Raw genomic sequence first — 72,089 nt, forward strand, 5'->3', positions numbered from 1 at the left:
TTAATGCTAACAAAGATCACGAAGAAAGAAAGAACACAGTTACACCAAATTATGCTAAGAAAGATCATGAAGAGAGAAAGAACACAGTTACTCCAATTTATGCTAAGAAAGATCACGAAGAAAGAAAGAACACAGTTACACCAAATTATGCTAAGAAAGATCATGAAGAGAGAAAGAACACAGTTACTCCAATTTATGCTAAGAAAGATCAAGGCGAGAGAAAGAACACAGTTACTCCAATTAATGCTAACAAAGATCACGAAAAAAGAAAGAACACAGTTACACCAAATTATGCTAAGAAAGATCATGAAGAGAGAAAGAACACAGTTACTCCAATTTATGCTAAGAAAGATCAAGGCGAGAGAAAGAACACAGTTACTCCAATTTATGCTAACAAAGATCACGAAGAAAGAAAGAACACAGTCACACCAAATTATGCTACGAAAGATCATGAAGACAGAAAGAACACAGTTACTCCAATTTATGCTAAGAAAGATCACGAAAAAAGAAAGAACACAGTTACTCCAATTTATGCTAAGAAAGATCATGAAGAGAGAAAGAACACAGTTACTCCAATTTATGCTAAGAAAGATCACGAAAAAAGAAAGAACACAGTTACACCAAATTATGCTAAGAAAGATCATGAAGAGAGAAAGAACACAGTTACTCCAATTATTTATGCTAAGAAAGATCAAGGCGAGAGAAAGAACACAGTTACTCCAATTTATGCTAACAAAGATCACGAAGAAAGAAAGAACACAGTTACACCAAATTATGCTAAGAAAGATCATGAAGAGAGAAAGAACACAGTTACTCCAATTAATGCTAACAAAGATCACGAAGAAAGAAAGAACACAGTTACACCAAATTATGCTAAGAAAGATCATGAAGAGAGAAAGAACACAGTTACTCCAATTTATGCTAAGAAAGATCACGAAGAAAGAAAGAACACAGTTACACCAAATTATGCTAAGAAAGATCATGAAGACAGAAAGAACACAGTTACTCCAATTAATGCTAACAAAGATCACGAAGAAAGAAAGAAAGAACACAGTTACACCAAATTATGCTAAGAAAGATCATGAAGAGAGAAAGAACACAGTTACTCCAATTTATGCTAAGAAAGATCAAGGCGAGAGAAAGAACACAGTTACTCCAATTAATGCTAACAAAGATCACGAAAAAAGAAAGAACACAGTTACTCCAAATTATGCTAAGAAAGATCATGAAGAGAGAAAGAACACAGTTACTCCAATTTATGCTAAGAAAGATCAAGGCGAGAGAAAGAACACAGTTACTTCAATTTATGCTAACAAAGATCACGAAGAAAGAAAGAACACAGTCACACCAAATTATGCTACGAAAGATCATGAAGACAGAAAGAACACAGTTACTCCAATTTATGCTAAGAAAGATCACGAAAAAGAAAGAACACAGTTACTCCAATTTATGCTAAGAAAGATCATGAAGAGAGAAAGAACACAGTTACTCCAATTTATGCTAACAAAGATCAAGGCGAGAGAAAGAACACAGTTACTCCAATTTATGCTAAGAAAGATCACGAAGAAAGAAAGAACACAGTCACACCAAATTATGCTACGAAAGATCATGAAGACAGAAAGAACACAGTTACTCCAATTAATGCTAACAAAGATCACGAAGAAAGAAAGAACACAGTTACACCAAATTATGCTAAGAAAGATCATGAAGAGAGAAAGAACACAGTTACTCCAATTTATGCTAAGAAAGATCACGAAAAAAGAAAGAACACAGTTACACCAAATTATGCTAAGAAAGATCATGAAGAGAGAAAGAACACAGTTACTCCAATTTATGCTAAGAAAGATCAAGGCGAGAGAAAGAACACAGTTACTCCAATTTATGCTAACAAAGATCACGAAGAAAGAAAGAACACAGTCACACCAAATTATGCTACGAAAGATCATGAAGACAGAAAGAACACAGTTACTCCAATTAATGCTAACAAAGATCACGAAGAAAGAAAGAACACAGTTACACCAAATTATGCTAAGAAAGATCATGAAGAGAGAAAGAACACAGTTACTCCAATTTATGCTAAGAAAGATCACGAAAAAAGAAAGAACACAGTTACACCAAATTATGCTAAGAAAGATCATGAAGAGAGAAAGAACACAGTTACTCCAATTTATGCTAAGAAAGATCAAGGCGAGAGAAAGAACACAGTTACTCCAATTTATGCTAACAAAGATCACGAAGAAAGAAAGAACACAGTCACACCAAATTATGCTAAGAAAGATCATGAAGAGAGAAAGAACACAATTACTCCAATTAATGCTAACAAAGATCACGAAGAAAGAAAGAACACAGTTACACCAAATTATGCTAAGAAAGATCATGAAGAGAGAAAGAACACAGTTACTCCAATTTATGCTAAGAAAGATCACGAAAAAAGAAAGAACACAGTTACACCAAATTATGCTAAGAAAGATCATGAAGAGAGAAAGAATACAGTTACTCCAATTTATGCTAAGAAAGATCAAGGCGAGAGAAAGAACACAGTTACTCCAATTTATGCTAACAAAGATCACGAAGAAAGAAAGAACACAGTCACACCAAATTATGCTACGAAAGATCATGAAGACAGAAAGAACACAGTTACTCCAATTAATGCTAACAAAGATCACGAAGAAAGAAAGAACACAGTTACACCAAATTATGCTAAGAAAGATCATGAAAAGAGAAAGAACACAGTTACTCCAATTTATGCTAAGAAAGATCACGAAGAAAGAAAGAACACAGTTACACCAAATTATGCTAAGAAAGATGAAGAGAGAAAGAACACAGTTACTCCAATTAATGCTAACAAAGATCACGAAGAAAGAAAGAACACAGTTACACCAAATTATGCTAAGAAAGATCATGAAGAAAGAAAGAACACAGTTACTCCAATTTATGCTAAGAAAGATCACGAAAAAAGAAAGAACACAGTTACACCAAATTATGCTAAGAAAGATCATGAAGAGAGAAAGAACACAGTTACTCCAATTTATGCTAAGAAAGATCAAGGCGAGAGAAAGAACGCAGTTATTCCAATTTATGCTAAGAAAGATCAAGGCGAGAAAAAAGACACAGTTACTCCAATTGATGCTAAGAAAGATCAAGGCGAGAGAAAGAACACAGTTACTCCAATTTATGCTAAGAAATATCAAGGAGAGAGAAAGAACGCAGTTATTCCAATTTATGCTAAGAAAGATCAAGGCGAGGAAAAAGACACAGTTACTCCAATTTATGCTAAGAAAGATCAAGGCGAGAGAAAGAAACATAGTTATTCCAATTTATGCTGAGGAAGATCACGAAGAGAGAAAGAACACAGTTACTCCAATTTGTGCTAAGAAAGATCAAGGCGAGAGAAAGAACACATTTACTCCAATTCATGATAAGAAAGATCAAGGTGAAAAGAACACAGTTACTCCAATTCATGCTAAGAAAGATCAAGGCGAGAGAAAGAATACAGTTACTCCAATTTGTGCTAAGAAAGATCAAGGCGAGAGAAAGAACACATTTACTCCAATTCATGATAAGAAAGATTAAGGCGAGAGAAAGAACACAGTTACTCCAATTTATGCTAAGAAAGATCAAGGCGAGAGAAAGAACACAGTTACTCCAATTTGTGTAAAGAAAGATCAAGGCGAGAGAAAGAACACAGTTATTCCAATTTATGCTGAGGAAGATCACGAAGAGAGAAAGAACATAGTTACTCCAATTTATGCTAAAAAAATTAAATGCGAGAGAAAGAACACAGTTACTCCAGTTTATGCTAAGAAAGATCAAGGCGGGAGAAAGAACATAGTTATTCTAATTTATGTTAAGAAACATCAAGGCGATCGATCCGGCGAGAGATAGAACACAGTTAGTTACTCCAATTTATGCTACGAAAGATCAAGGCGGGGTAAAGAACACAGTTATTCCAATATATGCTAAGAAAGATCAAGGCGAGAGAAAGAACACAGTTCTCCAATTTATGCTAAGAAAGATCAAGGCGAGAGAAAGAACACAGTTACTCCAATTCATGCTAAGAAAGATCAAGGCGAGAGAAACAACACATTTACTCCAATTTATGCTACGAAAGATCAAGGCGAGAGAAAGAACACAGTTACTCCAATTATGCTAAGAAAGATCTCGAAGATAGAAAGAACACATTTACTCCAATTTATGCTAAGAAAGATCAAGGCGAGAGAAAGAACATAGCTATTCCAATTTATGCTGAGGAAGATCACGAAGAGAGAAAGAACATAGTTACCCCAATTCATGCTAAGAAAGATCAAGGCGAGAGAAAGAACACAGTTACTCCAATTTGTGCTAAGAAAGATCAAGGCGAGAGAAAGAACACATTTACTCCAATTCATGATAAGAAAGATCAAGGCGAGAGAAAGAACACAGTTACTCCAATTCATGCTAACAAAGATCACGAAAAAAGAAAGAACACAGTTACACCAATTCATGCTAAGAAAGATCAAGGCGAGAGAAAGAACACAGTTACTCCAATTTGTGTAAAGAAAGATCAAGGCGAGAGAAAGAACACATTTACTCCAATTTATGCTACGAAAGATCTAGGCGAGAGAAAGAACACATTTACTCCAATTCATGATAAGAAAGATCAAGGCGAGAGAAAGAACACAGTTACTCCAATTTGTGCTAAGAAAGATCAAGGCGAGAGAAAGAACACATTTACTCCAATTCATGATAAGAAAGATCAAGGCGAGAGAAAGAACACAGTTACTCCAATTCATACTAAGAAAGATCAAGGCGAGAGAAAGAACACAGTTACTCCAATTTGTGTAAAGAAAGATCAAGGCGAGAGAAAGAACACATTTACTCCAATTTATTCTACGAAAGATCAAGGCGAGAGAAAGAACACAGTTATTCCAATTTATGCTAAGAAAGATCACGAAGAGAGAAAGAACACATTTACTCCAATTTATGCTAAGAAAGATCAAGGCGAGAGAAAGAACACAGTTACTCCAATTCATGCTAAGAAAGATCAAGGCGAGAGAAAGAACACAGTTACTTCAATTTATTCTACGAAAGATTAAGGCGAGAGAAAGAACACAGTTATTCCAATTTATGCTAAGAAAGATCACGAAGAGAGAAAGAACACATTTACTCCAATTTATGCTAAGAAAGATCAAGGCGAGAGAAAGAACACAGTTACTCCAATTCATGCTAAGAAAGATCAAGGCGAGAGAAAGAACACATTTACTCCAATTTATGCTAAGATCACGAAGAGAGAAAGAACACATTATGCTGAGAAAGATCAAGGAGAGAGAAAGAACACATTTGCTCCAATTTATGCGACGAAAGACCAAGGCGAGAAAAAGAACACAGTTACTCCAATTTATTCTACGAAAGATCAAGGCGAGAGAAAGAACACAGTTATTCCAATTTATGCTAAGAAAGATCACGAAGAGAGAAAGAATACATTTACTCCAATTTATGCTAAGAAAGATCAAGGCGAGAGAAAGAACACAGTTGCTCCAATTTATGCGACGAAAGACCAAGGCGAGAAAAAGAACACAGTTACTCCAATTTATTCTACGAAAGATCAAGGCGAGAGAAAGAACACAGTTATTCCAATTTATGCTAAGATAGATCACGAAGAGAGAAAGAACACATTTACTCCAATTTATGCTAAGAAAGATCAAGGCGAGAGAAAGAACACAGTTGCTCCAATTTATGCGACGAAAGACCAAGGCGAGAAAAAGAACACAGTTACTCCAATTTATGCTAAGAAAGATCAAGGCGAGAGAAAGAACACAGTTACTCCAGTATAATGCTGAGAAAGATCAAGGCGAGAGAAAGAACGCAGTTACTCCAATTTATGCTAAGAAAGAGCAAGGCGAGAGAAAGAACATAGTTATTCCAATTTATGCTGAGGAAGATCACGAAGAGAGAAAGAGCACAGTTACTCCAATTTATGCTACGAAAGATCAAGGCGAGAGAAAGAACACAGTTACTCCAATTTATGCTACGAAAGATCTAGGCGAGAGAAAGATCTTAGCATAAATTGGAGTAACTGTGTTCTTTCTCTATCCTTGATCTTTCGTAGCATAAATTGGAGTAAACGTGTTCTTTCTCTCGCCTTGATCTTTCATAGTAATATTGAATTATTAAAATTTGATATTTTTATAATTTTTGATGTTTAACATTCCTCGAAGTAAACTTAATTAATCTAATGATATGTACTTAAGGCCTGTAGCTGTTAATGTGACACTCTCCGTCGAGTTTTTCGATAAATTCATTAATTTCTCAAAAAGTAAAAATAGCAGTTTAACAAATAATAGTTCAAATGAAAGCCATTATTGGGGGCATAATTACCGTATCATTAAAATAGGTCTGACACCAATTAAAACATGTGTTTTGATGTCCCAAGTTCATAGTAAAATATGCTCACGCTCTTTTTTACAGATGGCCTGGAATTTAATATTTCGGTTGCAGCGATTGCCCAAAAATAGGTGGTATGCTTATGAAAAGCGTTTCCGCTTGGAATGTAGATAGTTATTGTTGCTATTACTGTTCGCGATTTTAATTTATGCATTCTTTAGCCGACAATTTTCAATGCAATTTACACACTCAAAATGTCGCTCGCGTAAATACTGATATTTTAAACAGTATCCGTTTTTAAACGAAACTACTGTCCACATTAGTTCCCAAGACTTTGATGAAAACATAGATACCAAATCAGACTGCATGTGACGAACAGATTTTAAACTAGAATTGAAAGAACCAGCGTATGCCCTATGAAAATGCTGTTTCGTAATAAATCGCGTTGTGATAAAAAGAGGGAATTTTGGACATCCTTTTGGGTGTTTTTTTATATCAAGGAAATGCGTGACCTACCCCAAACTTCTCATGTAGCCTTGACTTAATGTCCGTGACTGTTTGATATTATTGAATTTAGACGATTTGACCCATTTAATTACATTTAACCTGATGTTTGGCCAGAGAATGTTGTATTATATTCCAAAGATGGCGACAGCTACAGACTCACTTTAAACCACTAAAAAGGACACGTTTCTGCTCAGATGTTTCAGAGTTTGAGACCATATATTCACGGTTTTCCTATTACAATTCAAACCTATGACAAATTTGGCTGGTTTGCGATATGCGATTTTTCATCCTGATGTGGTAGTGATGTCAGTACAGTGAGCATTTAATTGGGCACAGCCAAATAATTACTAGCGTTCGGTCAAAGCGCTGGTGTACACATGCACACGCTTAATACGCCACATAGATGCGCGAGCGAAACAGCTGCTTCAACGCGTTGACGTTGACTGCCACATCAGGGTGAAAAATGGTAGGCCTACATGTATGACTATAAAACCTCAAACACGCCCCTCGATAAAGGTTGGCAAATGAAGGAGGCGGCAGTTTAGCGAATATGCGAGTGCAAGCGCCGCCCTAACCGTGGAAGGTTTCCGCATACCGAATATAGGTTTATATCATGGCCTCTAGGCCTCATGGTTTATTTTTCGAAAAGAAAGCATAATCAATTGAGAAGGGAATGGATATTGCCATAATAATATCAAAGTTAATACTTGTCGTCCATAACAAGAAGGAATGCATCACGATTGTATAATATCCAGCTTTGGTATTTCATTTGATTACACTAAACATATGAAGCTTTATCTTTACTAGATTTATGCACTGAACATTTGCAGACCAGGCCTTCTACATGTAGTGAGCACCACATTAGATTGTGTTTACAAGAAATATTTATAAAATAAATAAATAACATGAATCCATATAAGATTTATATAGTGCACCAGAGGATACAAAGCGCTGTAATTTCGCTGCTACTAGTGAATTATCAGAATCAGATATCATCAACTATGCCGATTGTAGCCGATTAGATTGTAACATCCACTTATTATCTCAGCAGTTCCCCAAAGTCCATTGGATGAAGAAAGATGTGAGCGGTATGAATTAATAAGTGTCGCCTCCTAGAAATATCTTAGATCACCAGCTTGGATGATAAAATATTATCTAGAAACACGCATCTGTTTTTCAAGGTCTCCCTTTCATCTATTGACCTTAAAGAAAGGATTAAAATTATTGAATAGAGTCCATGACCTGACGCAACGCATTATTAATGAGTAGCTATTAGGGACAGTCATGATGTTATGGTTGAGCGAGCAACGTATGACCACTACACAGGTCAATGGCCTGATTGCGATCTGGCGGGCTTTTTAAAAGCACAGTCCCTGAACTACGGTGTACCATGAGGGACATGCAAACTTAAAATAATTTTTCAGAAACTCAAATATTTTTTGCAAACTGAAATGATTTTTACAAACTCAAATATTTTTTTACAAACTTGAAATATTTTTTGCAAACTTTCGACTTTCACGAGAGAGCAAGACTCCCAGGAGACTCAGGCTATCGAGATTGAGTCTATATAGCGATGCGATATGATTTTTTTTATTTTAAAGAAGGGTCTTAGACCGCTCGGCCACACGACTTGTTGGTATCCATCTTGAATTTTTTACATATAATCGCAACCTCAACATAGGCTTACCACGTGGCAAGCAAAGGCAGAAAACGTACCATATTTTGGAATTTTATTTGCTTAAAAACATTAATGTGTATTAATAGCGCCCAATTGTTGTTAAGGAGGCTGTGTACTCTCAGACATGCATGTAGTAAAAGTGCAATAACTTTGTAATTATTCGCACAAGACATATAAAAGTATACATTTGAAATAATGGCCGTTGAAGTTTAAAGTGGTCATATTTTGCACTTTCATCGAATTTCACAGGGGAATAGGGCAGTTTTCGTTTTTGTACCTTATATTACGTGAACATCGGGTAAATCCACAGCCCCTTGAGAAGTTTGAGCGAAATCCATTCATAACTTGATATTTAAATCGGGGAAAGAACTTGAAAAACCCACATTTTATCAGCTAAAACGGAGCCATTTGACCACTAGGTTTTTGTGAAATCAGTGCTTCCGTGGTGTTTCCATAAGATGCGCCGCGCATGCAGATAAGCGTCGCGTATGCGTAGCGTATTTGTGCGTTAACAAATTGCGCGATACGCAACGCGATGCGTTGTTGGGCGCGTGTACCCTGCTGCTTCAACAAAGATTTTCTTTCCTTTTCAATTTCAAACACGAGTGGAATCGTGAAATAACATCCTTAAAATATTGCAGTTGGAGTTTACAAATCTGGATTTTCATTCCTTTTATTTATAAAAAAACATAACAAAGTGCAAACATAAAAAACAACTCAATTTTGCGAAAGAAACAATGTCTAGAGTACACAGCCGCGTTAAGAGGCGCACCATTTGATTTTCAAAAGGGCATGGGAGTTTTTTGAAAAAAAACTTCGCCCACTAGTGAGACGAAAAGAACAACTTCGCCCACTAGTGAGATGGAATTTTTTTTGCCTCACTGGTGAGTAAAACAAATTTCTCCCACCCAACTTTGTATAAAGGTATACATTATAATTGAAAAATAAATAAATAAATAAAAAAGGCGGTGAAAATAAATCCTCCCTTTGGAGGCGATAAAAAAATACAAAAAAAATTCTGCCTGACCCAAACTCCCATGCACCCCTGAGAATCTAATGGTGCGTCCCCTGCGTGATCTAAATACAGAAATCCGACAATAAATGGGCCTCTACATGCACAATAAATTATATTAAAGTTTGCAACAACAAAAATTAAAGTTTGTAATAATTATTCGAGTTTGTAAAAAATCATTTGAGTTTGTAAAAAATTATCAAAGTTTGCAAAAATTATTTTAAGTTAGCATGTTCCTCATGGTACACCGTACTGAACATAACATATCCGTGGGCATATGACCGAAATTGCCTAGCAATTGACGTCTCATGTCAACGCAGTCTATAGTGTGATTAGAACATTATTGTCTGGTGATCATTATAGTATGATCAGTACGAAAAATCCAGATTTTCAAAATTAAAAGAACCACTTTTTAGCGGGAATTTTCGTAAGTTACACAGCTGAAGTTATGAAAGGGTTGAAAGACTACAATATTATGGCATAAACAAGAATATGTTCGATTGGTCTTTATTCCTATAGGCTGAACCCTTAAAGTGTATGTAACTGGGAGGTTACCGCAAAATAGCTGAACCATGTGGCTTAAGCTATTGGGTCTTAGGTTTTAGGAGGATTGAGGAGTGGTTCCCCGGCAGGGTAATTATTTTTGATTTCATTATTTACTTTGTTTTCTTTCATTAAACCACTCGGGGGGGTCATACCTTCTTGGCATTTCGAGATACGAAAAGGACCCAAAATATGAATACTGACCCAGGTGTTAAGAGGAGTGTCACCCCCGGTGAGGAAATTAAAAAAAATATATATATTCTTTACTTTTTTTCTCTCATTTGACACCACTCGGGGGTCATCATACCTTCTCGGCATTTTGAGATATGAAATGGACCTATATGAATATCGACCCGGGTCTTATGATAAGTGTCACCACCGGGTGGGGAAATATTTTTATTATATTTTTTACTTCTTAAAGGTTAGTCAGTTAGTAAGTAAGCTAGTAAGCTAGTAACATGCACTAATATATAGGCTGATACCATTTCATGGTTCAGCAAAAATTTGACCTTTCGTATTGAAGGTACACATTTCCCCCAACCGACCTAAAATATTTTTCCAGTGTAGCCATTTAACTACAAAACTGCAGTGTATTTTTTAAATATTACGGCGGTTCGGAGAGGAGCATGACCTAGCCGTGTTTGCACTTAATATTGAGGCAAGTAAAGGTGACACACAAGAGGAATGGTATGGGTTGTATAAAGGAGACCCCAAGGCTTGATATTCGCCTTAGAAGTGATGATGTAACAAGATTAACTACCATAGCAATAGATTAAAACAATTTTTGAATATACCGCCCTGCACTAGAAGCAGGTTGCACTCATCACCTGTGTAGGTAATCTGCAATCATAGATTGAATACAATACCGCTCTTTTCAAAGACACTAATCTTACAGGTGCGAGTGACCAGCATTGTATGAATATTCTATAGAATTACGCTTCAGGTCTTTGACATCTATGGTTCAATACCGCGTGAACGTATTAGTGCAGTGCGATATATTCAAAAATCGTTTTAATCTATTGCTATGGTAGTTAATTCTGTTACATCATCACTTCCACGGCGAATTAGATGTGCATGATTTTTCTCTGGAGTGGGACTAGGCCCAAAACTTTCGTTTTGATCTATTATTTGGCCTTAACTCAAGAACCGCAAGATCTGTTGAAGTATGTATGCAATTATTGGCTTTCTTGACTCATTTCCTGTCAGATAAAAGCTTAAAGGAAGTCTCCGGCAATCACAACATTATGCCTTATATGTAAGAAAAATAATTATCATGCACGAATCACGTGGTTTTATTTAAAACAAACTCATAGTGACCATAAAAACGAATAAAAACATCCGTCTCTCAACACGCAATATTCAAAATTCCCGGGCACCGAAAATGTCGAGTGCAATGACGTCCCAATAATAATCGACAATTGAACACAAATAACCATTACGTCATTGCACTTAAACGATTTCGGCGCGGGAATTTTGAATATCACGTGTTGAGAGCCGACTGTTTTTATTCGTTTTTATGGTCAATATGAGTTTGTTTTAAATAAAACCATGCGATTCGTGTTGCCGGAAATCCCCTTTAATAAATTACAGTACACTGTAGTTTTTTTAGTTCAATGGCTAAAAGTGGACAAATATTGCGCATCCCATTCCAGAATAAATAAGGAAAACGTAACGAAGTTGTTGTTTTGAGTGATTGTAAGTTTATTCGACAATACTGAATGAAACAACCCTGCTTATGTTAGAAGTACAGGTTTTACCATCTACACCATGAGTGCATGCATTTAATAACGAGGTTTAGCTCATCGTGGGCAGTGGAAGTACATACGCTATAATGTTCTACAGGGACCAAAAACTGAAAATGCTACGAATTTGGTCTCAAAAATAAGTCGAAAATTAATTGTTTGCAATCTCTAGAAGACTAGAATGCTTCGTTAGTGTGATAAAATAAGTCCCGGTTTATAAGATCCAATGTGGGATTTGACAGTAATGACGCATTCTGAACCATGCAAACTAATAATATTTGACAAAACCAATAAGACCAGTTAAAATCGGAGCATTTGTCAGTTTTTGGACCCTGCGGAGCCTGCAAAACTGCAACACTTCCACCTGAGACGAAAATACTTAAGGGTTTTCGTCTCAGACTTCCACTGCGCACGGAAAACACAACCAACAATTATACCATTCTTAGCAAAAAGGGTGTTCTTCAGCTGTGTCCCAGGGTACCATTAAAGGCTCTTTAAAGTACCATTAAAGGATGTTCCCTGCGGGACAAAGAAAATTCTAAATTGAAGTTGCACTTTTTTCTAAGAGTGTATACTGTGTAGGGGTTCACGGCTGTGTATGGATTAATTGCATTTGTATAAACAGGTATAGGTTTTACCCAAATGTTCTTATTATCTTTATCGAACGAGAACTTAAACCAGAAATGTTACAGTTTTTGTTTTTATTTAATGGTTCAAATATAAATAATAGAAATACTGTTCGGTAGTTTTAATCTTGATCTTCCTCTTCCTCCTCTTCGTCAAATTCTCCCTCTTCTTCTGCTGTTGCGTCCTGGTATTGTTGGTACTCAGACACCAAGTCATTCATGTTGCTCTCAGCCTCGGTGAACTCCATCTCATCCATACCTTCACCAGTGTACCAATGCAAGAAAGCCTTACGACGGAACATAGAGGTGAACTGCTCAGAGATACGCTTGAACAGCTCCTGGATGGCAGTACTGTTGCCGATGAAGGTCGCTGACATCTTGAGGCCACGAGGTGGGATGTCGCAGACAGCAGTTTTCACGTTGTTGGGGATCCATTCTACGAAGTAACTACTGTTTTTGTTTTGTATGTTCAGCATTTGCTCATCAACCTCCTTCATGGACATGCGGCCACGGAACATAGCAGCAACTGTAAGGTAGCGGCCATGACGAGGATCGCATGCAGCCATCATGTTCTTAGCATCAAACATCTGCTGGGTTAGCTCTGGAACAGTAAGAGCACGATATTGCTGGCTACCACGGCTGGTCAGAGGAGCAAAGCCAGGCATGAAGAAATGGAGACGTGGGAATGGCACCATGTTAACAGCAAGTTTACGGAGATCAGCATTGAGCTGACCTGGGAATCTTAAGCAGGTGGTCACACCGCTCATAGTGACAGAAACAAGATGGTTAAGATCACCGTAAGTTGGTGTGGTCAGTTTGAGGGTACGGAAACAAATGTCATACAAGGCTTCATTGTCAATACAATAACTTTCATCTGTGTTTTCTACAAGCTGGTGAACTGAGAGAGTAGCGTTGTATGGCTCTACCACTGTATCTGATACTTTGGGTGATGGGACAACGCTGAACGTGTTCATCATTCGGTCAGGATATTCTTCACGGATCTTGCTGACGAGCAGGGTACCCATACCTGAGCCAGTGCCTCCTCCAAGAGAATGTGTAAGTTGGAATCCCTGTAAAATTGTGACAAAGACGACGAAAATTGACTTGAGTTAATGATAATAGGATAAAGAAACAGTGGAAACAAAACGAGAAAGAAAAAGGGCATTAGAAGCATAGATGAGAATGGGACGAAGAAAAAGAAAGAAAACGACGATTCAGACGAAGCCGATATCGAAGACGGAGACGCGAATATAAGAAAAAAGGATTAAGGAAAGAAGAGGGAAAGAGGAAGAAAATCAGAGGAGAAGAATTAGAAGACAAGAAACACAACTACAGCAACAAGTTAAATACTATAAAAAGCTATTTTATGACGTAAGAGTTTACCTGCAAACAATCGCAGCTTTCGGCTTCCTTTCGTACCACATCAAGAACAGAATCAATAAGTTCAGCACCTTCTGTGTAGTGACCCTTTGCCCAGTTGTTTCCAGCACCACTTTGTCCAAACACAAAGTTGTCAGGTCTGAAGATCTGCCCAAATGGTCCTGATCGGACAGAGTCCATGGTACCAGGCTCCAGATCCACCAGAACAGCACGAGGAACGTACTTTCCACCTGTGGCTTCATTGTAGTAGACGTTGATTCTTTCTAGTTGAAGATCAGAATCGCCATGGTAGCTACCAGTTGGGTCGACGCCATGTTCGTCAGAGATAACCTCCCAGAACTGAAATTACAGATAAAATCATAAAGTTCAGTAATGTTACATGATTACATCTATGTCGCAAACTATTCGAAAGTGGGAAACAGGCTGACATTTTATTTACTTGTCGTTTCGGCATAAAGTTTGTTTAAAGTGCTATGAATATAGGTTCACAAGAACAAAACTTTACGCACATAAAGCCATGTGCATGTGGTGAGCACCCAGTGGAAAAATGGATAGATCTTCAGATCACATAATAGAGGGTCTCAGCATGCACATGCAGATTAGCCGTGCGCGCGGAAGAATGAGGGATATTAGTATGTGCCATCAAGCACGGTGATCACCGTTCTTGTGCCTCGATGCAAAGAAGCACATTACTAGACCTAATATCTTGATTACAGTTATAGTATAAGAACCCCGGATACACAATTAATCATTGCCTGGAATTTTTGCTTCTGTAATGTTTGATCTACATTTTAATTTTAACAAATGATAATGTCATTTGCATTTGATATTTCAACATACATGTACTTCAAATAATACAGTTTCGATTGATTTGGACTTTTTGCCGCGCATTTTGTCACAGAGATAGGCCTAATTACCATAGTGACTCACCGTGAATATCTGCATGAGATAACAATGTCTAGTCGTCACCTTGAAACTTAAATATTTATAGATCTGATGTCATCAATACCGTGACATTACATAAATGACGTGTACTCCACAGAATTCAAAGGTTAGCATACTTTTGTACCAAGATAAACGATATCACTAGGTTAAAGTGGGCATTTCTTGATCCATAGCCTCATCAATTTACTTTTCTAAAGCAAAGTTGAGATTTTATATTTTTATAACATCAGAAAAAATTGTTGGAGATTTATTCGCTTGGTAAAAATATCGCCAAATATGTATTTATGTTAACAAAATACATCATAGTGGCCTGTGGAGTCATAGACTGTAACAGTCTTTGGTAGAGCCTACTTTATACACATAAGGTCCAAAAAAGATGTTTGCTTGCCCTCAACCGACCGACCCTAATTTTGCAAATCAGGAAAAAGTTGGGTTTTTTTTTCTATTTAATGTACTAAAGAATACCGACCCTATTTTTGGAAATTCCTGATTTTTTTTTCTTTTCAAATTTTTGCATTCTGAAGATGTAAAAAAAAATGTTTAAAAAAAAAAAGAAATCCCGACCGACCAACCAACTTTTTAAAATTCATTTGAGGGCAAGGAAACAATGCTTTTTTGGCGTAATCATGCATAACTCGCAAACGCAAAATCGGTATCAACTGAAATTTTGGGAATAAGCTTTTTTTTCCCCGTAGATATCCTATAAACATACCATAAAAAGAGGGTCCTAGAACCGCAAAATACTTCTTTAAGCAGATCTACTTTAGTCAATGCAGCTAAATTTAGGATATTGACAGAATCGCAAACTGCTAGAATGTAAAACCAACAGAAATAACAAAACGTGCAAACACTTTTGTGGTAAAATTTGTCAAAGGTTCACTGATAAAAAAAGAAGCGAAATCTCTACAGGCATCGCTGAATCCATGAAAATGATGAAGTTAGAGCTATAATACAGGGTATCCCATTAAGGTGGCTACACCCCCTGATAAATTTTGTGACTAATGTTGCATTTTTCTCAAATAATTACTACACACTGCTAACAGAAGTTATGTATATTGTAGGAGCAACGAATCCAATTCCTTCACTGAAATTTCAGTGATTCAAGACAAGTGGTTCATTATATATTTTAAGAAATGAGGTACATTCTAGAGGTACCTATTTTCTTATCATAAGAAAAAGTACCGCTTGTCTTGAGTCACTGAAATTCCAGTGTAGTTACTGGACTCCTCGCCCCTGTAATTTTCATAACTTTTGTTACCAGTGTGTTATTATTTTTTGAGAAAAATGCAAAAATAGTCACAAATTTATCACAATTCTCAAAATTAATTATGTTAATATGGTTCTATGATCTAAGACAAAATATGCACATGAATAATTTAATGATAAATATTAATCATTGAAATGAAATTAAGCAATGGGGTAAAATAGCTTTAAACAAAAGAAACATATTGATGAAATATACTCGGGAAATAGGCTATACAAAAGTAATTATACCGTTAGACAAAAGTATTTAAACAACTTATAATGGCAAATGATAAATCAAAAATATTAATGAGTTTTAATTACCTTAGAGCCTATTTGGTTGCCACATTGGCCAGCTTGTAGATGAACGATTTCACGCATTTTGACGTAGATGTAATAACTTAAAAAACTTGAAGAAACACCCAACCGGACACCTGACACGTCTTGTCTGTTATAGCTCTGCAGAGAGAATAACGGTTGCTTAACAGATTTTATGTTATCGTATGTTTTTTGTTTGTTTCGTAACCGTTGCTGGGCTTTGAACCATAGTGACAAAGTCAAATAAATTAATCGCCAATCTTGTTAATAATTAACCATTATGTTAATACTTTGTTTCTGTTGATATGGCCGTTGGTTTGGAAACGTGTCCTCCATAACAGTCGGCGATATAAATGTTATTATATAAGTAACATTTACAGACATGACAAAAAGTAATATTTCATTAAATATATTTATTGTAATTATAACATTTTCCGGATATTAACACTTTTTTTTAAAACACGTCAACGCATTTATTTCCATACTAAAAGTGACTCTACAACGCCTATACAAGGGTATTTTTCATAACAATTATTATTACTCTAGCATTCTTACATCAATATCAAAGCAAATCCAACATCAAATTTCTTCCAATATCGTCTATAATAAAAGTTTGGTCAGCATCTTCTTTTCCAGATTTAATCCCTGTTTAGAGCTTTCCTGGTGAAAATGAAAAGATCACCTAAAACATAGTCAGAAGCATGCATTAACTCAATTTGCTCAAAATTCTCGATTCATCTTTCTGCCGAATGCATAACGATAGGCCCTATATCTGTAAAATAGAAAATTACGGGCAGCTGACGGAATTAATGAATGTTAAATCTGTTGAATGGTGTGGATTAAAGAATGTTAGCCTTGTGAGTTCGCCTAAGTTAGAGTCTTTTCTCTTGAAGTGTTACCAATAACCCACTTGACTAAACAAAACGGAGAAAGTTTGATGCAATCCGGCGATCATCCGGATGCACATCCGCTTACACATGCCCTTCTTTTGATCGTCCATTGCTACACATGTCCCGAGTTTAAGCGACAAAACGTTGTTGCTACAGTAACCAATCAGCTGAACCAATCAGACGTTCGAGTTGCACAGCAAATCTGAGCAAGACATTCAATCGTGGAAGTTGAAGTAAATTTTCAAACTTCATTTCATAAACTCTCTAATTTCAGTATATGTACGTCGATCTTCGAATGGCGGTGATATCGCATGGTCAGGATGGTAGGGAGGGTTGGGATCGAAATCGCTTATGGGGAGGGGTAGTGGATGGTTATCGTATGGTCAGGATGGTAGGGAGGGTTGGGATCGATATCGCATATAGGGAGGGGTAGTGGGCATGTATGGTTATCGTACTAGGGATGGTCAGGACGGTAGGGAGGGTCGGGATCGATATCGCATATGGAGCTATATGGGGAGGGGTAGTGGACATGGATGGTTATCGTGCTAAGGATGGTCAGGATGGTAGGGAGGGTTGAGATCCACATCGCTATAAAAGGTAAGTGTAGATAATTGGAGACCGTAGGGAATAGGAGACCATTAAGCTATTCTAGGCGTTGTGCCTGTGCGTAGTGCACTATAAATCACTGCGCTTTTTTTAAACCAGACCTCACTGGCTGCACTGGGCTACAATGTTGCTGTAGCGCCATCTATAGTTAGTAATAACACTCTTGTAACATTTGCAATGCATCGGAGCTAGAGATCGACATATTGTATTTTTGTGCCCTGGTTTGATCATGTGATAGGAACTGCTTCATTGACACCTTTCATCGGTGATGTGATACAAGATTGGTGGGTGTCCATTTGGTATTTTTTACACCATCATTTATTTGACAAAACTCAGAGATTATTTATTTCATAATATTTTGCCTTTGTTACCACCTTAAACTTAATTGATGTTGTATCGTGAAGAAACAACAATAGACAAATGATGGATGACTGGTTAGATGTGATTGAAACGCAAAAATATTTTCAATATTTATCACCCACAAACACATATTTTGTTATTTTCACGTGGTTTTTTGGCAGCCATTTTGAAACGACCGTTCCTTTGTTCAGAGCAGACTGGATTTTTGCCACCCAAGATTTTCTGGAGTTTAAGGTATTTTTTGGCATAATAATTTGTTTGAAACCTTAATCACAAAAACTGCACGGCGTTCGAAATCCATCCTTTAGCAACTGGACTATTGAGAAAGTTTTGTCATACACTGTTCAGTCACATTATCGATCGAACCATTAAATTCATTTTATTATTTTTTTTAAATAAAATGCAAACTCACAAGAACTACAAAATACAGTCTTCAAAAACCGTTAATACCACCTGACAGATTATTTATAACCCAGTGGCAATTGATTTTTTTTATAAATCAATTTTAATATTATTTCCAAAGCAAATATAGACGAAAATCGCTTGCTGCTAGCGACTATAAATTCAGCTTACATCGTTTTCAATGATAAAAATACTTTATAATCATGATTGTCATCACCATTTTCGTAAATGTTCGTAAATAAAGTTAAGTAAAATATGAACATTATCGCGACACAATGTAAAACAAATATTATCACATGTTTTATAATAAAGATACACGAAACAAAATTATTACAATGCAGTCACTATTTTTGTAATGCGAGACTACCACTGACTTGGAGCTTATTGTCTATTGCCTGAATAAGACGAATCCGTTCATTCCTGGTTCTAGCCACAAAAGAATTTGTTCACTTTCAAATAATAATAACAACCGTCTATTGAATGTATTTCGCAACAATTGAAGTTCATTCATTTCCTCGATCTGATTATTATGTGCTGTTCATGTGAGCTCATTTGGACCTTTCTCTATTTTGAATTTTAATTAATGACGAGTCAGTCTGATATCAGAACTATAAGGTACGATTTTTAAACGGCATCTTCTTCGAAGTCTTCCTCTTCGTCAAATTCTCCCTCCTCTTCGGCTGTTGCATCCTGGTATTGTTGGTACTCAGACACCAAGTCGTTCATGTTGCTCTCAGCCTCGGTGAACTCCATCTCATCCATACCTTCACCAGTGTACCAATGCAAGAAAGCCTTACGACGGAACATAGCGGTGAACTGTTCAGAGATGCGTTTGAAGAGCTCTTGGATTGCAGTGCTGTTGCCGATAAAGGTTGCTGACATCTTGAGGCCACGAGGTGGGATGTCACATACAGCGGTCTTCACGTTGTTGGGGATCCATTCTACGAAGTAACTACTGTTCTTGTTCTGGACATTCAACATTTGCTCATCAACCTCCTTCATGGACATGCGACCACGGAACATAGCAGCAACTGTAAGGTAGCGACCATGACGAGGATCGCATGCAGCCATCATGTTCTTGGCATCAAACATTTGCTGTGTTAGCTCTGGAACAGTAAGGGCACGATATTGCTGGCTACCACGGCTGGTCAAAGGAGCAAAACCAGGCATGAAGAAATGGAGACGTGGGAATGGCACCATGTTAACAGCAAGTTTACGGAGATCAGCATTGAGCTGACCTGGGAATCTTAAGCAGGTGGTCACACCGCTCATGGTGGCTGAGACAAGATGGTTAAGATCACCGTAGGTTGGTGTGGTCAGTTTGAGGGTACGGAAGCAAATGTCATACAAGGCTTCATTGTCAATACAGTATGTCTCATCCGTATTTTCTACAAGCTGGTGAACTGAGAGTGTGGCATTATAGGGTTCTACTACAGTATCGGATACTTTGGGTGATGGGACGATGCTGAAGGTATTCATCATTCTGTCTGGATACTCTTCACGGACCTTGCTGACGAGCAGTGTACCCATACCCGAGCCAGTTCCTCCTCCGAGGGAATGTGTCAGTTGGAATCCCTAGAAAAATATAAACAAGATAAAAATATAAATATTATTCTAAAAATCTTATCTAATCTTGCGTTAGAACAACCATACACTTGATAATAAAATTAAAAAAATTAAGCGACAAATGGGCTATTCCAGAAATTAAAGGCACCCGTCTAAAGAAGACATGGGATTCCCAAAATTTTTCACCATTTTTTGCTCTGGGAATTCCCCCCAAAACTGAGGTCATTATTTTCACATCCCTAAAGAAGACAAGTTCCCAAGAAAAAGATACCATTTTATTTTAGGCTTGTGAATTTCCAAAAAGTTTGACAAAAATGTGCCTGTCTTCTTAAGGGACACTGGGAATTCCCAATTTTTAAAATCATTTTATTGTCAAAATGGGAATTGCAATTCTTTTTTGGATACAATTTTTGGTCTGGGAATTCCCAAAAATTTATGGTACAAACTTACATGTCTTCTTTAGGGGGGTGCAGTTAATTTCTGGAATAGCCTAATACAAAAGATGATAAAATTTGAATATAATAGGTATTAAAACTAAGCGCAGAAATTACCTGCAAACAATCGCAGCTTTCGGCTTCCTTTCGTACCACATCAAGAACGGAATCTATGAGTTCAGCGCCTTCTGTGTAGTGACCCTTGGCCCAGTTGTTACCAGCACCACTCTGTCCGAACACAAAGTTGTCAGGTCTGAAGATCTGCCCAAATGGTCCTGATCGGACAGAGTCCATGGTGCCAGGCTCCAGATCCACCAGAACAGCACGAGGGACGTACTTGCCACCGGTAGCTTCATTGTAGTAGACGTTGATTCTCTCTAGTTGAAGATCAGAATCGCCATGGTAGGTACCAGTTGGGTCAATGCCGTGTTCGTCAGAGATAACCTCCCAAAACTATAAAGAGAAAAATCAAAGCATTGATATTATAGTCGAGATATGATATGCAGGATTAATTTTTAAACTGTTTACATGACACTGGATGTCATAATGTGTGCGAAACCCCATTCAATAACGATCGGCGAGCTAATACACGCAATGACGATAATTGTAGCCGCTGAAATGAAACGAAATAGCGATTTTCTGTGTTGTGACTCATTTCGGCAAGATATTGAAATGAGACATATGTGATACTAGTTTAAGTAACATTTTGTGAAAAACAGCTAAAAATCTATTCTTTATGAAAATCGCAATAATGCCCGGACTTGTACTCACAATTGGGTTTTAATCGTTTAATTTTATACATACTCGAAAACTTGAAACTTGAATACATATAATGTGCGATAAGATCTTTACACACAAACATTAATCATGTCAGAAGATTTCTAATTATGATATATTCTTAAATGTTACATTTGTTAGTAACAGCCCTCCAAAAGCTTCCAAAACCCTCGATTTTGTCGATACCCATGTACATTATCAAACATTAATTATACTATAATTGTATTATACAACCTACTCGAGTTTGGCGTCACATTTTGAGAAAGCGAATGCTATTATAAATTTTGTATTCGCTTCTATACTGATAAAATCAGTGATGATAATTCACCACAAGGTGATGGTAAGCAAAATAAATTATTCGCCTCAACACTCATTCGTACAAATGAAACATGATATGCGAGCTTTATGTCATGCAGGATTGTCATTCGAATGAAGCGGGAAAGGACAAAATTGAATTTAGTAAAAGAAATGAATAACCGGGTGACTAAAAGGGTATTTTGAAAGAATGCTGATATTAATAAAATTCAAGCGAATCTTCTTACCTTAGCACCGATCTGGTTGCCACATTGGCCGGCCTGTACGTGAACAATCTCGCGCATTTTGATGCTTTTTTTGTTGAATAACGAGTAAAAACGTCACAGTCAAATCAGAACAAACCCCAATGGTTTGGCGGACAGTGATGTAAATGTTTATGACTGTGGTAATGATGATGCCAACGGTTGCTTGGGATTTACACTTTTGCTTTGGGGTTATGATAAATTCATCCGCCACTGATGAAATAAATATTTAAGCACCATGTAGTTCCTACTGCAAACAAAGTGTCTATTTCACATTTAAATAATAGAATTAATAAAATAAACAGTATTAAATAAATACAAATAGCCCCCTAATAGTGTAATCAGTTTGATAAGCAAATGTAGCACGTTAAAATTTGCGAAATTAATTGACTTTTCTAGAAATATTGCTCCTTTTTTGTGACTTATAAGAATTAAAATATGAATTTTAATACCTGAGTCAATCGGTTGGTTGCATGGTTGCATATCTCTTTGTCAACGCTATTTATTTACCAAAACATTAACTCATGGTCCAAAGTATACATACGGCCGTGTGTCCTGAACTCGCCACCCTTAGCGTTACATGACAAATATTATGAATTTTTACACCAACCGGGTTTCTAATTAGATTATCTCCACAATCATCAACCCTAAACTAGCAAAGTATACATTTTTGGAGAGCTGAAGGCATAAGCAATTCAAATATATACATTTTAACTCATTATACAGGGTGACCTGCAAGTTATACAGGGTGGAATAAAAAAGATTTTGATAAAAAAATGGGCCACTCAATGCATTGCTTATTACCAACTTACAGTAATAAACTGGAAGTAAACAACATTCATTTGGTTAGAGGATATGCAGAGCCAACTGACTTTGGAAGAAACCAAAATCACAGCTGTTTGGTAATCTCGGAATATAGGGTGTCCCAAAGTATGTTAAATTTTTTTACAATTCAACATATTTTGAACCTAAACATTTTCCCCCCTAACACATACAGACAAAATATGTCCATATTTAGATTCCTCGTCAAATTTCCTTCAGAAAATCTATACTTTGACTATGATAGGATAAGTAATTAAAATTTTACAGTAACTTTTAGATTTTGAAGACATCTGCATTACTTACTACAGTGTTTAATATGACAACGGGTAGTTTTGTATGGAAAATTTTGTATTTTCTAGACTAAACCAATCATAAATGATTAAAAACAATTAGTAGAATTGTTTAGCTGTAAGGACATTAGTCTTTTAGATGCTAAATAGAGTCCAAATGCAATTTACAGCCTTTACAGAAGCAGATTACGCACTAAAAATACCAATCCCATAGAGTTTGTGTGTACCACATCCCCCACCACCACATCCCCCACCACCGCCACCCTGCCCATTCGGAATTCTATGAAGCACAGTGTCAGTATTAAAAAAGTTCAAGTATTTCTTTTTACAGGGTTGAAAGTGCATTTTATTTAGCAATAAAATGAGACCACAAGCATGACAATAACTTCTTGCTTGACAGAGATATCATCATTTGTTTTGAGTCGACTTTGGCAAAATGTAACGTCGCCACCTTTTTTTTGGTGGTGGCAAGCTCAAGACACACGACCATACATCACATATAAGTGCTTATGCAAATATCCTTTATTCAATTATTTTCTCAATCAAAGATGTGTTATTCCAAGGCAAATATTAAGGGGTTATTGGGCTATTCCAGAAAATAGATGCACACCCACTATAGAGGAGTTCGGATATCCGGACTTTTTGTCCAGTCGTGACTGTTGGAAATCCAGACTTTTAAAGTGCCCAAAGCCAAATAAATCCGGCAGAAAAATAGTTCAAAATCAGAAATCCGCAATTTGATAGCTCATTTTCAACATTTCCGTGATTTTTTCTGCATTTGATTGGATTTCCAAGCTTTTTCCAGTAACATTGGCGACTGGAATTCCAGTCGTTTTCAGAAAGTAGACTTGGAAATCCGGACATTTCTTAGATTGAAAAGTTACTCCTCTATAGGGGGTGTGCACCTATTTTCTGGAATAGCCCATTACAAGAGGACCATCTACAATAGCTGCCCTAGACATTTGACAATTTCTGCATTCTATATTGTATGTATATAACACCTGGCAGCTATTATATTACATAGAGAGCTCCCTTGCACTACCCCCTCGATAAAATAAATATTAATTGTTAGCCTTTCTTACATAGACTACACGGTGGCTTATATTCTAGCTATGAACAAATAGGCAAAATTGATTCTTCGAACATGCGATTTTCACTCCTTAATTATTTTAACTAATTAAGAATTAAAATGTCAGTATTTCTTGGAATCATTTTGGAGCGAAATGAAAATCATGGATTTTAATGTAGAAACCCCTCTATGGTCATTTTTGATGGTCGATCCCAGCAACGGGTAAGGTGCTGGGGTAAAAAGTTAATCACTGAAATCATGAGCGCAAATGATGGATCTACGATTAGCTAAGTCGTTTTGGGCGTAAAGACGCGCATTGTTATGACGTATTAAAACCTTCGGGCTATAATTATAATAGGGTTAAGGGTATACGATGTATTGTTGGTCGAAGCAGCAAAAAAAAGTAGTTCACAGCATCTTGTGAATGGTAGTGAGCTTTAGCAAAAATTGCATTGCTCAATTCATAGCGAGCGTGTAGAAGAATTCAAATATCACAGATATACTTTTGTAGGTCCTGTGGTTCTTGAGTTATGTTGTAAAGAGGATGAAACAACAACACTTTTGTAAAACGTACATAACTCATTAGCAACAATAAATTAAGGAAGTTTTCAAAGTATATGATTTGTAGAATGAACTTTTGCAAAACACCAAAGTGTTATTTTTCAATAATATATTGATTCAGATAATGAAAATCGACTTTTTGGCTGCTTCGACCAACAATACCTCGTATACCCTTAAGGGATTTTTTTAGAGATTTCTGTACAAAATATGTTGTCAAACTGCATCACAAACCATACTTTCATCTTGATGTCAGATTTTGTCTCATCAGATTGCTATCACGTTTGTCTTTGTCCTTTTCGTTAGCATATTTTTCAAAAATGCAAATATTTGTAAATATCTGAATTTTGATCCAAGGGTGTTTCGGATTTGCAAACTAAGTAAAAATTCTCAGCCTGATAACATACACACATTCCCCTGCAATGGACTTGGATGGAGGGTTTACAACAAGCAGCTCATGAATACACATCAAAAAAGAATACGGACGTACTGGTAAAACGGATATTTGATTTTGTAAGTTTAAAGTAGAGCAGACAGTAATTGAACAATGTCGTTGTGTTCGTATTCATGAAAATTATAGCAGCCGCGGTTTTATAAATGACCGCGACAAGCATGTACTGCGCACAAAAAGTATACGAACACTTAAAACAAAGTAACATCTTAAAGACACTGAACCTAAATTACCAAACAAAGTCATCAATTCTCCTTCCTCTTTTTTTTTTTTTTTTGGCTTATGTCGGGGAGGGGCACTCTAAACCAAAATGGTCACAAATTGTTTGTCTTGCAAAAACAATTCAAATTAAGAATAGTTTGCACCACCTAGGATGTATCGTTACAAGGTAACATCGCCATATATGTCAAGACTATTTTTGTTTAAACCACACAACATTATTCCCGTGGTAATAACGATTCAGAAAAAGTATAGTTTGGCCTATCTGCGGCGCCATAGTATTAGCAAAAATGTCAAAGGTCATATCCTTTCATCCGGTTACCTATCATGCAAATGAGACATCCTAGATGATGGAAACTATTCTTTATTTGAATTGGTATCAAAAATCATACAATTAGAAACCATTTTCAGAAGAATTGGAAAGTTTTTGTTTATAGGCTGTGTCCCATGTGGAGCCCAAATGCGACATTCGATCTCTTTGCTTATAGCTCGAGAACTATAACTATACATCTCAGATAGGTCAAGCCATACGTTCATATGATCAGCGCAATACTTTGGCGTGGTTTATTATAAGATCGGAAGATCTGTATGACCTCAACTCTTTTCTGAGCAAGGTGCATTTTTGCCACCAAAGTTTTCCCATTTTTTACGTCAGTTTATAATACTTTTAGTATTAAAGCCGATTTTAGACCTTAATCACGAAAACTGCACGGGATTTCTTTTGCTTCTTGACGACTTGACATCTATAGAAATGATCGTTCAACTGTCTAGATTAGGTTTTAAGTTCATGATTTATGGCGTACCGCCAATTTATTTACTTTTGGAGTTATCATGGTTATAGATAATATACACTCAGACAAACTGATGTCATCATTGAACCCTCGTATTAATGTGAACAAGAGCAATTCTGTTCGTCAGTACATATTGAGAAAATAATGTTACGAAGAATAACATGCTTTTGTTTTGTTTGTGTGTTTTTAAAGAGGTTCAAAAGGTCTGTTAATGTTAATTAATTAGCTACTTTAGAGTCAGTGTCAACTTCAAGACCAATGAAGAACTTGCGTTTTTCTGCAGACAGTTTCACCAGAAACCTTCTAGCGTGCACAAAGCGCTGACGATGTTATTGATCCACATAGTTCATAGACTCTGGCATTTTACCGTCAAAACCGATATACGTTTAATCGTTACCATATTTTACCGTATATTTACCGTACTTTATCGGCAAGTTATTGGCAGATATGCAGATGTGATTCGGGTATCCGATATTTTATCGCAACAATCATGACAATGTATGAATGAGATTTACTCTTTTATTCTCTCTGACGCTATGGAAGGTCGTAATCGTATTGAATCGACGTGCAGTGGTCGGATGTGGTGTAATACCTGAGATTCAATCAAATTATTTAAATTTTACACATTAACAGCGTGTTTATACCGTAAGCGTACGGCTTTTTGACCCGCTATTTTCCGGGCACAAAATACCGATCATAATCCGGCCACCGTTACCCAGCTTGTTTCTACTGAGACCAGAAAGCCGTGTCTCGCACGATGCACGGCATTTTTTTTCCTGTAAACCGGAAGTACGGAAAACAGATTTGACGGTTGTATCCTAAATTTAAATGTCCACGCATGGCAGCTCATGGCATATGACCTACAATCACAATTTATTGTTTTCGTAAAATCCAAATTGCATTAATTTACCAGTGGATCTAGTAATTTGGCTATTATGATAATTAATTTACAGCCAAATATAACCAACTCATTAACTATAAAGAAGTAGGCCTCATATCCATTTTACTTCATCAAGTTCTGATGCGAGTCACACATGTGGCCAGTGTATATAATATCAGAAAGAACTACATTCTAGGCCTAGGCCCCTACTGTACAAGTACACTGTAACACGTATGACCTCGACCCGGCAACCGATCACACGGCTCGTTTCTACTGCGCGGATTACACGCTTTGACCCGGCATGATCCACCTCAAGAGGTGGATCACGAAAGGCGAGCACATGACCCGGCATGACACGGCAACCGATTACCCAGATCGTTTCTACTGGGCTTGTTACCCGGTATGACCCGGCACGGCACGGCATGGCACGGAATTTGGCCCTCAATAGAAACACGCAGAAAGATAAACGTATAGACGAATCCAACGAGCCAAGTCATGGTCAGGATTTGGTCGGCCATCTTTGGGTAGCCGCTAGCACCAACCTGGTGTTTTGAGCGCCCCATTGTGCAAATAAAAGCCGCCTAACACCTAGAGAAGATGCAAGGACGAGGAGGGTTAATAGAATAATATATACAATAGAGATAATTCCGCAGGTAATCCCGTCGCATCTATTCATACATAGTCCTTTTGTTCGCAAGTACATCCATTTGTAGCGTTTGATATGGTGTAGTTAATCCGATTATTATGTCACTTCAACAGCGAATAGACCATGTAGAAGCTGTGTGTTTTGCCGAAGGGAACTACAGGGCCTATTGTGTTGTAAACTTTAATCATTCTTTTGTCTACCTGTGTTTTCGCGGAAGGTGTAAAACGAGTGATGGAATGCAGTTTAAAATTTCCGCCAAGGCCGAATCATTTCACATTTTGGGTGCATTGTAGCCGACGGCTACCCAACTAAAGGCTGTTAGTCAGGTGTAGGAATGCGTGGATTTGGATTTGTCTATACAACTGAGTCAGACAATTACCTAAATTATCAGTCAAAAAACTATATGAAATTATGGGGAATGTATTTTATCTTATGGAAGGAGTTTGACGATAACACATTTTTTTTATCCAAAAATTTAATTGTATTCTTCTTCGTCCAAACCATCTCCCTCTTCATCATCAAATTCGCCTTCCTCATCAGCTGTTGCATCCTGGTATTGTTGGTACTCAGACACCAAGTCGTTCATGTTGCTCTCAGCCTCGGTGAACTCCATCTCATCCATACCTTCACCAGTGTACCAATGCAAGAAAGCTTTACGACGAAACATAGCGGTAAACTGCTCAGAGATACGCTTGAACAGCTCTTGGATTGCGGTGCTGTTGCCGATAAAGGTCGCTGACATCTTGAGGCCACGAGGTGGGATATCGCAGACAGCGGTCTTTACGTTGTTGGGGATCCATTCTACGAAGTAGCTGCTGTTCTTGTTCTGGACATTCAACATTTGCTCATCAACCTCCTTCATGGACATGCGACCTCGGAAGATAGCAGCAACTGTAAGGTAGCGACCATGACGAGGATCGCATGCAGCCATCATGTTCTTGGAATCAAACATCTGCTGGGTCAGCTCTGGAACGGTAAGAGCACGATATTGCTGGCTACCACGGCTGGTCAGAGGAGCAAAACCAGGCATGAAGAAGTGGAGGCGGGGGAATGGAACCATATTCACAGCAAGTTTACGGAGATCAGCATTGAGCTGACCTGGGAATCTTAAACAGGTGGTCACTCCACTCATGGTGGCTGAGACAAGGTGGTTAAGATCACCATAGGTTGGTGTGGTCATCTTAAGAGTACGGAAACAAATGTCATATAAGGCTTCATTGTCAATGCAGTACGTCTCATCTGTGTTTTCTACAAGCTGGTGAACTGAGAGAGTAGCGTTGTATGGCTCTACCACTGTATCTGATACTTTGGGCGATGGGACAACGCTGAAGGTATTCATGATGCGGTCTGGGTACTCCTCACGGATCTTGCTGATGAGTAGTGTGCCCATACCAGAGCCTGTGCCACCACCAAGGGAATGTGTCAGTTGAAAACCCTGTATCAAGAAAAAAACGCAAGACAAACAATATTTAGTATCATGTATGAAGCATGCTTGAAGCCTTATATATTCTTCCGAATATAACAAATGTCCCGTGTCACTCTGATAAGAAATATTGAGATATAAATAAGCATGGTAAAGTGAACATGGTGAATAAAATAGACATACAAAATCCGAGGAATGTGAGACTGCCTCTTTTTGCCTTTTGAGGCACTGATGTGTCTCTGATACGAGTCGCAACCATTTGTGGTCAAAATATAACTAATTGAGGACGGCATGCAAAAATAATTCAAACGATAAAAACACAAAACCCAAAAAACCCAAAAAACAAACCCCAAAAAACAAACCAAACTGATTTTGATAGCAAGGGCCTATTCCATTTAAAATCCACACAACCCCTGTGGAAGATTTTGCTGAAGTCTTCCACGGAAGAGTGAGTTTCGAATAGAATAGACAATGGGTAGCTTCCATGTAAAATACTCACTCCACATTAGAGAATGAATTTGGAGAAAACTTCTCTCTAAGATTTTAATCCGATAAGCTGATTATCTATTTGTTTTCATGAATTGGAAGACATTCTTTGATGTATTACTGAGCTCAATCATCTGAAATTACTGGAGCGTGAGCCACCCAGACTGGTGGCTCAGCATAGTATTTTATTAACAGAAGGTTTTCTCCAAATTCATTTCCTAATGTATTGTGAAAGATAAAGGTAAACGCATTATGCAGGGGGAGTATGAGTTTCAAAATGATTAACCCTGACCAATTACATTTAAAATTAAAAATTAATCATTTTACCTGCAAACAATCACAGCTCTCAGCTTCCTTGCGCACAACATCCAATACAGAGTCTACCAATTCTGCACCCTCTGTATAGTGTCCTTTGGCCCAGTTATTTCCAGCACCACTCTGCCCGAACACAAAGTTGTCAGGTCTGAAGATCTGTCCAAACTGTCCTGATCGGACAGAGTCCATTGTCCCAGGCTCCAGATCCACCAGAACGGCTCGAGGGACATATTTACCACCTATATATAAATGAAAGGACAATCCGATCATTAGCTTATGAAAGACATGTATCGAATACCGTAAAAATTCGTTAATAAGCATATGAGTAAACGAGTTGGCACATTATGCTTATTAACTAATTTTTACGGTAGTCGATGCCGAATACAGATCGTAAAACAATTAAGGTACCAGTTAGTTTTTACCCCTGATTATCCTAAACAAAGGCAGATATGTCATAATTAGAACCAGCAACCAATAGCTGCATCTTCAGCGCGGGCTTAAGACCTCATTCGTTAAAATCGTTCAAAAAATAAAGACACGACGATCCAAAAACCCAAGGAAGATGCAAATTCAAAAGTTGCAGTTTGCTTCATTTGGTTGATGTGTTGATGTGTTGATTGAATATTGATTGAGTGATTGGTGATTGATTGATGATTGATTGATTGATTGATTGATTGATCGATCGATTGATAACTTACTACTGCCAAGAGCCTCACTGTAGTAGACACTAATCCTTTCCAGTTGTAGATCCGTATCGCCAGCGTATGCCCCTGTTGGATCTATACCATGCTCATCAGAGATCACCTCCCAGAACTGAAAATTGAAACATAGAAATAAAAATTTCTTTATAAATTATGTAGTTTATGCACACTCTTATACAAGAACATTTTGGGTTTCTTATCTGTGGAACATGAGTGTAAATTAAACAATCCAAATCATAGAAATCCTGGCTCCTACCAGAAGCAGCGGGAATTAAAATCAAATTCAAATTTGGCTTCAAAATTCAAAATCGGAATAATGAATAGACGCGCCATCAAGGAACAATGTAAGTCTAAAAGCTCACATAATTTGAAATAAATAAATAAATAAATAAATAAATAAATAAATAAATAAATAAATAAATAAATAAATAAATAAATAAATAAATAAATAAATAAATAAATAAATAAATAAATAAATAAATAAATAAATAAATAAATAAATAAATAAATAAATAAATAAATAAATATTTAATTAAAAAAAGTCGTCATTACGTGTTTATTAAATACAAACTTTCTCGTCTTTAAACAATAAACATTTGATTTTGCAGTGTAAATGAAAATAAAACCGCCATCGAACGTCCCTGGGAAAACGGTTGACCTGAGGATCGACCAGGGTTTCATCGAACTGTCGGAATTTTCGGATAATTAAGTTTTATATATCTTCTTTTTACATTACCTTGGCTCCAATCTGATTTCCACATTGTCCAGCTTGAATGTGTACAATCTCGCGCATTTTGTTGAATAAACGATGTAAAATTGACCAAGAATTAAAAAAAGATGACGATTTCTGCTTCTCAAAACACGTCTGTGTCCCAACTTCACTGGCGTATAAAAGAAGCGCATTAAATTTTAATTGGAAGAACAACTTTTTTCTTTTTATCTGAATATTTTATGTTACTGCTATTCTACGGCAGGGCGGAGTGTTTTATAGAATGATCCCTGTTGGCTATGGAATGAAGTTAAGTCTACTTATACTCGGACAAGTTCACAGACTGGGGGCCAGGGTTGGGGATGTAGGGTATCTTGATCAGGAAATGAACCATCATGCATCTGCAGTAAACAGGAACCCAAGAATTAGGATATGGAGGTTTGGCTGGTTAGTGATAAACTTTTACTCCACATACAATATATTATGTTCAATCAAAAGAAAGGAGTCTTGATTCAAACGGGAACTTATACATTTTGGCTGGACCGGGTAAAATGATTGATACCAATAATGAAGTCATTTCTGAAATTACATCCCATTTATATAAACGTGTTGGCTGACATGATACTGTACATGATATGTGTACTTTCATTTTACAGGTATTGAAAATAGGATTTGTGACTCAGTCTGTCAAAAACTTGGAATTGTAAAAAGAATTCAGAGAACTTTCTTCGTGTTATTAATTGTGAATATTCGTAGGTGAAACCAGTCTGGGAAGCACTTCAGAATTTTATTAATTCTAAACATAGGCGTAGATCCGTGGGGGGGGGGGGATAAATCCCCCCAATATTTTATCAGGGGTGGTCTATACAATCATCCCCCAATGTTGACGCCTGTATGTGGGTTTCTGACCAAATTAACCTCATATTTGGCCATTTTAGCCCCCAAAGTGCAAATTTTTTCGCGCATTTCGCGAATTTATTCCATTTTGCACCATACATTATTTCAACAATTTAGCTTCAAAATAGCAAAATTATTTAATTATGTTGCCAAAAGGTGCTGAATTCACTTTACTTCAAGAAATTTTTTCCAACCCCATCCCCCAAATGTCGAAAAGAAATCTACGCTACTGATTCTAAACTCCACACTGATGATAATTTTAGTAATTTTGAAATTATGTTTGGAGTGCACAATGATGATTTTCTTACGTATATTTTTCTTTGCTATAAATTTTATATCTATAGATCCAAATTTTCTAACGTGATCCCTTTTTTCAGGGCTCTTGGATTATTTCTTCTTTCAAAGAGGAAGATTGAGTATAATATTGCATTATTGCTAAAAAGAAAGTTGGGAAAGCATTTTAGAAAGTGGAAGGTTGATTTTGACCTGTGCTGTAGATGGAACACTGATACCGTAAAACCCCGTCTACAAGGATATACCTAAGAAACGCCCTCAATAAAATTGGTTGCTTGTTGTATTTGGAGTTTGAGCAAATATATACTGGCACTGGGTGGCTATGCATTCCATCTAAGTATGTTGTAACACCAATCAATTGTATGGACATAATAACGACTGTTTCGTATTATCAGGATCGTATAGCTCAATTGATAGAGCGTCAGACTTTGGAACTGAAGACATGCTGAAGAGAGCATGGTCCGGGCACCGGTTCCGTTTTTTCATTCTCGTTTAATTTTAACTTTTGACATGTTCTTTTTATCTTTCTTCAAATCTACCTTTCTACTTTTAATTTTAGATGTGTTTTTTTTGTTTTTTTTTTTTTTTAGCTTTTTATAGTTTTTTTTAGTAATTTTGTGGTTTTATAGAAACTAGTAAAAGCATTTATTCTAAATAATAGCGAAACCCACGGTTAGACAGATGTGTTGTAACTACTTGTCTGTCCTCGTCTTTGCAATAAAACCTATGTTGCACCTTTGTGCCATCCCAATTCTTGAGGAATGGTAGGTAGGGTGCGTTTTTGGCTTAAGCACGATTTTGTTTCTACTTGAAATGAAATCAAAATAAATATTGTTCTGTTGCCACAATTGCAGTTTTTTCAATAAAAAAAAATAGATGAGGAATAATAATTATTCCATATTTGAATCTATTGTCCCATCAAGAATAGAGTGTCTTCAAAAACTTCAATCAATTCATCTGACAAAGGAAACTGTTCTGGTCATTCAATTTTGTTTCGCTTGCACCTGTTATATCACAGGCGTTGGTAGAGAAGGCACACTTCTCTTGTCTTCACCGAAGTAGTGATGTAAACACTAACATGATTAATTACCATAGCTAGCAATGGACATACACTATTTTTTGTTCCACTTGAACCCATACTATAGGCTATTCGCTGTCGATGTGACGTAATTAATCGGATTAACTACCATATCAATTGATGAATACAATTTCGAATATATAGCCCTGCACTTCATCGTTCACGTGGCACCTATGCATTAAACCATAGTTGTCAAAGAAATGCTAATCACTCGCCATGTAAGATTAGTATTTATGAAAAGAGTGGTATTCAATCTATGTTTGGTGACATACGCGGGTGATTAGTGCAATCTGCTTGATGGTAGTTATTGCGATTATTACGTCACTACGACAGCGAATTGTAGTATAGACGAATCCAACAAGCCAAGTGATGGTCAGAATTTATTCGGCCATTATACGCTGGTGAAGTTGCGTAATTAATCGGATTAATTACCATAGCAATAGGTGAAAACAATTTTGAACATATCGCGCTGCGCTACAAGCAGGTTACACTCATCACCTGTACTGTGTATGTCTGCAATCATAGATTGAATACAATACTGGTCTTTTCAAAGATCTTACAGGTGCAGCATGATATGGTTCAATGAAGAGGTACCGCCTGAACGTATCAGTGTATAACGCGGTATATTCAAAAATTGTTTTCACCTATTGCTATGGTAGTTAATCCGATTATTACGTAACTTCGCCAGCGTATTCAGTATCGAAGTTACGTAATGTTACTATGTCAACGAGATCACGCACTTGAGTAGTGAACCACGATCGAAACAATCACCACGCAAAGTATATGGCACTCGAAGGCATACCAAAATAGCGTGATCCGGTAACCAAGGGAATTACGTAACCACTTCGATGGTGAATTGGAATAAAACAGGAGGATGTGAGTTCATAAGGGCAATGTCGGGGATTATAGGTCACAATCGATGTGGAGAGATGAGAGGTCCGACCATGGAAATAGTAGATGAGAAGGAATCACAACGAAATCGATCGCCTGTGACTAATCCCGCTTATCTATTCTTCATTACAAAGGAAGAGGACTCAACAAATTCCCTTTTGAGGACACTCATATTGCCGCCAACAGCGTGATTTGGTAGCATAACTGGAAATTCATAGCGATAAATCTTTGCGCACAAACAAATTTTGAACCGGTTGTTGTGACCTTAGTTGATGAAGCGCCCTTTTAACGTTCATTTAGACTGGATTTTATAAACATTTGCAACAGATTTCTGCATTTTCAGATGCAGAGAAGTCAAAACAATACAAATATTGGGAAATTTAATCAAAATACGTTGTATTTTCGACTAAAGACACTTTTAAAAAGTTTTACATTTTGTAAGGATAATCGTATTTTCGCTGACCCCAAATTTAATTAAAATGTAAAGGTATAAAACAAGTTGTTCCGATTGTTTCCGAAAAATGTGAACAGATTCTATCATAAGACAAACGGAAAATCAATTCTATCAAATTGCCTTCACATGTGCCCCAGACCGCCCACATAGGTAAATTTGCCCCTAAATGTTTCAAATATATGACTTTCTACTTCCGATTTTGGTAATACATACTTCCCACAAGGCATTATTTTTGGCTATGTTATCCCATCTGTCCCATAATGCATTCATATTTCCCGCCCTTTCCTGCTCACAAGGCCGCATTTAGTCCATAAGCAATGGTCGCTTGACTGCAGCTTTAGAATTGAAAATGTCATATCATAGAAATGTTACGTCACCGATGACCATCGTGTTGGGATATAATCCCGAGGATCATGATATAACAATAGCGGTTGACGTGTATAGAAACGTCAATGTACATGTCGGCAATGTGTTTGGAACTTTGATGATGGTTAGTTGTGATTCCTTCTCATCTACTATTTCCATGGTCCGACCAACAGCCATAGCGAATGGTTCATGTTCAACTAATTCCAGCGGACGGTCTGTGGCTAGTAAGGAATCGTCTTTGACCACATGCGCAGATCTGTCTCGTCAGGAAGATATTTAATATCCCGAATTTATAATAGGCCTTTGCCTACCAGTTCCATCGTATAACCGATCTGCTAGAGAATATTTGTTACCATGTTTAATAAATTCGTATTTATCGTATAATAAAATGTAGCCAAATGTATATTATGTGTCACACGGTTTTCTGCTGAACCACTAGCAGGCTATGTTACCACATCTATGACAATGACAAAGGTGAATTTTGATGATTTTTACGATTGTCCGGATGAGCAAATCACTGAATGGGTCTTTAGTTCCCTCCTCTCCTTAACCTGCCAATATTATATGAATCAAAGAAAAATAAAGAAAAAATAAAATTAAACAAGAAAAAAAGACAAAGAAAAGAAACAATAAAAGAAAAACAATAGAATAAATTAAACTAAATATGAAAAAAAATGATCACGAAAGGAGTCTTTAGAAAATGCAAGAAAATATAAATGAAAAGTTTGAACAATATTTTGTTTATAAAAGTTTGTGTGACCGTGATGAGGCTCGAACTCACCATCTTCCGATCTAAAGAACCAAAGTCTTATGCCTTGCCAAGTGAGCTATGCTCGTGAGATGCGAAATAAAGATAAACTAATACATTGTATACCTGCTTGTGTCGGTAAATGATTTGCTCAAATTCCATAATGATATAATATTGTGGAGGGCGCTAGCGTGAAATATGCTATCATCACAGTCGCTTCTATTCCTTATAGACGGGTTTCTACGGTACTTTCTTTGTATTTTAAATTCTTTGATTTACCACAGATGTACATACATTATAATTATCTGTTTCGTAAGAAATCCCTTTTTTGTTTGGTTTTTTTATTTGGGTTGATTGTATGTGTGGGTGTGTGTGTGTGGGGCTTTGGGGGGTGTTGTTTGCATGCAAGAGTGTGAACTTAAAATTTAATTTGTATATTGTTTTTCTCTTTCTATAAAAATAATATAAAAAGGCCATGTTTTTTGTTATGTTGTTGAAATAAAATTTGTTGGCAGTAGCACCATGGCTGTCAGAAGATCAAAAAAGAACTTGGAATTATCACATTTCTGATGTTGTGATGTGTCCACTGAAACGCAACCCATATTACTAAAGCAACAGAGCCCGATAGAAAGTAAGCGAATTTCTTTCTTTTTTTTTTCCTTCCTTCTTTCCTTTCTTTCTTTCTTTTCTTTCCTTTTCTTTCCTTTTGTACCTATCTGCGCTAACAATAAGTAATAATAAAATAAGTAAAAGTACGCCCTCTAGTATAGTGAATGCTGTTATTCTCGATGTTAGAGAACATAGTTCATTATGTTATACAATTATGACCGTTTTAGAAAAGAAATGGGATGAGACAATAAGGTCAAAGGTGAACAAAATGTCAGCCTCCGTAGCACGGGAATATTGATAGAATTTACTTCAGTTCGTCACATGTAAATACCAATACAGGGTAGATAAGCCGATGAATGTTGTTCTTATTCATGTGTTTTTTTGTAAAAATGTGGATGTGCACAAATCAATCATAGCTCTCACTGAGAGTCTCAGCCGATAATCCTTTTAACTTTTAAGCTTACCTTTAGGTAACCCAGGCAAACCTTAGTTAACACATTTGCTAGTCAGTCAAATTCGCCGACAATGTCAATGCATTTTTACATAGAAATTTAAAACAAGTGCCCGAAGAAAGAAACCTACATAAATAGGCAATATCGTGTTTGACGGCCCACTGTTTTGCCGCCAAAATTTGACTCCCTAGCTTACTGAAAATTAATCAATAATATCTGGCGAGCTGTATAAACGGATGTTTTTCTGTCGTGCGCGGTAAAATACAAAGACGAGAGATTGCGTATTGTGCAAGTGAAATTATATAGGGTCTAACATCATCAAGCTTAATATATAATCGTGTTTGGCGGCCCACCTACACGCAAATAATAGAATATTCCCATAGGGTGGGCGCCAAACACGATTATATATATATAGACTATCCAACAAGCTAAAACTAAAAATAAGTCCCGTCCGGAGGACGAGAAAGAGGGTTTCCTTTGGGGGGATAAATTGCGCAGCAAAAGCGGGGTTTAGAAGTTTTTGCGGGGCTATAACAAGCTTAAACTAAAAAGAGCGGGAACATTTTGGCGGGAGACTTAAGTTTTAAAAGGCGGAAAATTATAAAACTGAACTTGGATCATCAAGCTTAATATATAATCGTGTTTGGCGGCCCACCAACACGCAAATAATAGAATTTTCCCATAGGGAGGGCCGCGAAACACGATTATATATATAGGGTCGAACATCATCAAGCTTAATATATAATCGTGTTTGGCGGCCCACCTACACGCAAATAATTGAATATTCCCATAGGGTGGGCCGTAAACACGATTATATATATATAGGCTTTCCAACAAGCTAAAACTAAAATAAGTCCCGTCCGGAGGACGAAAAAGAGGGTTTCCTTTGGGGGATAAATTATGCAGCAAAAGCGGGGTTTAGAAGTTTTTGCGGGGCTATAACAAGCTTAAACTAAAAAGAGCGGGAACATTTTGGCGGGAGACTTAAGTTTTAAAAAGGCGGGAAAATTATAAAACTGAACTTGGATCATCAAGCTTAATATATAATCGTGTTTGGCGGCCCACCAACACGCAAATAATAGAATTTTCCCATAGGGTGGGCCGCGAAACACGATTATATATATAGGGTCGAACATCATCAAGCAATATATAATAGGTGTTTGGCGCCCACCTACACGCAAATAATTGAATATTCCCATAGGGTGGGCCGCCAAACACGATTATATGTATATAGGCTTTCCAACAAGCTAAAACTAAAAATAAGTCCCCGTCCGGAGGACGAGAAAGAGGGTTTCCTTTGGGGGGATAAATTGCGCAGCAAAAGCGGGGTTTAGAAGTTTTTGCGGGGCTATAACAAGCTTAAACTATAGAAAGAGCGGGAACATTTTTGCGGAAAACTTAAGTTTTAAAAAGGCGGGAAAATTATAAAACTGAACTTGGATCATCAAGCTTAATATATAATCGTGTTTGGCGGCCCACCTACACGCAAATAATTGAATTTTCCCATAGGGTGGGCCGCGAAACACGATTATATATATAGGGTCGAACATCATCAAGCTTAATATATAATCGTGTTTGGCGGCCCACCTACACGCAAATAGTTGAATATTCCCATAGGGTGGGCCGCCAAACACGATTATATATATATAGGCTTTCCAACAAGCTAAAACTAAAAATAAGTCCCGTCCGGAGGACGAAAAGAGGGTTTCCTTTGGGGGATAAATTAAGCAGCAAAAGCGGGGTTTAGAAGATTTTGCGGGGCTATAACAAGCTTAAACTAGAAAGAGCGGGAACATTTTGGCGGAAACTTAAGTTTTAAAAAGGCGGAAAATTATAAAACTGTTTATTCTATGACACTATAATATATTGTGAGATTGCTCAACAATAAACCGTTAAAAATAGGCCTATATCATGCCGTCACAAAAAACAGGCCCCTAGCATGATTAAAATAATTATAAATCAACGCAATATAACTTGATTTTGCCTTTATTCCGTTAAGACTGTAACACAGAATATTGCTGTATGATTAAGCCAATGTAGGCTACTTTGAAATCATTCCTAATTTTTACATTTATTCCGTTCGGTAGGTACGGAATAAAGCAAATTAATCAACTGCGCTTGAATTATTATTACCTCTAAAAATATCGTATAGGCCTATATCTCATACCATACCGGCACTAGAATGTCAGCATGATCATGTATAATCAACAAATATTTGCATATTCCGTTATTAGGCCTACTGTTACATGCTTTGACTTGATACCGTGTTTAAAAGTTGGGAAATGACACTGATTCGATTTATTCCGTAAAAGAATAAGACTGATAATTAAAAAAGCAATTGTTTTTTTAAAAATATTATTACAGACAAAATTTTGACGGAATAAATTGCATACTTTACTATGATTTATTCCGTCATTTTATAGGCGACACGCGACAATAAAAGATTTATTATTATTATTATTATTATTATTATTACAGGCAAAATTTTGACGGAATAAATTGCATACTTCATGCTTAGGACTACTATGATTTATTCCGTTATTACTGTAACATGTTATGACTTGATCCCGTGTTTAAAAGTTGGGAAGTGACACTGATTCGATTTATTCCGTTAAAAGAATAAAACTGATAATTTAAAAAAAAAACACCATTTTTATATTATTAGGCCTACAGACAAAATTTTGACGGAATAAATTGCATACTTCATGCCTAGGCCTACTACTATGATTTATTCCGTCATTTTATAGCCGACACGCGACAATAACAGATTTATCTGCATAATTTTGACGGAATAAATGGCATGCCATAGTAGGCCTATAGGCCCTCTGGATTGCTATTTATTCCGTTAAAAACCCGGGTTAAAAAACGCATACGTTTACAAAATGTACTGGATGATGAACATATAACTATACGATTAAACAACGGAATAAATGCTTTTCATTTTTACCGCTCCCAATTTTGTTTTAATAGGCACAGTAGGATAGGACAATACAAGAAAGAATGCTCTCAAAGACAAAAAGCAACACTGGCAAACTGTATTTTATTTCATTTTTTTTTAATTTACTATAATTTTCACCAAGATACATTTCTACACATTAAATATAATATCTTACCAAATTTTTTAACAAGATTATAGGACAATACAGCAAGAAAACATTAAACAATTCAAAAACATCATCATTTTTGCTATTTGCGTATAGTGCGACCAATTTTCAGTAAGCTAGGGGGTCCAACTTTGGCGCCAAAATAGTGGGCCGTGAAATACGATATTGCCCATAAATATGTTTTCTATACTTCACTTGACCCAAATATATGATTTTTTATGGTGATAAGTCACCCGCACATGGAATTTTAGAGGGATTTGGATAGCATTTCCATTAAAAAAAGCTGCTATCATAATGAGACTAAGATCTAGAAACACCCCGAAATGCCGTTTTGGGGAATTTTGCTAGCTGAAACTTTTTGATGAAAGTCAATCTTTGACAAGATGTAACTTTGCTACGGAAAGTGCTATGAAAAAATGGTTTTCAGTTTTGGCTTTGTTTACTCAAGGGCTTTAATTTGATATATAAAATGATGCAGTTTGATGGCAAATTTAAATTCACCTAGCATACCTATTACCTTACCAATTACCATGTACATGTAGCACGGCCCTGCAAGGTGCTAACACTTCAAAGTGTTCATAGTGCTGGTCGCTAGGGTTCAAATCCCCGCACAGACATGGAATCCTACGTAATGTTCGCTTCCATCTAGCGATCAATAACCTGAATAACCATTATGTGATTCAATTCAATGCACAAGCTCATACACATGTGGGTCTTTGATGTCAATCGCATACAATATAACCCGTAAATGAACGTTGGTCAAAAGACAAGCTTACTGAAGTGAAAAATTATGTACATGCAGATTCATCATTTATGCATATTGCCTTGAAAATCATAAAAAGCAACTGCTTGATCAACCCAAATGATTTTATTAGCGTTATTTCTAAACCAAATTTCAAAACCACAAAGTGTTTTACCTGACTTTTGACCCAGAAATGTATGAATTTGATGAGAAATTGTGATGAAAAATAATATTTTACAAGTCAGATTCAGAAGAAAATCTCATTACACACGTTAATTACATCACAATCCAAACATAGATGGTTAAGTTCATGGAGAATGTTACAAACTGTTGTATGTTTTGCCATATTGTTTTCTATAGGAATAATGTTTTATCGTTAAAATTGGACATGAAAACCTATCAAAAACACAACAAAAACGTGCATCGCTATTTGTATGCATGAAACAAATTATAAGAATTGTACAGAAGTGACCTAACACTTATGAAGGCTATATCTTGAGAAAGCGCATGGTCTGATGCTAGAATCTTGGCAAGGACACTCTGGTGAAATAAAGAAAAATATATTTGATTGATTTTGTGTGACTTTTGAGCGTTAAATGTTTCAAAATTTAAAATGAACAAAATGCGAGTAACTATGATGTCATCAACATGACAATAATATTCATGATAAATAAGTTTTGCTCCCTAAAAAAGAAATGGTTAACAAATGGTTTGAATACATCGCACGACCTTATAGTAACTGTATCTAGAAATTTGTGCAAGTTACTTGTCAATTTTCGCCAGAAACGAGCTTTTTCTATGGTTACTGCCCAGCTCATTAACGCGATATGGGATATTCTTTACCTCGAGTTTACTGCCCTCTGTTGACGACAGGGCTTCGAACTCTTATCAAGGCGATCTAAGAAGTGCAGGGCCGTGGTAGGTAACCCAGGCAAACCTTAGTTAACACATTTGCTAGTCAGCCAAATTCGCCGACAATGTCAATGCATTTTTACATAGAAATTTAAAACAAGTGCCCGAAGAAACAAACCTACATAAATATGTTTTCTATACTTCACTTGACCCAAATATGTGATTTTTATGGTGATAAGTCACCCAAATGAAAAACAAAGCCTTTTTTCATAGCATTTGGATAGCAGTTACATCTTGTCAAAATTGACTTTCATCAAACAATGTCAAAAAGATTCAGATCTAGAAAATTTCCAAATGCCATTTCGGGGTTTTTCTAGATCTTAGTCTCATGATGATAGTCAGTCTTTGACAAATGTAACTGCTATCAAAAGTGCTATGAAAAAATTCCATGTTTTGACTTATCACTCATAAAAATTTAATTTGATATATGAAATGAAGTTTAGAAAACATATTTATGTAGGTTTCTTTCTTCGCCAGTTGTTTTAAATTTCTATGTAAAAATGCATTGACATTGTCGGCGAATTTGGCTGACTAGCAAATGTGTTTGCCTGGCATACATGTACCTACTTACTTACACTAACATGATGACTAAGTTTATCTACTTTTAGTATTATTATATAAGGATAAGGCCTTCGCACTTGATTATTACTTTAGTTTCCTGTTATTGTTAAAGTTTTTGAAAAAGGGATGAGGTGACTTTTAATTATTAATTATTAATTATTAATTATCTTTTATTTTCTTTATTTAGTTTGAACTATTCGTTTTGACTAGTCTAGCTAGTCCCAGTAACTGAGAACGTGACAACATTTACTTTTTACATTGGGTATTATCTGAAAGAACCGGCTCATTTAAACGTCCAAATGATTATGTCTGTGTTCGATCTTCCTAGTTACTAGGACTACTAGTCTAGCGGGCATTTGATTATTTTCTAACAATATTTGATTTTATAAATAAGTGAAGGTAGAGTTGTACTCTTTGTTCACTTATCATTATTGTTGAAGTCAGAAAATGGCAAGTAGAAATAGTTGGAAAGTTATTTTAAAGGAGAAAATTAGAAATAAAAATAAAATAATTAATTATTTTGAGATTTTCAATTTTGGATGCGGGCGGTAAACAGGAAACTAATAATCAAGTGCGAAGGGCCTAGTATAATTAGGCTAGCGCCAGAGCAAGATCATGTCATTTGTCAGGGGCTGTGCAATAATTATGAGCCCTGCACTGCATGCAGTTGGAGGGTAAAATTGGGGGGGGGGGGGAAGAAATTTTTGGCGAGCATGTAGAAAACCTGTTTTTTTCTGAGAACAATACAAACACGTAATCTTTTCATGACTTCAATGACGCAACCGCGATGGCCATTCATAATCTCATTAATATACGCAGCAAGTGCGATCCAATCACAGATAATAACTTTTAAATATGCGGATGCAAATGCAGGTCATTGAAAAAGTATAATGACCGCGTCTCGTGACGTAGCTAAAAGTATGCTTTACAATGACCGCGTTACGTGATGTGTTATGCGTTCGAACAATTTGCGCGGACGCTGGCCGCCGTATTTGGACATCGCATGATTGCGTGCTAGTGTGATTGGTCGCTAGCGGTATTTCCTTTATGGGCTACGGTATTCGATTTTTTACAGGGAAAACGACAGATGAAGTTAAAATTGTGTTCTGTTTTCAAATTAAAAGAAGAAAATGTGACGTAAATTGAATTAAAAAAAGTGAAAAGTGACGGTTATGAATGAGGTTAATGACTTTGCATCAGTTATTTTTCGAGCACAATGTTTATATATTTGACAATACCCTCAAAACAACTGATGCGCAGTCGTTAACCTCTAATCATTTTTATTCACCATGTCCATTGAAGTGAGAGAAAATTGAATAAATGCGTGTTCATCACAACAAAAATTAACACAATCGAAATTAGAATCTCATGAATGCGCTACCAATCTTTAGAAATAAGAAAACCCACTTTTCGACGGGATGAGCTCGTGTCTGATGTACGGTACACAGAGACTGGCTTATACCATTTTGTGTGTCAACGTTTTGCGCAGCTCAAACATTTCAACAAATTTCTTTGTAATTTAGTCAATAAATGCAATTGGTTCTCACATATCCGATCTTCAAATCATAGTTATCTTACTCGATGTCTGCAAGTAAGTTAAACTTGGAATTTCTGATACTTAAAAGATAATTTCCAAACCAGCAACCCCCTACATGTACGTCCGACAAGAGTGGTCGGTGATGAAACAATAACACGTCACGAGATGACCCACATCATTTACAGCCGGTTTCTGTCGTCAATGCATGTTCACGATTCAGCCATGTTACATTCTGGGGTCGAGACTAATCAATTACTTTGGGTCACGTCGATAACAACGAGTAAACAAAATGGCTTGGAAAACTGAGAAAATTGTGTCTGATCCATTCCCTGAGGCTGACCTCGTGTGGATGAAATGTCCCCTAAGTTACTCTTCACAGACGTTGAGTAGACAATGAGACCTTACAAAAAAGTGAGGTTAGACTTTGCACAACCTGGCAATAACTCTGCTACACAAACTTGCTTTAATCATGTTAAAAAGTATACCAACGTACCGTATTCCGTTAGTCATAAGGATTCAGAAAATGTATAGTTCGACCTATCTAGGATGTACAATGTACTGTTCTTGAGTTACTACTAAAAAGATCATAGGTCAAATGTTGACCTCTACAGGGGTCAACAATGTAAAAATACTCTTATATTTTGTTATTTTCAGGACACAGAAATATTTACATCACTGTTGACTTCTAAAGCATGCAATATGAACGGTAAGGGAGAGGACTGTCCTTTATCTGCAGCAGCTGAAACCTCACTGTCTGTCACCCCAACAGACACTAAGTTAGGCGTACACAATTTTATGGAAAACATTCTTGACCAGAATGTCTACTTTCATGTTCTCAAATTGGAGGGAAGTTTCTACTTGTGGATTGGTCTCAAGCCGGCAAGGATGGACAATTTAGCAGTTGCTATGGCAACTAGATTAGTAAGTGTTTAAAATGTATTTAATTTTCATAAAAAAAGTGATGGCATTTTGAATGTCTAGTAGTACCCGTACTCGTACCTGTGTCCCAATTTCTGTACCTGTACCCGTACTCGTACCCATGACTTTGTACCCGTACCCATGCCCTATTTTGACTTTGGACCCGTACCCGTACTCATAGACTGGGACCCGTACCCGTACCCATACTCATGGCCTGGGACCCATACCTAAAGCCAGGATTTCTCCGAGATACGGAAAAACAGAAAAATTCACGGAATTCGGGGTTTGCTCACAGAAATTTGAAAATGCCACAAAATAGTGAAAAACTGTGTAAAATGTTTAACTTTTGTGTTGATTTGCAAAGAAAACAAAGAAAAGTGATAATTTAGCAGTAATCAACCATTAAGCAATCCATTCTAGCATTAATTCTAGGCCTATGATGCAACTCGGGGAGACTAGAGTAAAATGGTACATATAATTATATAAGACAAATACACTTTTAAAACATGCTTGTATTCACTTTTCAGTGCTTTATAATGTAACACAGAAAATCATGGAATCGTCCAATTTGTAACACGGAATTTAAATTTTGTAACACGCAAAAATCATGGCTTTACCCATACCCGTACCCGTACTCATGGTACCGGTACCCATGACCTGGGACCAGTACCCGTACCCATGGCGGGTCCCAATACTACAAGTCTGGCTGTATACTATTTGAGTCACTTGAAATTAAAGATTGTATAATACTGTTGCCTCAATGTTACTTTTCCTCATGTCCTTTCCCCACCAATCAATATGGTGATGACATTTGATGTGGTATAGAAGGGGGGGGGTCCATTTTCAAGTGTTCAAACAATTTTGTCTGTTTTTACTTGTTAAAATCTTTACTTGTTGAAATTGAATTTGTTCAAGACATATGACTCACAGAACTTAAGAACTCAAACTTCAACTTTAGAAACTGTTATCTGAGTGTGAAAGGAATTGAGATAAAATATGGCAGATTTACACATGAAATCAAGATGTAAGAATGCAAATATTGTCCAACAGCCATGGCTCTAAAACATAGTCTTCAAATACCAGTCACAGGGGTAAATAAATAAACCCAGTGCCACCTAATTTACAAATCTTAATTAACTCGTTTTGTATGTTAATTTTTCAGGATCAAGTTCCGTGTTCATCAGCATTATTAGGAGACAGAACCAACTTAATATCAACTAATTTATCTCAAAAACTGGGTAAGTATATATCGACTGCTCACTTCCAGAGGTGGGTATAGTGCACAGCCATGGCAGCTATTGCACTTACCCACTTCTGGCACTGAGCAGTTGAAATGTGAAAATGGACATAATTATCAGGGCATAGAAGCGTGTCAATGCAGTTCCCAGACATTCTTAAGAAGTGACAGAATATAATTTGGGTGACTTGTAAAATATTTAAAAAAAATTATTACACATGCGCTAGTTGTAATGTTTGAATGTTCCAGTGTATGATGCGTAAGCCTCTTCCTTTGTTTGTATGATTATATTAGGCTGGCGGGTAAGCATCATTAATTGATCTCGTACACTGGTGTCTAATGTGTTGTTTGTACTGTTCACCCTTGACTGCTCATATCCATAAGTACCAGACTCGAGTCCTGTTTATCAGGGACAGTCTGTGTAGCTCAGTGGTTAGAACGCTTGCCCGACAAGCGAGAGGTCTGGGGTTCGAGTCCCCGCACAGGCAGGTATGTCCAGAGTTTTTTCTCTGGTATATCTGCCTATGCATGTTATGTTTCCATTTGTTAATTCGTGTTTAAATGTGCTAGTGTGCGATGCGTAATTCTTCTTTCCCTGTATATTACACATTTGTCAATAAGTTTTATGTGTAATTGTTAAATGCTCATATTAGTGCATCAAATGGCAATTTTTTGTAGCTAGAGAAGCTTAATGTACCCCTTAATATACCCCTAGTAATGTTAAATTGGTTTAACACGTACATTTGCTCAAATTGGCTTGTTGGCTCGTTAGTTCCCTGTAAGGTAAAATTAATTCTGTGGCCTCACAGTAAGGGTCCATTTCAGTTGAAATTCAATCCACGCAAAAATGGAGACATTACTTTATTCTCCCATGCCCTCTGGGTGTGTTATTTTGAATGGAGTAGCCATTAAGGGCCTTAATGAAAGGAGTACTACACCCATTGCATTTTTTTGCATTTTTTTTTTGCATTCTGCGAAGAAATGAGAAACAAATTGGACATAGTGGTATGCTAAATGAAGGTGATGCAAATCTTCTTGTTATATGTGGCATCGGTATAAATATAGCTTACATGCTTTTAAAGGTACAAGCCAAAAGTGGTACACCAGTGATGTCCCACTTTTTTTGCACACCACTTTGTCCAATTTTTTTCTCATTTCTTTACAAAATGCAAAAAAAATGCAATGGGTGTAGCCCCATTTAACCCCATTTGAAATTCACACTACATGTACCCATGTGGAAGATGAAGGTTATGTCTTTCATAGGTTGTGTATGAATTTCAACTGGAATAACCAGTCCATCCAGTTGTCCACCAACTCATCCGCACAATCAAATCAAATTTTCCATGCAAATTATGTCTTTGGGTATGAGATTATCTGCTTTTAATTTCTGACCAGTAAGAAATATCCTTTATAACTCTCTGCATACAGGTGTCGACTGCAGACGACAAGTTCAAAATTTCTTTAAAAGTTAAAAAAAATTCAGAATTTTATGACCATATTTGGAATCAGAATGACAAATGTAAAAAAATGAGGGCGATGGGGCACCCGTCACTCAGAAGACCTGTTACTCAGAAGGCCATTCAGAAAACTCGTCAACCAGAAGGTCAGCTATTCAGAATTCTGAATAGTGGGCATTCTGATTAGCGGGTCTTCTGGGTAATGGATACAGCCTCCTAGTCAGAAAAAAAATCTGAGTAGCGGGACTTTTACATAAAATACAACAAAAAGCCCACAATTCAGAAAGTCTGTTATTCAGAAGGCCTGCTACTCAGAAAATTGTGACAAGCGGGCCTTCTGAATAATGGGTTTTCTGAATAGCGGGTTTTCTGACTACCGGGTCTTCTGAGTGACAGGCTGCACCCGTACAAACAAGCCCTATATTGGTTCACTGGTTCTTGAGATGGCTCTTGATATTTTGAGAAAATATCTCAAAACTTGGGACATGTTGAAGCCAAGAATGGCCAGCATGAAAGCATTCAGCTCAACACTTTCATATTTCAATTTACATATAGACAAATAGTAAGTTATCATTAATGTGTTTTTTTTCTTCCAAATTTCAGCCAAATCAACAGGCAAGCAAGTGTTCATCAGCTGCAGCCTCCCAGACAACAGAATGTTATTACCATTAGTGGAGAAAAGATTACACGAAGAACTGCAAACAAATCCAGACAAGTTTTGACACAAGCAGACTGTATGTCAGAGATCAGAATTAAACAAGTCTGCTCTGCCTTCAGAGGCATCGGTGTTCTCGTCTTTTGCCTTGCAACACTTGGCTAGTACTACAGATATGTCTTTGCAGATGGTAAATTTTGAGGAACATAATGGGCTATTATTACATGACATCTTGCTACAGGATTTTGCTGAACATCAAGCATAGGCACAGGATCCAAAATACAACTATCTACGAGCTGATTGACAGTGGCCCTCTCATTGTTTGAGCAAGGGCCTGTCACCTCAAATTCCAGGGTCATGCCTGTCCTAGTGCCCTATGCATTCAATCACATTGAAAGAGGAAGCACACATTATTCTTGCATTGTATTCAGTGCTTATTGGGAGATATTGATGGAAATATGTTGTAGAAACACCAAATTACCTTTATAGCCCAAGATTGCAGCAGTAGGAGGGCACTAACTGTTGTTGCCTGATCAGCTGCCAATAGATGATGATAAATGGGGTGTTCAATCATACCTCTGGCATTTATCGACAAAAGCCCGATATTCAGGTGCCCCCCCTGCTTGTCATGGCCATCGGTTCATGTAAGGCCGTCGGTAGACGGAAGGCGTTGTTAAAAAAAATTGGGTTAACAATAGACTATTTGAAAAAGGGGAGAATTGTAAAGAAAATGATGAAAAATTGTGAATTACACATAAAAATTATGTGTTTTTATGTTAGTACCACCTATTATCCTTTTTTTTTTTTTTTTTTTTGTTGCTCTTCACTTTTTCAAACCATGCAAAAAATTGTTGGGTCAACAAATCGCAACTTCCGTCTGTAAAAAATATTTCCGTCGGTACATTTACAAGTTGTGCCCCCTCGGTTCCAAAATCCTGGCTACGCCACTGCCGATATTGAATGTTAATGTGTGTGTATTTAAAGTGGAAGTCCAACTTTTGTTTCAAGTTCCTTAGGCTAAAATGTATCCATGTAAATTCTGTTCTGTCTGTCATCAAAGTAACAGGTGTAAGTCAGTTCTTCTGCGGAGAACTGGCCAAGCGGGGCTTCCTGTTTAACCTTGAATATTACAAAACTCTGCTCATGTAACACTTAGCTTGAATGATCAGCATAACTCACGACTCACAAAAGGTAAACCAGCACACAACTTAAAAGTCAAAATGCCCGGGTGCATTGTGAAAGTTATACACTATTTTGACCCCCATGAGTCTGTTTCTCTTTCTGTCTAATCTCTAAGTTCTGAATAGGTCCAGTGGTTCTTTAAAGTCGTCAAAAAATTTGAATTTACAGATATCCAATCCAATACCAATATTGCAAATATCGGGCTGATAAGATATCCGATCCGATAATCGGTTGAGCCCTAAACTAAATATTTTAGAGCATAGTGAGGGGCAAGTTGCTAAATGTTGCATCTTATTAGTTATCGATTTGTGGCAGAATGCAGGCCCGTACGCAGGGGGTGGGGAAGGGGTGCGGGGGGGGGGGGGAGGGGCGTGTAGTCCCCAAAATTTGGAAAAGTCCCAAAATTTCAGAATTTTCCCCCCTTGGAAAAAAAGTCCACTTTTTCAAAATCAGCACCCCCCAAATGAAATCCTGCGTATGGGCCTGCCAGAATGTGTTCATTCAAAGCCTCTTGAGGTTGAAGATCCGATTGTTTTGAATGCAAAACCAATACATTGTTTTATTATTGATCTTGAATGTTGTGAATGATTTTTAAATAAAAATTCCAGTAGGGCTAAAATTTAAAAAAAATGCTATGTCTCTTATTGCATCCATTGCAGCTGAAATGGCAAATTCATTTTTTTTATTTCCCCACCTTTTTTTTATAGTTTTTTTGCTGTAAAATCATGAAATTATTAAAAATATTTAAAAAATATTAACTTGATTCGATTATAGGTATAACAATTGATATTTGTCCTTCAATTGTGTAAATGAACCACAATTTTATGCTGTGTACTTTTGAACACTTTCAAATGGTAAAAAACAACAAAAAATGCATTCCGCATTTGTTTTTAAAACTGACAAGGGATTTGAGACATAGCATTTTTTTTTATTTTAGCCTAATCTGATGACAGATTTAATCTAAAAATGAGTGAATTCAGATATATTTTTCTTCCCACCAAGGTTGTGATCATTAAAGTACAGTTTTAGATCATGTTGCTTCTTTCTCTCCTCAATGACTTTGGCAATGAAAAGACGTGGTATATTGACCGAGGGGGAGCAGGCCATATGTTGTCCTATCTGTCTCAAAATTCCCCAAAATGTTTGAAGGAAGTCTCCGGCAATCACAACACTATGCCTATGTAAGAAAAATAATTATCAAGCACGAATCATGTGGTTTTATTTAAAATAAACTCATAGTGACCATTAAAACGAATAAAAACATCTGTCTCTCAACACGCGATATTCAAAACTCCCGGGCTCGGAAATTGTCGAGTGCAATGACGTCCCAGTAATACAATGAAGGCTGACAACATTTGAGCACAAATAACCATTACGTTATTGCACTTAGACAATTTCGCGAATTTTGAATATCGCGTGTTAAGAGCCGACTGTTTTTATTCGATTCTATGGTCAATATGAGTTTGTTTTAAATAAAACCAAAAAACTAAATAATGATTCGTGCTTGATAATAATTTTTCTAACATATAAGTAGTAATGTTATGATTGCCAGAGACTCCCTTTCCTGGTCTACTGAGAGGGAAGAGGCCAAAAGTTGACCTACCTGGCAAAAAATTCCTCAAAATGTTTAATCTGGCCTATTGACCCGAGGGGGAGGGGCCAAAAGTTGCTCTACATACTTGGCTCAAAAATCCCCAAAATGTTTAACCTGGCTTACTGACTGAAGGGGAGGGGGTCTTAAGGTGCTCTACCTGGCTCAAAATTCCCCCAAAATGTTTAATCTGACCTACTGACTGAGGGGAGTGGTTCTAAAGTTACCCCACCTGGCTCAAAATTAAGGGGAGTTGGTCTAAAGTTGCCCTACTTGGCTCAAAATTCCCCAAAATGTTTAATCTGGCAAACTGGCCGGAGGAGGGGCAAAAAGTTGCCCTACCTGGCTCAAAATCCCCAAAAATGTTTAATCTAACCTACTGACTGAAGGGGAGGGGCCAAAAGTTGCCCTACCTGACTCAAATTGTTTAATCTGGTCTCCGGACTGACGGGGAGGGCCAAAAGTTGCTGGTTGGCATTTCTGAAAAGTGACATGGGCTGAAAGATTTGGGTTGAAAATGCAGTTTTTGTGATTTTTTTTAAACTTTTTTTTTTTACTCAAAGTGTCAATTATTAATATTAATACAGCTATAACTTTGAAAGTAAATAAAGTATGAACTTAATATTTGCTGTGGGGAATACGTGTCGCATGTTTATTCAATATTCGGTAACAAAAACACTTTATATTTTGAGGGGAAATATTTGAGGGGAAATGCATTATTTCGGCGATTTTGTTTAATTTTGACCAACCCAAAAAATATGAAGACAGTCGATATGGTCGAACTCAATAATGACACTTATGACAACCGGAGTCAGAGAACAAAGTATACTACGATTTATTTCAAAATAATCTCTCATTTCAATCTTATTTTCGTTATAAATTATATACTTTAAAAAATAAATTACTCTACTGTTCCCGTTACATTGGAACAGCTTGAACCAGGTTATTTGATGTTGAACATGAAGATGAGTTTCAAATGTACTGGCAAACAAAATCTTTTATATTAGAAAGTTTGACACCTGTTTTCGTTATTTTGCTATTGTAAGGTCAAAGTTTTTAAATTAATATAGCATAATGTTAATTATGATATTATATTTCAACTTTACTATTAACCCTAGTGTCTGATTTTAAGGGGCTGTGCAATAATTATGGGAGGGGGTATAATTTCCTAAATGCATGCCAAACAATGCTCCCCCGGCCTGCCAAAAAATCTGTGACCCCCTTTCCACATGCCAAATTGTTGGAATAGTAATCTTAAGTTGTCTAGATATATTGCGAGCGCAGCGAGCAGGAAATTTGCATGTTTAAGCGTTTCCATAGCTCTTTTGGAGCGTTTTATTTAAAAGGCGCCCGATGAATGTGTGTCAAAAATAGCTACCCCCAACTTTACCCTCCCCACAGGGCTCATAATTACTGCACAGCCCCTATCAAGAACGGGCTTTACTTTTTGCCCTCATTATACTGCATACAGTAAGTGTAGGCCTAATTAAAGGCTTCAAAAAACTATGTGGCGATTATTCAACTTCTTTTTACTTTGAACACAGAGTAAAATATAGTATCAAATTTATAGATTGTTTAGATTTTCACGAAACATCGTGTAATTTTTAAACAACTCAAAGTACAGACTTTTCTAACACAACTCAATACACAGTTTACATTAAACATGTTAAAGTTAAGCTTAAGGAGCATTATACACACTATTATATTATAACACGACAATAAACGGAAGTATATGAGACAAATTGGTGAAATGCTATTTTTGTGTGTGCACAAATTAATTAAAAACATTTAAAAATTTCGAAAAACTTTGAATATTCAATTTAAGTACTTGTATGCTTCCTGTAAGTTTGTAGATACACAGTATAGTAAACATGGTAAATCTGATACTGAAAACCACAAGTAAGGTAAGCACGACACACAAATTTGAAAAAGCTTTGTGCTTTTTATACCAATATATTAATTGCTATACATTTGGTATTGATCAAATGCATCTCACTATAGTCAAACCATCAATTTCAGTTTGTTCATGTGAACATTCTTGAATAAATCATATAAGTAAAGTTTTTAAATAAATCTTATGTATATAAGTTTTTGGGTCATATCTCAAAAACAAACATGGAATTGTCCCTTACTTCCATTTCCCCCGTTTTGTCGTTGTAAGTTGACATGGTGATATTGCCTTATATCAATTGACTTGGTTACAATCATCGTTCGTCAAAACTTAAGATACTTAAAATATATTGCTTTTATAACAATGTTTTTGAAATTGTTTTAAAATAACGTATAATGATAAAAAAAACATAGCAAAAACCCCAAAACAAATTAAAATATTAATATGATACAAAACATAGCAAAAATCAATTAAAATATTAATATGATACGAAACATAGCAAAAACAAATTGAAATATTAATATGATATAAAACATATTGTCATAATTGTTATTGGCAAAACACAATCAAAAATATCACCACCAGTCCCAAAATTCAGTATTGTTCGGAGTCGCAAATATAGAGTTCATATTTGGAGCCAGCGACTTTCCGTGTCTCTCAGTCGAAGTTTTCAGTAAATATATAAATAGCATTGAATTATTTACAAAAATATCAGCTCGTGAAAATGCAGTCAGTCTTTTAACAGTTTCAAGATGTTCACTCTTCTTGTCCATCGGTGGCTTGTTCGTCTGCCTGTTTTTCTTCCGCGGTGTGCTCCTCCTCTTCGGCATCTGTCTCTTTTGTTGTCTCACCAACCAATGAAGAAGATTCTGTCTTCTCCTGACGCTCTGCTGCTGGCACTTCTTCCGTTTTCTCGTCACTAGTAGTGGAATCTTCAGCTTGATCTTCAACAAGCTCAGGATTTACATCTTGGCCTTTCTTGTCTTCCTGCTCGGCTTCTTCAGATGGTTTTGGTCTTCGCTTAGCTTCAATGGTCAGCACACCTGCAGTTGACAAAGTGGACTTCAATGAATCAACATCTATGTTTTCAGGCAACTGATAAGAGCGGCGAATTTCGCGATGGAAGATCATTCCATAACGCTCTACCTCCTCTTTTGCGTAGACTTTTAGTTCATTGTCAACTCGCGTTACTTCGATGTTTTCTGGTTTGAATGATTTCAAATTCAGAGAGACTTGGAATTGATCAGAGTCCGACAGATTTGCTAGTTTTTTGATTGGAACAGTCACTGCTTCTGATGACTTTGCTTCTCCTGAATCTCCACTGGTTGATGCTGCGCTACTCTGCTCACTGTTCACCGACTCATTGCTAGTAGATGGTATTGTCGATTCTTCTTGGTTTGGTTGGCTGGGCTTGTCTGCGGCTTGATTAGTGCTTTTTTTACAACTGCAATTTGCACATTTCTTGTCGCAGTCCTGTTCAGACTTATTCATGGCTTCCATCGCTTCAACAAAAGCAGCGAGGGTAGAGTATGCCATCATACTGTTTTCACGTCGTCTGCTAAAGCATGATACGGCTCTTGGTGTAGGCCGAGGCAAACCATAGTGAAAACTCCACGGGCTAGCAAATAATTCTTCTAGTGGATCTCGGCAGTAAACTGTTGGTACAACAACTCTCAGCATCTTGCTTGGTGAATATGTCAGATGGTTAATGATGAAATGATTGTGTTATTTGAAGACTCTGGAAACTCGAGTAACTTGAGTGTATTGGTTGATCGAGCGGTGAATGGCAGATGGAATGTATAATCTTTCAAGTGTAGTTTGGTATCAGGATCTTGTCGATTGTCGCAGGTAATTGACTATCTCTTGTCTCTATTCTGTAGAAGTATGAATGAACTGGACCAAATGTTCCTCTTTTTATACCATTTCTCATTTGCCTAGTCATACTTCGAGATTTCACAAGCTCAAACGAGAAATTTCTCTTTCGAGATAAGTTTCTAAATTTAGCTCAATGCGAAAACTACATAACATAACATGGTCACCCGCGGCAGACTACAGGAAAAGACAAGAAAGTTCTCGATCAGTTGGTGGCGCTATCACTATGACGTAGCAAATAAGTTCAAGGTCACGTCCCGAGGCAGACTGAACATGCTGAAGAGTCATTTGCAGCAGGGGCTGTCTTCTTGATAATACACACGTTTTGTTTAAAAAAATAAAGATAAACTTTGCAACTATATAATTATGAGGAGGTAATTATTTTGTTTTCGAAGGAGAATCACAAGCTTTCCTGTAAACGCGTCTATACCGCTCTGATGGCATCTGGTGTACGTTCATCCAAAGACGAAAACTTTATAGACAACGTCGTTTTTTTACCATGGCGTTGCCCTTTTAAAGACATTTCTTGTTGATTTTGTTTTTATTGAACGATTTAATAGCAACTAAAGTATCTGGTAAATATTGGCGATATAAACCCGCTAAACCACTCAATTTATTAAATAAAAATTCCTTTAAAAGGAATAGGGTGGGCAAATGAAAAATTGTCAAGAGAAATGAAAGAATGAGTAAGTCAAGTTCACAATTAAAAACAGGGAAAATATGACACAACATCGATTTCCAATAGGGAATTACACAAAACGTATAAACAAAGTTAAAAGAGTTTTTAACTTTATACGTTTATACGTTTGTTATGCCCCCATTAGAGGTTGTGTCATATTTTCCCTGATTTTAATCTGATCTATTGCTTATCCTTTGTTCTCTGCTGGTCAGTTGGAACAGATTTTCCCTGTTTTTATATTAACCCTTCACATCATAACACAAGACGTTTTATGTTAACATTTTATATAAAACATGGTTATAAAACTTTTGTAGATAATAGTTATTTAAAACATTTTCGTAATCATACCTTGATTTTTTTTTTTTTTTTCAGATAAAAAACTTCTGCTCATCTTCTCTGGTGAGACAACAGGGCTGGGGTATCTTTCCATATCAAAGTTTAAAAATCTGTCATATCAATTTCCTCAATATGTTGTATTGCAACTTATGAGGGAAATGTTTGATTTTACAATATTTCGATATTATTTTTTAACTTTGTAACTTTATCATGATTAACATAACTGTATTTCAAAGCGTCAAACTATATCATTATTTTGTCCCAACAAAAATAATCCAGGGAATAAAATATTCATTCATATGTTTATTTATTTTATTCAACCTGGGCCATTTCTACTGATGCACATGCATTCTAATAATTTGTCTATAATACCTTATACAAGCATCAAAGATTTGAAAAGTAAATAGCCTATGTACACACTGAACACAATGCACATACAAGCTGTATTTAAGTACATGCCAAAGCTGTCAGTATAAAATGATATACGTATATGACCTTCACGATGCTATTAATTTAGCCCAAAGATTAGGAAAACTAGCAAAACTGGTGAACTGGTACTGTTCAAATAAAAACATCTGCAAATCTTGCTGCAATTTCCAAATAGTATTTCTATTACTTAAATAATTATTTTGTTATTTCTTTTAATACAAACACATTACTGCCTATGACGACTTTATCGTATTACTTACATATCAAAATCAAGTAATAATTACAAAACTCGCCGTAAACTATCACCTCTGTGGGTGTTTGGGATATAACCGGCACGAATATTTTCTCAACACTGCGGCATGTGAAAAAGTAGGTCAATAGTCAGAGAATACAGGGTGGGTGCGGCACGCCGCACCCACCCAAAAATGCACAAAAAATTACTAATAAGAGACAAAGTTAAAGTTGTCAAAATACCAAATAGCATTTACAGAGGGCGCAAATCCTTCCGTGCAGTGGTATCAGACGGTGCTGGAATTCTCTGGAAAGTTCGAGAAACACATTTTCGTCATTGTATTACCCAATCCAGAAGTAAAATATTTAAGGGGAAATGCATTTTTCTGTGACTTTCAATAATTTTGTCAATGATCAATTGAAAATTTTGACCTTTCATATTGAAGTTAAAGATTTTTCACCCCAAACCTGAAAAAAAAGGTCTTTCGGGAGAAAAAAACTATATTAAACAAATGGTGTTTCAGGAAAGAAAATTAGACTTGTAAGTTCAAACACAGTGCTTTCTATGTACGTTATAACATAATTCATACATAGAAGTAAACACACAAAATTGACCAGGACATAGTAAATTGACAAAACTAGCAATGCTGTTAAACGTAAGAATTTTCTAAAACGACATTACTAGCAAAAAGTGTTAAACACGAAAGGTAGGCCAGAATATGGTAAAACGACATTACTAGCAAAAGTATTAAAGCATGACAGGGTGCCCAGGATATGGTAAAACGACATTACTAGCAAAAGTATTACATATACTATATATGAAAGGTTGACCGGGATTTGGTAAAACGACATTAAGAGCAAAAGTATTAAACATGAAAGGTTGCCCTGGATTTGGTAAAACTACATTAACAGCAAAAGTATTAAACATAAAAGGTTGATCAGGATTTGGTAAAACGACATTAAGAGCAAAAGTATTAAACATGAAAGGTTGCCCTGGATTTGGTAAAACTACATTAACAGCAAAAGTATTAAACATGAAAGGTTGATCAGGATTTGGTAAAACGACATTAATAGCAAAAGTATTAAACATGAAAGGTTGACTAGGATTTGGTAACACGACATTAACAGCAAAAGTATTAAACATGAAAGGTTGACTAGGATTTGATAAAACGACATTAATAGCAAAAAATATTAAACATGAAAGGTTGACCAGGATATGGTAAAACGACAGCAAAAGTATTAAATATGAAAGGTTGACCAGGATTTGGTAAAACGACATTAATAGCGAAAGTATTAAACATGAAAGCTTGACTAGGATTTGGTAAAACGACATTAATAGCAAAAGTATTAAACATGAATGGTTGACTAGGATTTGATAAAACGACATTAATAGCAAAAATATTAAACATGAAAGGTTGACCAGGATATGGTAAAACGACAGCAAAAGTATTAAATATGAAAGGTTGACCAGGATTTGGTAAAACGACATTAATACCAAAAGTAATAAACATGAAAGATTGACCAGGATATGGTAAAACGACATTAATAGCAAAAATATTAAACATGAAAGGTTGACTAGGATTTGGTAAAACGACATTAATAGCAAAAGTATTAAACATGAAAGGTTGACTAGGATTTGGTAAAACGACATTAATAGCAAAAGTATTAAACATGAAAGGTTGACCTGGATTTGGTAAAACGACATTAACAGTAAAAGTATTAAACATGAAAGGTTGACCTGGATTTGGTAAAACGACATTAATAGCAAAAGTGTTACACATGAAAGGTTGACTAGGATTTGGTAAAACGACATTAATAGCAAAAATATTAAACATGAAAGGTTGACTAGGATTTGGTAAAACGACATTAACAGCGAAATGTATTAAACATGAAAGGTTGACATGGATTTGGTAAAACGACATTAATAGCGAAAGTATTAAACATGAAAGGTTGACATGGATTTGGTAAAACGACATTAACAGCAAAAGTATTAAACATAAAAGGTTGACCTGGATTTGGTAAAACGATATTAACAGCAAAAGTAGTAAACATGAAAGGTTGACCTGGATTTGGTAAAACGACATTAATAGCGAAAGTATTAAACATGAAAGCTTGACTAGGATTTGGTAAAACGACATTAATAGCAAAAGTATTAAACATGAAAGGTTGACTAGGATTTGATAAAACGACATTAATAGCAAAAAATATTAAACATGAAAGGTTGACTAGGATTTGGTAAAACGACATTAATAGCAAAAGTATTAAACATGAAAGGTTGACTAGCATTTGGTAAAACGACATTAATAGCAAAAGTATTAAACATGAAAGGTTGACCAGGATTTGGTAAAACGACATTAATAGCGAAAGTATTAAACATGAAAGGTTGACCTGGATTTGGTAAAACGACATTAGCAGCAAAAGTATTAAACATAAAAGGTTGACCTGGATTTGGTAAAACGACATTAACAGTAAAAGTATTAAACATGAAAGGTTGACCTGGATTTGGTAAAACGACATTAATAGCAAAAGTGTTACACATGAAAGGTTGACTAGGATTTGGTAAAACGACATTAATAGCAAAAATATTAAACATGACAGGTTGACTAGGATTTGGTAAAACGACATTAACAGCGAAATGTATTAAACATGAAAGGTTGACATGGATTTGGTAAAACGACATTAACAGCGAAAGTATTAAACATAAAAGGTTGACCTGGATTTGTTAAAACGATATTAACAGCAAAAGTATTAAACATGAAAGGTTGACCTGGATTTGGTAAAACGACATTAATAGCGAAAGTATTAAACATGAAAGCTTGACTAGGATTTGGTAAAACGACATTAATAGCAAAAGTATTAAACATGAAAGGTTGACTAGGATTTGATAAAACGACATTAATAGCAAAAAATATTAAACATGAAAGGATATGGTAAAACGACAGCAAAAGTATTAAATATGACATTAACAGCGAAATGTATTAAACATGAAAGGTTGACATGGATTTGGTAAAACGACATTAACAGCGAAAGTATTAAACATAAAAGGTTGACCTGGATTTGTTAAAACGATATTAACAGCAAAAGTATTAAACATGAAAGGTTGACCTGGATTTGGTAAAACGACATTAATAGCGAAAGTATTAAACATGAAAGGTTGCTCAGAATATGGTAAAACGACATTAATAGCAAAAGTATTAAACATGAAAGGTTGACTAGGATTTGGTAAAACGACATTAATAGCAAAAGTATTAAAGGTTGACCTGGATTTGGTAAAACATCATTAACAGCAAAAGCCAATCCAGAAAAATATGTTCAGAGGAAATGCATTTTTTTGGCGATTTTCTATAATTTTGTCAAAAACATTTAATTTTGCAAGGTAAATCATCGAAAAATGTTTTAAATTATTTGAATAAATGTATACCAATGTATTAATATGAATGTGTACATCAAACAAGTGAATGGCAACTTCCTAAAAACAAAGGTTGTTGACTTGACCTCTTTAAAATCAAAGGTCGGTATAAAAGGTTTGTTTTTGGCTAAAAATGACATTTTTTGGTTAAAGATTGGCATTTTCATCCAATTTTTATTGTATACTTACTCATACACAAGTTTTTATTGCATTTGATATTGTTTATACGAAAGAGCACCACAATTCAGGATAGTTGCAGATGTCACAGGTTGGTCAGTTACCCTATCAACTACATCCCCAGCCATTTGTCAGTTGATTTTGATGGTAAAACTGAAACGATCACTTTATATTGACCTTGGATTTTCATGAGGTCATAGGTCAAAAACCTTTGGTTTCAGGAAGTTGTCATGGTTGACTTTTTTAATGTTCACCTCCATTTCAATGCATTGGTAGGCCCCCTATACTTTTTATTTCAAATATCTTAATATTTTTTTAAATAATTACATTTTTTATCATGTAAAATGAACCTTTTTGAGTTAAAATAATGAACAAAATCATCAACATAATGCATTTCACCCAAAATATTCCATCAAGATATAAAGATGATTTTGTTGTTAACGAATATTGAATATACACGTAACATACTTTATTTAATTTCATAGATATATCTGCTTTAATAATTTGCATTTTTAGATCTAGTGGGAATTTCGGGTTGTCGACAGCGCGAGGATACACACAGGGGCGATATCTTTGTCAAACGACCGAACGCTTATGCACACAACCATGATGTTATAATCCCAGGTAAAAAATATTTTTTGGACTACTTTGGGGATGAGGCTGAACCTGCTACGAGTGGGCTGTGTTTCATTTGGTTAATCTGATAATCCCGGGGGGGGGGGGGCACTCATCTGAAATTTTGGTAGGGGTGTGCGGCGCGGAACGCCGAACTTTGGGAACTAAGAACTGATTTTTGGAAAAATAGGGGCTTGATGAACTGAAATTTTAACATTTTTGGTAGGTCTTGTGAACTAAAATTGGGTCAAATTATAGGCTTTGGAGCTAAGAAATTCCAAAATTGTCCAAATTTTGGCTAAAGAGCTACAATTGCCAGAGTTTGAGGCTCAAAGAACTGGAGCATGATGTGGGTCTTAAGGAACTGCCGGGGAGCCTGAAAAAGGGACCCTTGACCGCCGCACATACCCATACCCCATTTACATGGGAGTACCCCCTCCGGGTGGATAATATCTTTTAATCTAAAATGATAGTTTATTGGTGTTAAGCCTAAAATGAAAACAGTCGACATGGTCGAACTCATAACAACACACAACCTGAAATATAGAACAACGTATACTACAATTTATTAAAAACCAATCTCTCATTTTAATTTCATGTTCGTTATAAATGCATATAAATTACTATACAGTTCCCGTTACATTACAACCGTTTGAACTAGGTTATTTAATGTTGAACATGAAGATGAGTTTCAAATGTACTGGCAGACAAAATCTCTTTTTATATTAGAAAGTTAGACGGCCGTTTTCGTTATTTTGCAATTGTAAAATGGTCACAGTTTTCAAATTAATATGGCATAATTATGATATTTTATTTAAATTTTACTATTAAATAAAAGAAAAATTTGCAGCGTTTCCGTACTGTTTTCCTAAGCTTTTGTAAAGTATTTTATTTGAAAGGCGCCCCATGAATGTGTGCTAAAAATTGCTTGCCCCATTCTCGGCTTGCCAAAAAGTTCTGCCCCCTTTTTCTGACCAAAAATCCCCCTCCCCAATTTTACCCTCCCTACAGGGCTCATAATTAATACTGCACAGCCCCTATCAAGAACGGGCTTTACTTTTATACAGTAAGTGTAATTAAAGGTATGGTATAAAACAATTATGTGGCAATTATTCAACTTATTTTTACTTTGAACACGGAGTAAAATATAGGCCTATATAGTATCAAACTTATAGATTGTTTAGATTTTTATGAAACACGTGTAATTTTTAAGCAATTCTAAAGTACAGTCTTTTCTAACATAACTCAATACACATGTTAAAGATAAGCTTCAGAAGCATTTTACACACTCTTACAATAATACCACGATCATGACGACAAAAAACGGAAGTATATGAGACAAATTGATGAAATGCTATTTTTATGTGTGCACAAATTAATTAAAAACATTGAAAAATTTCGAAGAACTTGGACTATTCAATTTAAGTACTTGTATGCTTCCTGTAAGTGTAAACCTGATATTGAAAACCACAAGTAAGGTAAGCACGACACACAAATTTGAAAAAGCTTTGTGCTTTTTATACCAATATATTAATTGCTATACATTTGGTATTGATCAAATGCATCTCACTATAGTCAAACCATCAATTTCAGTTTGTTCATGTGAAAAATCTTGAATAAATGAAATAAGTTTATGTTTTTTTGCGTCATATCTCAAAAACAAACATGGACTTGTCCCTTACTTCCGTTTGCCCTGTTTTGTCGTTGTACGTTGCCATGGTTATCTTGCCTTTTAAATATCGATTAACTTGGTTACGATCATCGTTCGTCAAAACTTAACAGTTTAAAACTTAAAACTTTGCAGTGGTTCTTGATAATATAAATACGTTGCTTTTATGACACTCTTTTTGAAAATGTTTTAAAATAACGTATACTTTAACTTTTTTTAAAATTTTGCTATATTGTGTATAAATAAAAATATTTTATAAAAATCACTTAATCTAATCAGGGGCACATGACAACATCAATTAAAAATATTAATATGATACAAAACATAGCAAAAACCAGTTAAATTATTAATATGATACAAAACATAGCAAAAACCAATTGAAATATTAATACTGTATGATACAAAACATTATTATCATATTATTGGCAAAACACAATAAAAATATCATCACCAGTCATAATTCAGCATTGTTGGGAGTTGCAAATATAGAGTTAATTTTTTTAACCAGCGGCTTCCCGTGTCCGTTCATTCATTCAGAGTTTTCAATAAATATATAAATAGCATTGAATTATTTACAAAAATATCAGCTCGTGTAAATGCAGTCTTTAACAGTTTCATATAATGTTCACTCTTCTTGTCCGTCGCTGGCTTGTTCGTCTTCTTGTTTTTCTTCAGCGGTATGCTCCTCTTCGGCATCTGTCTCTGTGGTTGTCTCACCAATCAATGAAGAAGATTCTGTCTTCTCCTGACGCTCTGCTGCGGGCACATCTTCAGTTTTCTCGTCACCAGTTGTGGAATCTTCAGCTCGATCTTCAGCAAGCTCAGGATTCACATCTTGGCCTTTCTTGTCTTCCTGCTCGGCTTCTTCAGATGGTTTTGGTCTTCGCTTAGCTTCAATGGTCAGTACACCTGCAGTTGACAAAGTTGACTTCAATGAATCAGCATCTACATCTTCAGGCAACTGGTAAGAGCGGTGAATTTCACGATGGAAGATCATGCCATAGCGATCTACCTCCTCTTTTGCGCGGACTTTCAGTTTATTGTCAACTCGCGTTACTTCGATGTTTTCTGGTCTGAAAGATTTCAAATTCAGAGAGACTTGGAAATGATCAGAGTCCGATAGATCTGCGAGTTTTTTGATTGGAACAGTCACTGTGTCTGATGACTTTGCTGCTTCGGAATCTCCACTGGTTGATGGTGGTGCGCCACCCTGCTCACTGTTCACTGACTCATTGCTGGATGGTATTGTCGATTCTTCTTGGTTTGGCAGGCTGTGCTTGTCTGTGGCTTGATTAGTGCTCTTTTTACAACTGCAATTTGCACATTTCTTGTCACAGTCCTGTTCAGACGTATTCATGGCTTCCATCGCTTCAACAAAAGCAGCGAGGGTAGAGTATGGCATCAAACTGTTTCCATGTCTTCTGCTACAGCATGGTACGTCTCTTGGTGTAGATCGAGGCATACCATAGTGAAAACTGTACGGACTAGCAAATAATTCTTCCAGTGGATCTCGACGGCAGTAAACTGTTGGTACAACAACTCTCAGCATCTTGCTTGGTGAATATGTCAGATGGATAATGATGAAACTAGTTGAAGTTGTATTATTTGAAGACACTGGAGACTCGAGTAACTTGAGTTTATTGGTTGATGGAGCGGTGAATGATGGCCTGTATAATCTTTCAAGTGCAGTTTGGTATCGGACCTTGTCGACTATCTCCGTTTATATCAGTAGAAGTATGAATGAACAGGACCAAAATGTTCCTCTTTTTATACCATTTCTGTTTTGCCTATAGTCATACTTCGAGATTTCACAAGCTCAAACGAGAAATTTCTTTTTGAGATACATCTCTAAATTTAGCTCAATTGCAGTTTCATTTTATTCGGCAGATTTGCTGGAAAAGACAGGAAAGTTCTCGATCAGTTGGTAGCGCTGTCACTATGACGTAGCAAAAGAGACAAATTTGACAAAATACCTAATATCATAATACAGAGGGCGCAAATCCGCCTGGTCAGTGGTATCAGACGGTGCTGGAATTCTCTAGAAAGTTCGAGAAACACATTAATTTTTCATCATTGCATTGCCCAATCCAGAAGTAAAATATCAGAGGGGAAATGCAATATTTCATTGATTTTGTTTAATTTTGACCCAAAAAAGTGAATTTTACATGGCAAATCATGGGTTTTGTTTTTAAATTTAAGATATTTGAAATAAAAAGTATACCAATGTAGGCCCTATGTGTAGACCTACGGCTACAGTAAATAAAAATTCCTTTAAAAAAGGAATGGGGCGCCCAATGTGATTATTAGATTTTCAGTGTATTAGCAAGTAGAAGCAATATCATCACTACAATATGCCCCAAAACAGAACTCCCCACCCCACATAATCGCAAATTGACACGACAGCTTCATTCCAATTCAATTTATTTCATCAAAAACGGTCCTGTGATACACCTTCCCCAATCAAACACATTTGCATTTGATCATCTTCTACTCTTCCCTGAGTAGATCATTATAATATCAAATCTAAATACCATGCCATGGAATTCACCATATCACGTCCAAGCTCACATTGGGCGCCCCATTCCTTTTTTAAAGGAATTTTTATTTACTGTAGCCGTAGGTCTACACATAGGGCCTACATTGGTATACTTTTTATTTCAAATATCTTAAATTTAAAAACAAAACCCATGATTTGCCATGTAAAATTCACTTTTTTGGGTCAAAATTAAACAAAATCAATGAAATACTGCATTTCCCCTCAAATATTTTACTTCTGGATTGGGCAATGCAATGATGAAAAATTAATGTGTTTCTCGAACTTTCTAGAGAATTCCAGCACCGTCTGATACCACTGACCAGGCGGATTTGCGCCCTCTGTAGGTATTTAGGTATTTAGGTATTTTGTCAAATTTGTCTCTTTTGATACGTCATAGTGACAGCGCTACCAACTGATCGAGAACTTTCCTGTCTTTTCCAGCAAATCTGCCGAATAAAATGAAACTGCAATTGAGCTAAATTTAGAGATGTATCTCAAAAAAGAAATTTCTCGTTTGAGCTTGTGAAATCTCGAAGTATGACTATAGGCAAAACAGAAATGGTATAAAAAGAGGAACATTTTGGTCCTGTTCATTCATACTTCTACTGATATAAACGGAGATAGTCGACAAGGTCCGATACCAAACTGCACTTGAAAGATTATACAGGCCATCATTCACCGCTCCATCAACCAATAAACTCAAGTTACTCGAGTCTCCAGTGTCTTCAAATAATACAACTTCAACTAGTTTCATCATTATCCATCTGACATATTCACCAAGCAAGATGCTGAGAGTTGTTGTACCAACAGTTTACTGCCGTCGAGATCCACTGGAAGAATTATTTGCTAGTCCGTACAGTTTTCACTATGGTATGCCTCGATCTACACCAAGAGACGTACCATGCTGTAGCAGAAGACATGGAAACAGTTTGATGCCATACTCTACCCTCGCTGCTTTTGTTGAAGCGATGGAAGCCATGAATAAGTCTGAACAGGACTGCGACAAGAAATGTGCAAATTGCAGTTGTAAAAAGAACACTAAACAAGCCACAGACATGCCCAGCCAACCAAACCAAGAAGAATCGACAATACCATCCAGCAGTGAGTCTGTGAACAGTGAGCAGAGTAGCGCACCATCAACCAGTGGAGATTCAGAAAAAGCAAAGTCATCAGAAGCAGTGACTGTTCCAATCAACAAACTCGTGGATCAGTCGGACTCTGATCATTTCCAAGTCTCTCTGAATTTAAAATCATTCAAACCAGAAGACATCGAAGTAACGCGAGTTGACAATGAACTGAAAGTCCACGCAAAAGAGGAGGTAGAGCGTTATGGAATGATCTTCCATCGCGAAATTCACCGCTCTTATCAGTTGCCTGAAGATGTAGATGCTGATTCATTGAAGTCCACTTTGTCAACTGCAGGTGTGCTGACCATTGAAGCTAAGCGAAGACCAAAACCATCTGAAGAAGCCGAGCAGGAAGACAAGAAAGGTCAAGATGTGAATCCTGAGCTTGTTGAAGATCGAGCTGAAGATTCCACAACTGGTGACCAAAAAAACTGAAGAAGTGCCAGCAGCAGAGCGTCAGGAGCAGGCAGAATCTTCTTCAATGATTGATGAGACAACAAAAGAGACGGATGACGAAGAGGAGCATACCGCTGAAGAAAAACAGGAATACGAACAAGCCACCGATGGACAAGAAGAGTGAACATCATGAAACTGTTAAAGACTCTGCATGATTTTCACGAGCTGATATTTTGTAAATAACTCCATGCTATTTATATATATATTTATTGAAAACTCTGACTGAATGGACACGGAAAGCCGCTTGTCCCAACAAATGAACTCTATAATTATTTGCGACTCCGAACAATGCTGAATTATGACTGGTGATGATATTTTTTTTATTGCGTTTTGCCAATAATATGATAATAATATTTTGTATCATACAGTATTAATATTTCAATTGGTTTTGCTATGTTTTGTATCTTATTAATATTTTAATTGGTTCTTGGATTTTTTGCTATGTTTGTATCATATTAATATCTTAATTGATTTTTGCTATGTTTTGCATCAGATTATTTTAGTATCAAGACACTGATAAATATATAACTTAAGTTTTGACGAACGATGATCATGATGATCGTAACCAACGCACTGAATGGTCTATTGTTCTATTGTGTCCGATTTGAGCGCTGACATATTGGAAAATGTTGCCAATCAATATTCATGAGAGTGTACATTCAACGTCCAATTTTCGAAATTGGGTGACTTATGCTTGGCAGGTGTAAAATACATCTGACTGGGCGTTTTAAATACGTAACGCATAAAGGCATTGGCATCATCGAATGGCTGCCTATAGTGCTATTAGTGTTAGGCCTATGTGTGTGTGTGTGTGGGGGGGGGGCTGTGTTTAGTTTCTATAATAATTATTATAAGGCCTACATTTATTTGTCATTCATTTCTTTCCTTTCTCTGTACTTGCTAAAGTATCACTCCCTCTTCTTATCTCCCTTCCCTTCTCCATCCCCTCTTACGTTTTGTCCCCTCTCATTCCTATCATTTTCCTTACCTTTCTATTTATTAACGTCTATGTATTTATTTGTCTTTATTTCTTCCTCTTTCTCTCTTCCTCCAGTCCCCTCTCATTCTTCATATCCCCTCCTTCAACCTCATCCCCTCCCAAGACCTCTCACAGTAGAGCTGCCCCCTTCAGTACGCCACTGATTATGACATTCTCCTTCTTAAAATAAAATAAAATAAAATCTCAATTTGTAAAGCAACTTTTATATAGGCCTATACCGGTATACTTATTATATGTTACATGCATACGTAGCTCCCGGGACGTAGCTATTTAATACCATTATTGTACTATGGCAGCCTTGATGTGTAATCATTCAGCAGGCGCATTCAATTTATTTAAATGAAGCACCTAATGTCAGTGGGGTGACAACGAACTATGCATTAGCGGCTAATGTGTGCCTTTTGTGCTTACGGCTACTCAATCACACCCTTGGGTTTATGTATAACAATAGGTACTTTTCGTTCCATTAAGCGCTTTCACGCGACTTGCATTTGATCACTTATTGACAGTAGCCTGCTAGGTAAAGCGTTAATACACTGTCGGGTCAGCTTACCGATTTAATGGCGGAAGCCCTTTGTCCCAAACAAAAGGTACCTTTCGATGAATAGCTTGTCAGATTTCAAATCGGCACAAGGTTTCAATGCGTTACGTAATCTATTTCTTCTCCTTTCTATATAAGCTCCTTGATCGTAACCAAGTCGATGGATATTTACAAGGCAACCATGTCAACCTGCAACGACAAAACGGGGAAAACGGAAGTAAGGGACAATTCCATGTTTCCTTTTTGAGATATGACGCAAAAAACATAAACTTATATGATTTATTCAAAAATTTTCACATGAACAAACTGAAATTGATGGTTTGACTATAATAAGATGTATTTGATCAATGCCATGTATGCCAAATGTATAGCAATTAATATATTGGTATAAAAAGCGTTTTAAAAAGGCGTGTGTCGTGCTTACTTAAATTGTGGTTTTCAGTATCAGATTTACTAAACTTTGTATCTACAAACTTACAGGAAGCATACAAGTACTTAAATTGAATATTCAAAGTTTTTCAAAATTTGTCAATGTTTTTAATTAATTTGTACACACACAAAAATAGCATTTCATCAAATTTGTCTCATGGTATAATTATAACAGTGTGTATAATGCTCCTCATCTCAAGTTAACGCTTTAAGAGTATGTTTGTTAAGAGTTGTTTTTAATTAATTTATGCAAACAAATAGAAATAGCATTTCATCAATTTGTCTCAAATACTTCCGGTTTTGTTTTTGTCGTGGTATAATTATAATAGTATGTAAAATGCTCCTAAAGCCTATCTTTAACATGAGTTATGTTAGAAAAGACTGTATATATACTTTGAGGTGTTTAAAAATTACACGGGTGTTTCATGAAAATCTTAACAATCTGTAAGTTTGATACTATATTTTACTCCGTGTTCAAAGTAAAAAATAAGTTGAATAATCGCCACGTAATTTTTTTATACCATACATTTTGAAGCCTTTAATTAGGCCTACACTTACTGTATGCAGTATAATGATGGCAAAAAGTAAAGTCCGTTCTTGATAGGGGCTGTTCAGTAATTATGAGCCCTGTGGGGAGGTAAAGTTGGGGGGGGGTAGCTATTTTTGACACACTTTCATGGGGCGCCTTTTAAATAAATATGTCGCAATATAATATCTAGACAACTTAAGTAATCTTAACAATTTGGCATGTGGAAAGGGGGTCACAGACTTTTGGGCAGGCCGGGGGAGCATTGTTTGGCATGCATTTAGGTAATTATACACCCCCCATAATTATTGCACATCTCCTTAAGATCATACACTAGGGTTAATAGTAAAGTTGAAATATAATATCATAATTAATATTATGCTATATTAATTTTAAAAATTTGACCTTTATAATAGCAAAATAACTTTCTAATACTAGAAAAGATGTTGTTTGCCAGTACATTTGAAACTCATCTTCATGTTCAACATCAAATAACCTGGTTCAATCTGTTCCAATGTAACGGGAACAGTAGAGTAATTTATAGGATATAATTTATAAAGAAATTGAGATTGAAATGAGAGATTGTTTTTGAAATAAATCGTAGTATACATTGTTCTTTGACTCCGATATCATAAGTGTTATTATTGAGTTCGACCATATCGACTGTCTTCATATTTTTTTGGTTGGTCAAAATTAAACAAAATCGCCGAAATAATGCATTTCCCCTCAAATATTTCCCCTCAAAATATAAAGTTGCAATTTTTTGTTAACGAATATTGAATAAACATGTGACATGTATTCCCCACAGCAAATATGAAGTTCATACTTTATTAACTTTCAAAGTTATAGCTGTTTTAATATTAATAATTGACACTTTGGGTAAAAAAAAAAGTTTTAAAAAAATCACAAAAACTGCATTTTCAACCCAAATCTTTCAACCCATGTCACTTTTCAGAAATGCCAACCGGCAACTTTTGGCCCCTCCCCGTCAGTCCGAAGGCCAGATTTAACATTTTGAATCAGGTAGGGCAACTTTAGGCCCCTCCTCCTCAGTCAGTAGGTTAGATTAAACATTTTTTGAGGGGGATTTTGAGCCAGGTAGGGCAACTTTTGGCCCCTCCTCCGGTCAGTTTTCCAGATTAAACATTTTGGGGAATTTTGAGCCAGGTAGGTCAATTTTAGACCAACTCCCCTCAGTCAGTAGTAGGCCAGAATGAATATTTTGGGGAATTTTGAGCCAGATGGGATAACTTAAAACCACTCCCCTCAGTCAGCAGGCCAGATTAAACATTTTGGGGGGAATTGTGAGCCAGGTAGAGCACCTTAAGACCCCTCCCCCTCAGATTAAACATTTTGGGGAATTTTGAGCCAATAGGTAGAGCAACTTTTGGCCCCCCTCCTCCTCGGGTCAATAGGCCAGATTAAAAATTTTGAGTAATTTTTAGCCAGATAGGGCAACTTTTGGCCTCTTCCCTCTCAGTAGACCAGCTTAAAGGGAGTCTCCGGCAATCATAACATTACTACTTATACGTTAGAAAAATAATTATCAACCACGAATCACATAGTTTTATTTAAAACAAACTCATATTGACCATAGAATCGAATAAAAACAGTCGGCTAAAAACATGCGATATTCAAAATTCGCGCGCTGTAATTGTCTAAGTGCAATGACGTAATGGTTATTTGTGCTCAAATGTCAGCAGTCTTCATTGTATTACTGGGACGTCATTGCACTTGACAATTTCCGCGCCCGGGAATTCTGAATATTGCGTGTTGAGGGACATATGTTTATAATTGTTTTAATGGTCACTATGAGTTTATTTTAAATAAAACCATGTGATTCGTGCTTGATAATTATTTTTCTTATATAGGCATAGTGTTGTGATTGCTGGAGACTTCCTTTAAACATTTTGGGGAATTTTGAGACAGATAGGGCAACATATGGCCTGCTTCCTCTCGGTCAGTATGCCACTTCTTTTCATTGCCAAAGTCATTGAGGAGAGAAAAAAGCATCATGATCTAAAACTGTACTTTAAGGCATGTAGCTGTTAAAGTGACACTCTCCGTCGAGTTTTTCGATAAATTCATTAATTTCTCAAAAAGTAAAAATAGCAGTTTAACAAATAATAGTTCAAATGAAAGCCATTATTGGGGGCATAATTATCGTATCATTAAAATAGGTCTGACACCAATTAAAACATGTGTTTTGATGTCCCAAGTTCATAGTAAAATATGCTCACGCTCTTTTTTACAGATGGCCTGGAATTTCATATTTCGGTTGCAGCGATTGCCCAAAAATAGGTGGTATGCTTATGAAAAGCGTTTCCGCTTGGAATGTAGATAGTTATTGTTGCTATTACTGTTCGCGATTTTAATTTATGCATTCTTTAGCCGACAATTTTCAATGCATTTTACACACTCAAAATGTCACTCGCGTAAATACTGATATTTTAAACAGTATCCGTTTTTTAAACGAAACTACTGTCCACATTAGTTCCCAAGACTTTGATGAAAACATAGATACCAAATCAGACTGCATGTGACGAACAGATTTTAAACTAGAATTGAAAGAACCAGCGTATGCCCTATGAAAATGCTGTTTCGTAATAAATCGCGTTGTGATAAAAAGAGGGAATTTTGGACATCCTTTTGGCTGTTTTTTATACCAAGGAAATGCGTGACCTACCCCAAACTTCTCATGTAGCCTTGACTTAATGTCCGTGACTGTTTGATATTATTGAATTTAGACGATTTGAACTATTTACTTACATTTAACCCGATGTTTGGCCAGAGAATGTTGTATTATATTCCAAAGATGGCGACAGCTACAGACTCACTTTAAACCAGTAAAAAGGACACGTTTCTGCTCAGATGTTTCAGAGTTTGAGACCATATATTCACGGTTTTCCTATTACAATTCAAACCTATGACAAATTTGGCTGGTTTGCGATATGCGATTTTTCATCCTGATGTGGTAGTGATGTCAGTACAGTGAGCATTTAATTGGGCACAGCCAAATAATTACTAGCGTTCGGTCAAAGCGCTGGTGTACACATGCACACGCTTAATACGCCACATAGATGCGCGAGCGAAACAGCTGCTTCAACGCGTTGACGTTGACTGCCACATCAGGGTCAAAAATGGTAGGCCTACATGTATGACTATAAAACCTC

General features: G+C 36.4%; 7 protein-coding genes across 8 annotated transcripts; 2 read left to right on the forward strand and 5 right to left on the reverse strand.

The window, feature by feature from the left end:
- Positions 1-11,795: 11,795 nt before the first annotated feature.
- Positions 11,796-16,468, reverse strand: LOC140135772 (tubulin beta-4B chain-like). Its single transcript, XM_072157390.1, has 3 exons — positions 16,363-16,468; positions 13,855-14,190; positions 11,796-13,541 (listed from the first exon to the last, which is right to left on the reverse strand). The coding sequence occupies exons 1-3, from the start codon at positions 16,417-16,419 to the stop codon at positions 12,594-12,596; spliced, it is 1,341 nt and encodes a 446-aa protein (XP_072013491.1). The 5' UTR covers positions 16,420-16,468; the 3' UTR covers positions 11,796-12,593.
- A 2,749-nt stretch (positions 16,469-19,217) lies between these two features.
- Positions 19,218-21,990, reverse strand: LOC140172510 (tubulin beta chain-like). The gene is made up of 3 exons (XM_072195655.1): positions 21,934-21,990; positions 20,732-21,067; positions 19,218-20,189 (listed from the first exon to the last, which is right to left on the reverse strand). Exons 1-3 carry the CDS (start codon positions 21,988-21,990, stop codon positions 19,239-19,241), a joined length of 1,344 nt encoding a protein of 447 aa, XP_072051756.1. The 3' UTR covers positions 19,218-19,238.
- Positions 21,991-27,262: 5,272 nt separating this feature from the next.
- Positions 27,263-31,505, reverse strand: LOC140135774 (tubulin beta-2B chain-like). The gene is made up of 4 exons (XM_072157391.1): positions 31,336-31,505; positions 30,597-30,711; positions 29,911-30,137; positions 27,263-29,109 (listed from the first exon to the last, which is right to left on the reverse strand). Exons 1-4 carry the CDS (start codon positions 31,390-31,392, stop codon positions 28,150-28,152), a joined length of 1,359 nt encoding a protein of 452 aa, XP_072013492.1. The 5' UTR covers positions 31,393-31,505; the 3' UTR covers positions 27,263-28,149.
- Positions 31,506-36,865: 5,360 nt separating this feature from the next.
- On the forward strand, positions 36,866-48,583 carry LOC140136528 (proteasome assembly chaperone 4-like). Of its 2 annotated transcripts, none has more exons than XM_072158234.1 (4): positions 36,866-36,968; positions 44,608-44,874; positions 46,034-46,109; positions 48,169-48,583. In XM_072158234.1, the coding sequence occupies exons 2-4, from the start codon at positions 44,653-44,655 to the stop codon at positions 48,285-48,287; spliced, it is 417 nt and encodes a 138-aa protein (XP_072014335.1). In that variant the 5' UTR covers positions 36,866-36,968; positions 44,608-44,652; the 3' UTR covers positions 48,288-48,583. The 2 variants fall into 2 exon arrangements, with proteins under 2 accessions (XP_072014335.1, XP_072014334.1); XM_072158233.1 differs by having other exon boundaries at positions 36,872-36,985.
- Positions 48,584-53,496: 4,913 nt separating this feature from the next.
- Positions 53,497-54,564, reverse strand: LOC140172511 (uncharacterized). Its single transcript, XM_072195656.1, has one exon. The coding sequence runs from the start codon at positions 54,562-54,564 to the stop codon at positions 53,641-53,643; it is 924 nt and encodes a 307-aa protein (XP_072051757.1). The 3' UTR covers positions 53,497-53,640.
- Positions 54,565-62,926: 8,362 nt separating this feature from the next.
- Positions 62,927-64,024, reverse strand: LOC140172512 (uncharacterized). Its single transcript, XM_072195657.1, has one exon. It carries the CDS (start codon positions 63,848-63,850, stop codon positions 62,927-62,929), a length of 924 nt encoding a protein of 307 aa, XP_072051758.1. The 5' UTR covers positions 63,851-64,024.
- A 1,424-nt stretch (positions 64,025-65,448) lies between these two features.
- Positions 65,449-66,983, forward strand: LOC140135775 (uncharacterized). Its single transcript, XM_072157392.1, has one exon. It carries the CDS (start codon positions 65,623-65,625, stop codon positions 66,397-66,399), a length of 777 nt encoding a protein of 258 aa, XP_072013493.1. The 5' UTR covers positions 65,449-65,622; the 3' UTR covers positions 66,400-66,983.
- The last annotated feature ends 5,106 nt before the right edge of the window (positions 66,984-72,089 follow it).

This window comes from Amphiura filiformis, chromosome 16 (genome assembly GCF_039555335.1).
Source record: "Amphiura filiformis chromosome 16, Afil_fr2py, whole genome shotgun sequence".
Lineage (NCBI taxonomy): Eukaryota > Metazoa > Echinodermata > Ophiuroidea > Amphilepidida > Amphiuridae > Amphiura > Amphiura filiformis.

Coding starts and splice junctions, on each gene's coding strand:
- LOC140135772 (XM_072157390.1), bottom strand. CDS start 16,419: ATGCGTGAAATCGTTCATCTACAAGCTGGCCAATGTGGCAACCAAATA. Junction 14,191..16,362: donor GCAACCAAATAGGCTCTAAG/GTAATTAAAACT, acceptor CTGTAATTTCAG/TTCTGGGAGGTTATCTCTGA. Junction 13,542..13,854: donor AAAGCTGCGATTGTTTGCAG/GTAAACTCTTAC, acceptor ACAATTTTACAG/GGATTCCAACTTACACATTC.
- LOC140172510 (XM_072195655.1), bottom strand. CDS start 21,990: ATGCGCGAGATTGTTCACGTACAGGCCGGCCAATGTGGCAACCAGATC. Junction 21,068..21,933: donor GCAACCAGATCGGTGCTAAG/GTAAGAAGATTC, acceptor TTCTCTTTATAG/TTTTGGGAGGTTATCTCTGA. Junction 20,190..20,731: donor AAAGCTGCGATTGTTTGCAG/GTAATTTCTGCG, acceptor ATATTTTTCTAG/GGATTCCAACTGACACATTC.
- LOC140135774 (XM_072157391.1), bottom strand. CDS start 31,392: ATGCGCGAGATTGTACACATTCAAGCTGGACAATGTGGAAATCAGATT. Junction 30,712..31,335: donor GAAATCAGATTGGAGCCAAG/GTAATGTAAAAA, acceptor TTCAATTTTCAG/TTCTGGGAGGTGATCTCTGA. Junction 30,138..30,596: donor CAGTGAGGCTCTTGGCAGTA/GTAAGTTATCAA, acceptor ATTTATATATAG/GTGGTAAATATGTCCCTCGA.
- LOC140136528 (XM_072158234.1), top strand. CDS start 44,653: ATGAACGGTAAGGGAGAGGACTGTCCTTTATCTGCAGCAGCTGAAACC. Junction 44,875..46,033: donor TTGCTATGGCAACTAGATTA/GTAAGTGTTTAA, acceptor TTAATTTTTCAG/GATCAAGTTCCGTGTTCATC. Junction 46,110..48,168: donor TAATTTATCTCAAAAACTGG/GTAAGTATATAT, acceptor TCCAAATTTCAG/CCAAATCAACAGGCAAGCAA.
- LOC140172511 (XM_072195656.1), bottom strand. CDS start 54,564: ATGCTGAGAGTTGTTGTACCAACAGTTTACTGCCGAGATCCACTAGAA.
- LOC140172512 (XM_072195657.1), bottom strand. CDS start 63,850: ATGCTGAGAGTTGTTGTACCAACAGTTTACTGCCGTCGAGATCCACTG.
- LOC140135775 (XM_072157392.1), top strand. CDS start 65,623: ATGCTGAGAGTTGTTGTACCAACAGTTTACTGCCGTCGAGATCCACTG.